Source organism: Carcharodon carcharias, chromosome 14 (assembly GCF_017639515.1).
Source record: "Carcharodon carcharias isolate sCarCar2 chromosome 14, sCarCar2.pri, whole genome shotgun sequence".
NCBI lineage: Eukaryota > Metazoa > Chordata > Chondrichthyes > Lamniformes > Lamnidae > Carcharodon > Carcharodon carcharias.
In genome coordinates this window covers 92,170,505-92,242,593 of record NC_054480.1, presented here as the reverse complement: position 1 = coordinate 92,242,593, position 72,089 = coordinate 92,170,505, and the positions used below count along the sequence as shown (strand labels likewise).

General features: G+C 46.0%; 2 protein-coding genes across 2 annotated transcripts in view; one reads left to right on the top strand and one right to left on the bottom strand.

Moving 5' to 3' along the window:
• The first annotated feature begins 21,641 nt into the window (after nt 1–21,641).
• LOC121287263 (lipoprotein lipase-like) lies at nt 21,642–54,484 on the top strand. Its single transcript, XM_041204975.1, is given in 12 exon segments — nt 21,642–21,806; nt 32,649–32,836; nt 33,037–33,216; nt 33,319–33,430; nt 33,790–34,023; nt 38,371–38,382; nt 38,918–39,148; nt 45,081–45,205; nt 49,859–49,998; nt 50,059–50,091; nt 52,056–52,157; nt 53,079–54,484. Coding segments are annotated over 12 exon segments (1,476 nt in total). The 5' UTR covers nt 21,642–21,709; the 3' UTR covers nt 53,101–54,484.
• An 8,415-nt stretch (nt 54,485–62,899) lies between these two features.
• LOC121287552 (lipoprotein lipase-like) overlaps nt 62,900–72,089 on the bottom strand; it is a 23,103-nt gene continuing 13,913 nt past the window's right edge. The window contains exons 4-7 of the mRNA XM_041205484.1: nt 69,490–69,607; nt 67,802–68,035; nt 66,022–66,122; nt 62,900–63,956 (exon numbers count right to left, since the gene is read on the bottom strand). Coding sequence (XP_041061418.1) covers nt 66,041–66,122; nt 67,802–68,035; nt 69,490–69,607 — 434 coding nt within the window. The 3' untranslated portion in view covers nt 62,900–63,956; nt 66,022–66,040. The remainder of the gene's footprint in view (nt 63,957–66,021; nt 66,123–67,801; nt 68,036–69,489; nt 69,608–72,089) is intronic.

Below are 72,089 nucleotides of genomic sequence, written 5' to 3'. Positions count from 1 at the left end.
TTCAGCCCCTCAAGCCTTCTCTGCCATTTAATAAGATCATAACTGACCTGATAGTAACCTGAAATATGAATCCCACCTGTTGCTGATAACCTATCACCCCCTTTCTTACCCAGAATCTGTCCACCTCTGCCTTGAAAAATCTAATACAAAAACAACCAGCACAATTGCAACCCCTATTCTTTAACCTCACAGGGTTTCTGGTGTTTAATCCCTTATTCCCACAATGGAAAAACACCTTTCTTGCTGCCAGCTCAAGATGCCTTTGGATTTCTCTTCCTCAAGAGGTGGTGGAAGCAGAGTCTTTGAATATTTTTAAGGCAGAGCTAGATAGAATCTTGATCAACCAGGGGGTGAAAAGTTATCAGGGGTTAGGTGGGAGGTTACAATCAGCCATGATCTTATTGAACGGCGGAGCAGGCTTGAAGGGCTGAGTGGCCTACTCTTGCTCCATGTTCATATGTTTGTATGTGATGTGACTCTCAGCCCTGTCTGTGTGTGATCTTGCTGAGTTTTTGATTAAAGAATTCATGATGTGGAATCCAACTTTTGGAATAAAAGTTCAGTCGACATGAATTGAAGGTAAATGATTGGTTAAGTGATGGCTTTGAAGATCAGAAGCCAAGGTAAAGGTAATAAGAGTTTATTGGAAAACAACCACAGTGGAGCCATCAAAGACATGCCAGACAATTAATGGAGTGAAGTGAGACAAATTGTTCCAGAGGCGGTTTATCAATTTATGGCACAGCTTGTAATAGCTAATCAGACGTCAAAGATAACACTGCACACAGGGATTTTGTTACAATTATCAAAGACAAAAGTGAGAGAAAAAGGGATGACATGAGATACAGGGAAGAGGACACTGGAGAAAGAGAGGAAAGGGAGGGACAAAGGGAGAGTAAAAGAAACTATCTAGGACAGAAAGTGAGGAAGACATGGGTGAAGGAATGGGACAATACTCCTCAAGCTCTTGTGAGATTTAAGTTTTGCCTTGAAATCCACCCATCCACTCCCAGGCTGAGGAGTTCCCCTTGTTCAGGATTGATTACGCTGTTAATCTTGGGGGAGAGGTAGAAGAAAGGGTGCTCTCCAAGTTACCCAGTTCAATGGAGGCAAAGCAGAATCAGAGACATTACTGGCTCAGTTTACAATTGGCTTAGTGTTTCCTTCCTCAATAACTACTCATCTCTGAACAGCTGGAATTGAAATATTTCTTCAGTCCTAAACGATTATTGCCACTCTCCTCCAGCATTTGTATCCATAGTTTTATTCAGTAGACCTATCACAAGACTGCTCAAGAATGACATCAGTAAAATGTGAAAACAGGGAACTCCATACATTACTAAAACTATGGCCCAGAATTTCACCTCTCTGTCATGGCTAAAATCCTGGAAATAGTCGTAAATTCTAAGTCCCACCCCCCAAACATGGCATTTCCTGTTTTTGTGGAGAAGGGACTGGAGTTGGGCCAGGGTTCACACATGCATGTTTTACAGAGGAAGCTGACCATTTAACTCACCAGCTGCCTCCACTGAATTGGAAGTTTGGAAGGCCAGGAGTGTGAAATCAGAGTATGCAGAATAGACCAGGTGAGAGGAGGTCTGAACTTGGTGGATTCATTTGAATAGCCAAGGTATCCCTTTGGAGAGGTAAGGTACCCTTTTGATGGGTCCTGGGATACCTCTGGGAGAGGTAAGGCATCCTTTGGGAGAGAAAAGGCAACCTTTGGGATTGTTAAAAATAAACATAATTGCGCACAAAAATGCATTAGCTCTTTGGAACTGTCAAAGAACTATCAAGTTGTCAAAGATCTGTCAACCCATCAAGAAACTGTGTAGGAACTGTTGAGGGATTATCAAGCTGTAAAACAACTCTCAAGCTATCAAAGAACTCTCAACTGTCAAAAAACTGTCAACTGTCAAAGAACTGTTAAGCTTTCAAAGAACTGTCAAGCTGTCAAGGAACTGGCAAAGAACTGTCAACTATCAAGGAAAACTCAGAATTGTCAAGCTGTCAAGGAACTGTTGAAGAACTGTCAAGCTGTTAAGGAAACGTCAAGTTGTCAAACTGTCAAGGAGCTGTCAAAAAATTGTCAAGGAAACTGGATGAGTTGGCATGGAGGGGCTAAGGGAAATGTGTGGTGAGTGGAGTCATAAGTTGGCATAGTGGCTATAAAAGGTTATGGGATGTGGGGGTAAAAGGGAGTACAAGGGACCATAGCAGGTGGGTAGAGTGGCATGGGTGGGCATAGGAGGGGACACACTGACCAGAATCAGGGCCTATTTCTGGACACGCCGACTGGAATCAGCACCTGTTCCTGGACACACTGACCAGAATCAGGGCCTGTTCCTGGACACACCCAGCAGAATCAAGTTTATAAAGTCAAGAAATGGATTTATGTTAACACAGATACGAATTTGTTGAATTACCCTGTGATTTCTTAGGAATGTGTTAATGTGCGTTAATAAGCTGTCTAACCCAGCTATATCCTGTGGAGACCTAAACTGTTATTGCAAATATGTGCTCAGATTGGTTGGAGGCACTGATGCCTGTAACAGTAACACTCAGTACTATCGTGGGCAACTGTGCCTGATGTATAAGTTACAGATTGGAGGATACTTGGATTCTCTATGCTGGTATCACAACACAGTAGCAACAGTGTGTACCTTCTACAAGATGCACTGCAGAAATTCACCAAGGCTCCTTAGACAGCACCTTCCAAACCCATGACCGCTTCCATCTAGAAGGACAAGGGATAGATGGGAACACCATCACCTAGAAGTTCCTCTCCAAGCCAGTCACCATCCAGACTTGGAAATATATCACTGTTCCTTCACTGTCGCTGGGTCAAAGTCCTGAAACTCCCTTCCTAACTGCACTGTGGGTGTACATCCATCACTTGGACTGCAGCAGTTCAAGAAGGCAGCTCACCACTACCTTCTCAAGGACAACTAGGAATGGGCAATAAACGCTGGCCCAGCTAATGAAGCTCACATCTTGTGAATGATTAAACAAAAAACTCTGTTATATGGTATCAGAGATTAGGAACATCCCTCAGATTAATCATACACTTTCCAGCAACTGGCTTTCAGGAGAGTTACACATGGTACATTCTTGCTGAAAAGACAATTATGGATGAGAAAAGTAATTTCAACAACAATTTATGCCTTTAACACAGAAAAAATATCTTACAGTGCTTCACAGAAGCATAATCAGATAAAATTGAAGAAACAAGCTAAAGGGGGTAATGATAGGATGGGTGATTAAAAGCTTGGCATGAAGGCTGCCTGGATCATAAACTGCCCTGGTCCCATTCAACCATCATCCCTGTGCTCACTGACAACTCCTTGATTTTAAAATTCTCATCCTTGTTTTCAAATTTCTTCATGGTCTTACCCCTCCTTATTTCTGTCATCTCCCCTAACCCGACAACCCTCCAAGATACAAGAGCAAAATACTGTGGATGCTGGAAATTGGAAATAAAAATGGAAACACTGGAAATACTCAGCAGGTCAGGCAGCATCTGTGGATAGAGAAACTGAGTTAATGTTTCAGTTCAATGGCCTTTCATCAGAATTTATCTGGTCCTCTGAGATCAGGCACTCCACAAACGTTCACCTTGACCATTCCTGATTTTAATCACTCCGCTGTTGGTAACTGTGTCTTCAGCTACCTGGGCCCTAAGCTCTGCAAGTCCATCCCTAACCCTCTTCGCCTCTTTACCTCTCCTTTCAGGTGCCCCCTGAAACCTCTTTGACCCAAGCTTTTGGTCTCTCTTATAATAATATCTTTTATCGGGCTTGGTGTCAAAGTTTGTTTGATAATCACTCTTGTGAAGCCCCCGGGATGATTTACGATATTAATGGTGCTATATAAATGCAAGTTGTTGGTTCAGCTCAAGAGAGTACTCAAGAAGGGGGGTGGGATCTCACTTGGGATTGATCTGAGAGTCACCCACTTCTAAAAGCTGGGGAATTAAACCTGGAGGCTAAGTGGGTAGAGGATTGATGATCACATTCTGTTGTGCAATTGAGTGGGGTTTCCAGTAAGATCTCATCCAGTGTAGTGCTGGGTAGGCGTTCAATAAAGGCACAGTGGAGCCAGGTTACATAGTATTTTGGGACTTCGCTTTGGAGAAGGTGTTCCCACTCACTGTCCTCCTCAATATCTTTTAGGATGGTGAGGAAGTGTAGGACAATGGGGCATAACATTTGAGCACCCCAGTGTCAGATTAAGGGGGATACTCCAAAGATGCACTGGGGTGACCCTCCTGGAACTTCACAGGTAAGGGTTTGCAGGGCAATTGCCCAGAAGCGCTTATTTCCTCCGGGCAATTGCGCTGTGCTGGGAACCCTCCCAAAATTTAAAGATTTGAATCGCAAACCTCAGATGTTCTGACAGGGTTACACCAAAAGTTACCCACAAAAAGAATTAAAACCTCTTCTAACTTCTGGGTGACTATTGTAAAGACCCAGACCGAACACCCCAACAGGGCTCCCCCAACACCTCAGGGAATTGCCCCCACCCCTGACCAACCAACCCCCACAGTATTCACCACCTCCCAATGACCTGGCTCCACCACACACATAACCAACCCGACCCAACCCCCAACACAGGCCTAACAACTCCCTGACCCAAATCCCACTGTCCCGACTCCACCGCAAGCATACCTAACCCGACTCAACCCCCAACACAGGCCTAACAACTCCCTGACCCAAATCCCACTGACCCGACTCCACCGCAAGCATACCTAACCCGACCCAACCCCCAACACAAGCCTGACAACTCCCTGACCCAAATCCCACTGACCCGACTCCACCGCTCGCATACCCAACCCGACCCAACCCCCAACACAGGCCTGACAACTCCCTGACCCAAATCCCATTGACCTGACTCCACCTCACGCATACCCAACACGACCCAACCCCCAACACAGGCCTGACAACTCCCTGACCCAAATCCCCTCACAAAGCCGACTTGACCCAACCCCCCCACTACCAGCAGGCCGGAGCACCCCAACCCAACCCAAAACACCCACAGACCTGGCAACCTCCAAACCGATTCCCCGCTCCACAGGCCCGACTACCCCGACCTGACCCAAACATCCCCCGTACCTGACCCCTGACATAACCCCCTAACCAAAGCCGCCCCCATACCCAACCTGCCCGGACTCTCCCCGCCACAGGCCCGACCACCCCTTGACTCAACCCCCCACTCGCCTGATATCTGACCCACTCCCACATCCCGCCAAGGTCCAACCTCTGCCCCAAACTCCTCTGAGGTCCAACCCACCCCCTCACTGAGACCTGACAATCCCTCACCCCCATCCCTCAAATCCTATCCATTTCCCTTTGACACTTACCTTCTCCCTGAACCATCAGGGATGTTTAAATTTCAATTGGACCTTTAACCTGCCTGGTTTGTGACAGCTAGTGCCCTAAAAATGGGGGCGTGGCCTCCTTCACTTCACCGGAGCTGGACTCCAACACTGGGCCTCAAGGATGAGCTGTACTGTCTGGATCCTTTTTTTAAAAATTCATTTACAAGATGTGGGTATCACTGGCTGGGCCAACATTTATTGCCCATCCTAATTGCCCTTGAGAAGGTGGCGGTGAGCTACCTTCTTGAACTGCTGCAGTCCATGTGGTGTAGGTATACTCACAGTGCTGTTAGGAAGGGGGTTCCAGGATTTTGACCCAGCGACAGTGAAGGAATGGCGATATATTTCCAAATCAAAATGGTGAGTGACTTGGAGGGGAAGTTGCAGGGGATGGTGTTCCCATCTATCTGCTGCCCTTTTCCTTCTAGATGGTAGCGGTCATGGGTTTGGAAGGTGCTGTCTAAGGAACCTTGGTGAAATCCTGCGGTGCGTCTTGTAGATGGTACACACTGCTGCTACTGTGTGTCGGTGGTGGAGGGAATGAATGTTTGTGGATGTGGTGCCAATCATGCGGGCTGCTTTGTCCTGGATGGTGTCAAGCTTCTTGAGTGTTGTTGGAGCTGCACTCATCCAGGCAAGTGGGGAGTATTCCATTAAACTCCTGACTTGTGCCTTGTAGATGGTAGACAGGTTTTGGGGAGCCAGGAGGTGAGTTACTCACCACAGGATTTCCAGCCTCTGACCTGCTCTTGTAGCCACAGTATTTATATGGCTAGCCCAGTTCAGGTTCCAGTCAATGGTAACCCCTCAGGATGTTGATAGTTGGGGATTCAGTGATGGTAATGCCATTGAACGTCAAGGGAAGATGGTTAGACTGTCTTTTGCTGAAAATGGTCATTGCCTGGCACTTGTGTGGTGTGATTATTATTTGCCACTTGTCAGCCCAAGTCTGGAAATTGTCCAGGACTTGCTGCATTTGGACATGGACTACTTCAGTATCTGAGGAGTTGCAAATGGTGCTGAACATTGTACAGTTGTCAGCGAACATCCCTGCTTCTGACCTTATGATGGAAGGAAGGTCAATGATGAAGTAGCTGAAGATGGTTGGGCCTAGGACACTACCCTGAGGAACGCCTGCCGTGATGTCCTAGAACTGAGATGATTGATCTCCAACAACCACAACCATCTTCCTTTGTGCTAGGTACGGCTCCAATCAGTGGAGAGCTTATTCCCTGATTCCCACTGACTCCAGTTTTGCTAGGGCTCCTTGATGCCACATTCGGTCAAATTCCGCCTTGATATCAAGGACAGTCACTCTCACATCAGGAGTTCAGCTCTTATGTCCATGTTTGAACCAAGGCTGTAATGAGGTCAGGAGCTAAATCACCCTGGCAGAACCCAAACTGGGTGTCAATGAGCAGGTTAACTGGTTATTGTTAAACAAGTGTCACTTGGTAGCACTGTTGATGACCCCTTCCATTACTTTACTGATGATCGAGAGTAGACTGATGGGACGATAATTGGTTGGGTTGGATTTGTCCTGCTTTTTGTGTACAGGACATACCTGGGCAATTTTCCACATAGCCGGGTGGATGCCGGTGTTGTAGCTCTGCTGGAACAGCTTGGCTAGGGTTGCGGCAAGTTCTGGAGCACATGTCTTCAGTGCTATTGCTGGAATATTGTCAGAGATCGAATTGGCTGAAGACTGATATCTGTGATGTTGGGGAGCTCCGCAGGAGGCTGAGATGAATCATCCACTCGGCACTTCTGGCTGAAGATCATTGCAAATGCTTCAGCCTTGTCTTTTGCACTGATGTGCTGGGCTCCTCTAACATTGAGGATGGGGATATTTGTGAAGCCTCCTCCTCCGGTGAGTTGTTTAATTTTCCACCACCATTCATGACAGGATGTGGCAGGACTGCAAAGCATAGATCTGATCTGTTGGTTGTGGAATCACTTAGTTCTGTCTGCCACTTGCTGCTTATGCTGTTTAGCATGCAAGTAGTCCTGTGTTATAGCTTCACCAGGTTGACACCTCATTTTTAGGTATGCCTGGTGCTGCTCCTGGCATGCCCTCCTGCACTCTTCATTGAACCAGGGTTGATCCCCTGGCTTGGTGGTATTGGTAGAGTGGGGGATATGCCGGGTCACGATGTTACAGATTGTGTTCGAGTACAATTCTGCTGCTGCTGATGGCCCACAGCACCTCATGGATGCCCAGTCTTGAGTTGCTAGATCTGTTTGAAATCTATTGCATTTAGTACGGTGGTAGTGCCACACAACACGATGGAGGGTATCCTCAATGTGCAGGTGAGACTTCATCTCCACAATGACTGTGCGGTGGTCACTCCTACTGATATTATCATGGACAGATGCATCTGTGGCAGGCAGGTTGGTGAGGATGAGGTCAAGTATGTTTTTCCCTCTTGGTGGTTCCCTCACCACCTGCCGCTGACACAGTCTAGCAGCTATGTCCTTTAGGACTCGGTCAGTAGTGCTACTGAGCCGCTCTTGGTGATGGATATTGAAGTTCCCCACCCAGAGTACATTCTGTGCCCTTGGCACCCTCAGTGCTTTCCTCCAAGTGGTGTTCAACATGGAGGAGCACTGATTCATGAACTGAGGGAGGGCAGTACATGGTAATCAGCAGGAGGTTTCCTTGCCATGTTTTACCTGATGCCTTGAGACTTCATGGGGGCTGGAGTCGATGTTGAGGACTCCCAGGGCAACTCCCTCCCGACTGTATACCACTGTGCTGCCACCTCTGCTGGGTCTGTTCTACCAGTGGGACAGGACATACCCAGGGATGGTGATGGTGGTGTCTGAGACATGAAATGTAAGATATGATTCCGTGAGGATGACTATGTCAGGCTGTTGCTTAACTAGTCTGTGAGACAGCTCTCCCAAATTTGGCACTAGCTTCCAGATGTTAGTATGGAGGACTTTGCAGGGTCGGTAGGGCTAAGTTTGCCATTGTTGTTTCCGGTGCCTAGATCGATGCCGGGTAGTCTGTCCAGTATCATTCCTTTTTATTGACTGAATTGGAAGCTCAGGTGAGACAAGCTCAGAAAAAAATCCATGTAATTGGCCACAGAGTGTTAATCTGACAATGAGTGCCACTGCGAGAAAGTTACTGCCCATAGTTTCCCAGAGGACCAGCCAAAGACAGCAGGCAGATATAGACCTACAGCTTCACACACATTCTGCACATACCCTCCACACTGAAAATAGTTTCTACATTTCCCCTGTCCCTGTAGGGTGAAGCAATGAGATGATAAGGTTCTACCAAGTGTGCCAGGCAGTGCACAAAGGACCATCTTAACTTCAGTTCAGCTGCATTGAGGCTTGTGGATTCCACACGAGAAATAAATTTACGTGGAGTTCTCAGGTGAAACTCAAGAGTGTGAGAGAGAGAGGGAGGGAGAGGGGGGAGAGGGGGAGAGAGGGGGAAAGCAAGAGAGAGGGACAGAGAATGGTCCTGGGATTGATGTCTTTGGGAGTGGGGGCGCTGGGAAAAGTATTTTCAGTTGAAAAGCGCAGTGTTTCATGTCAATTTCTCCTTTAGAAATGAAGAGGATCCTGAAATCACACAGTGTCGTCCATATCATATTTATGTAATCTTTAATCCTGTGAATAATGCCAAGAACCCAAGCTTGATAAGTGGGAGCAGTTGATTTTACAGCATTCACAAAGCAGCTTTCGTAAAGCTGCTCTTGGCAGATGGAAGGAAGTAAAACAGTCCGGGCTCTTTCTGAATCACAGCCACCAACATCTGCTCTGCATTGGCGTTAGGCAGCCCTCAGCTGCACATCCTTTCCATACTCACTCCCTCATCTCCCCTCCAATACTCACTCCCTCATCTCCTCTCCAATACTCACTCCTGCATCTCCCCCTCCAATACTCACTCCCTCATCTCCCCTCCAGTACTCACTCCCTCATCTCCCCTCCAATACTCACTCCCGCATCTCTCCCTCCAATACTCACTCCCTCATCTCCCCTCCAATACTCACTCCTGCATCTCCCCCTCCAAGACTCACTCCTTCATCTCCCTTTCGAATCCTCACTCCCTCATCTCCCCTCCAATACTGACTCCCTCATCTTTCCTCCAATACTCAGTCCTGCATCTCCCCCTCCAATACTCACTCCCTCATCTCCCTCTCCAAATCTCACTCCTTCATCTCCCCTCCAATCCTCACTCCCTCATCTCTCCTCCAATACTCACTCCCGCATCTCCCCTCCAATACTTACTCCCACATCTCCCCCTCCAATACTCACTCCCTCATTCCCCCCAAATACTCACTCCCTCATCTCCCTCTCCAATCCTCACTCCCTCATCTCTCCTCCAATACTCACTCCCGCATCTCCCCTCTCCAATACTCACTCCCACATCTCCCCTCCAATACTCACTCCCTCATCTCCCTCTCCAATCCTCACTCCCTTATTTCTCCTCCAATAATCACTCCCACATCCCCCCTCCAATACTTACTCCCTCATCTGCCCTTCAATATTCACTCCCTCATCTCCCTCTCCAATACTCATTCCCTCATCCCCCCCTCCAACACACTCCCTCAGCTCTTCTTCCAATACTCACTCCCTCATCTCTCCCTCCAATACTCACTCCCTTATCTCCCCCTCCAACATGCACTCCCTCAGATCCCCCTCCAATCCTCACTCCCACAACACCCCCTCCAATACTCACTTGCTCATCTCCCCTCCAATGCGCACTCCCGTATCTTCCCCTCCAATACTCATTCCCTCATCTCCCCCTCCAATATTCACTCCCTCATCTCCCTTCCAATCCTCACTGCTTCAGTACATGAGGCAGAATGATCACGGAGGTGGAGCTGCTGACAGTAAAGCTTTGGGAGAAGATAAATTGGAGCAAAGAGAACAATTAAATATTGATTTGCAAAGCAGGTTTCAGAGAATTGTAACTTTGTGATCTCCTATGGCAGGTTCAGAGCCAGGAGCAGCGAATACACTAGCAATGTAAATATTGACAGAAGATGCTGATTGGTCTATATTTGCACTTCTTTTATTGGTTCAGACGTTAAGGGGGGGCAGTAGGTAATGCAGTTATTTGACCTATGGCCTTTCACCTGTAGAGTTGATATTTGAATTCAGCCCATACTGACGAGATGAAAGTGATTGTAGTGCCCAACACCCACACTGAGACAGGACACAGTCAATACTCACCTGATTCCTTTATAGACACACCTGAAAATCTTACCACTTCTCTCTCAGGCAGTATGAGGAGGATGTAAGGGGACATGGAAGCTGAACATGCAACTGCGGACCCCAGAAAACATTGATGAAGATTACAAAGGTTGGAGAACCATGAAACCCCTCTATGAGTCACTGACACTGGTGCGAAGCGATCAGGAGAATGTCAAGAAGTTTTTCATCCTCAAAGGTATCCAGAAAGCTAGAAAGGAACAGAATGAAATGTTCCTGACTCCAGAAAAGCATGCAGAACCTGCTCCGGCTGCAGTCGATGGGGGTCGATGTCAAGGAGGATCTCCAAGAGGTGAAGAGCCAACAAGCCTCGCTCTTTGCCTTGGAGGCCTCCAAGATCATCATCCGACTCAGACTCTGGTCCAGAGTTCGCTCCGTGGAGCAGGATGAGACATGCTCACGTTTCTTCTTCCAAAAGGTACACAGAGAGTGCTCTGTGATCAATAGCCTGAAGGAAGAAGATGGCTCAGTAAAGTCATCGCAATCTGACATTCTGAGGATGAGCAAATCCTTTTATGCCAGATTGTGTGACATGAAGCCCATGCACAGCACGGCCTCCTATTCTTTCCTGTCTGCTTTCACGGAGGTCTTAGACAACAGTACATAGGAGAGTCTGGACGAACTGTTAACTCCAGATGAACTGCCTAAGTTCCTCGAGTCCATCGAGAAGAGTAAAACTCCCGGAAACAATGGTTTACCGGCTGAGTTGTATTCGGCTCTGTGGGATTGGATCAGCCCAGACCTGCTAGAAGTGTACGAGAGTATGCTCCTGGCTGGCAGCATGTCAGAATCCATGAGGAAAGGCATCATCACCCTCATCTACAAGCGGAAGTGGGAAAGGGAGGATATTAGAAATTGGTGATCCATTTCACTGCTGAACGTGGACTATAAGATTCTATCTAAGGTCATCACCAATCGGGACATCTCTGCTCTGGAGTTGGTGATCTACCCTGACCAGACCTGCGCTGTGCCGGGCAGGAAGATCTCTGACAGGCGCGTGCTGTTCAGGGATACGATTGCTTATGTATGGGACAGGGGTGTGGACACCTGCCTCATCAGCCTGGACCCAGGAGAAGGCCTTTGACAATGCCTTATTGCCAGAACTTTCCAACAAGCACAAAGCTGTAGCTCGGCTGGTGGTGAGAAAGGCCCTCCCCATCAGATCGTTCTAACACGCCAGGAGTGTCACCTCCTCTGCACATTGCCCTCGAGGTGGCTGTGGTGGGGAAGAGACCGTTGTTCACCTCCTTGCGGAATGTGCCTTTCCAAAGAAGGTCTGGAGAGAGATGCAGTGGTTTCTGTCGAGGTTCATCCTGAGCAGTTCAGTGACACAGGACTCTGTGCTCTACGTGCTGTTCCCAGGGACACACACCGAGACAAACATCAACTGCAGCTGGAGGATCATCAGCTCGGTGAAAGATGCTCTTTGGTCTGCCCGAAACTTGTTGGTTTTCCAGTGCAAAGAGTTGTCCCCGACCCAGTGTTGCAGACTCAGATGGGATGCCCACCAGTGCCCCAGTTGAGGCCATTTCCTTCAGTAGCCATTTCCTGCCCAGCCTCACTTTTTAGGCTGTTGGGAGGATTTCCCTGGCACAGGGGAAGCCCAAGAAAGAACAGGTTTAGATCTCAGACAGGAATGGAGGGGTGAGGGGAGCGTTCATCAAAAGCCCACTTCTGACTGCTTAATGTCACTTAAGGTGCAGTGGCTCCCAGATTTCCTTCCCCATCTCCTCCCCCCGGCCTCTCCACTGACACCCCCTCGATTGCCCCTTTTGCACCCCCCGGGCCTTCCCTATCCTCCCTTCCCTGGGACCCCTTAAACTTACCTTGCTCTCCGGTCCCGGGACTCAGGCATCTTCCTGAAGTTCCTCTTCAGTCCAATGTTGCTGCAGGGATTGGAGAGTTACTGGCCAATTGGATTGGCCAGCAGCCCTCTAAGGTGGGACTTCCTCCCGCCTGCAACCAGTTGATGCTCATTCGAGTGTGAAATGGCTGTGGGGCACTCGGATTTGGCAGGGATGTGTTCCACTCTTTGGAATGTGAGAAGGGAAACTACCATCCGACAAATTCAGGTCAATGTCTTGGTCATGGGTGTTGTCAGCATTTCAATTTCTCTGCTTTATAGACTCCGATGGGCAGGGATGGAATTGTGAGTAGATTCCTATGTATGGCTAAAAGCGTTCTGATAGCCTGCAGCTTCTGGCTGGAGCCTCGAGCAATTACATCATTTGATATCATTGCCATGACAACAGTCATCAGCTGTTACAGATGATCATGTTCTCAACAAGGCCAATTCCAGGGACTGGAGAATTGAAATGGGACATTTCATCTAAAACTTTCCATGTTGGCCTAATTTAAAATTGCCACATTCAATATATGCTGGAGGTCCACATTCTCACAACAAGTGGTGGCCAGCAGGCCATTGCATCACAGGGAGAATGAATGGCCTTAAAAACAGAAAATGCTGGAAAAATTCAGCAGGTCTGGAAGCATCTGTGGTGAGAGAAATGGCCTGCCAGGTGATTGCAGACACACAGGGCTTTTTTTTAATATTTGTTCACGGGATATGGGCTTCACTGGCTGGGCCAGCATTTATTGCCCATCCCTAGTTGCCCTTGAGAAGGTGATGATGAGCTGTCTTTTTGAACCGCTGCAGCCCATGTGGTGTAGGTACACCCACAGTGCTGTTAGGGAGGGAGTTCCAGGATTTTGACCCAGTGACAGTGAAGGAACGGCAATATATTTCCAAGTCAGGATGGTGAGTGGCTTGGAGGGGGATTTGCAAGTGGTGGTGTTTCCATCTATCTACTGCCCTTGTCCTTCTAGGATCATGGGTTTGGAAGATTCTGTCTAAGGAGCCTTGGTGAATTCCTGCAGTAGCATTGGTTCAGGGATGGAGCTGGAGCTAAGGACATGGATTTATAAAGAACCTTCCATGACTTCAGGACACCAGAAAGTGTTTCCCAGCCAGCTAGGTACTTTTGAAGCGTAGTCATAGTTGTAATGTAGGGGAAACATGGCATTAATGTGTGCACAGCAAGATCCCACAAACAGCAATGAGCTAATGACCAAAATGTTTGTTCAGCTATGTTGGTTCAAAGATAAATATTGACTCAGACGCTGGAAGTATTTCCCTGTGTTTCTTCAAAATTATGTTGTGGGATTTTTTTTTTCTATCCACCCACAAAAGCCTTGATTTAATAACTCATCCATAAAGTGCCTCTCCAACAGTGCAGCGCTCCCTCAGCACTGCATGGACATGCCAGCCTGCAATGTATGCTGAAGTCTCTGGGATAGGAAGTGAAGACATAAACTCAGAGGCAAACTGCTACTGCCTTTTTTTATTCATTCACAGGACGTGGGGTTCGCTGACTGGGCCAAGATAGACAGCTAGGAGGATCAAATTAACAGACTAAGATGCACTGGTTGGAAAATAGATCTAAGTTTTATGACATATTACAGTTTTAATAAATTTTTGTAAGAATCAATTAAACTTGCAGCTTCTAACAGGTTGGATGATTGACAACCCCAGATACATCAGCTTAACTTGCTATTTGAATGGGCAGCCACATGTTACAAATGATTGATGTTCAGATTTATACAATTTACTGGCCCTATCTTGGTCTCTGTGCACTATGCTTGGCAGGTATCTGTCTCCCTGTTCTCTGATGATGCCACCTTGAAAATATTCAGCAAACAGGTGAAGCTATCTGACCTGATTTCTCTGATTCCAGCTTTCTGTTGGTTTAGCAAGGGTCCCACCCACAGCCCGTTCCACGGCCACAATCAAACCACCAACACGATGTGTGAGGAAATCTGCGTGTCCTCCCTCCGTCTCTCCCTGGAACACTCATATTGCCCACACCGCACACCGTCACTTTGTACTTACCAAGTTTCATGAATTTCTAATAAATGAAGCTTCAATTATTGCCTGTAACACAGAAAACAGGGATGATGAGCTGCTGAACTCAGATAATGTGCTGAGGAAGGACGTACAAAGTGGGTTAGGGTGAGTAAAGGATTGGGTCAGACTGAATGTAGGGGTGGATTAGGGGAAATAAAGGGGTGGATAGGTGTGAATATAGGGATGGGTTAGTGTGAATATAGGGGTGGGTTAGTGTGAATATAGGGGTGGGTTAGTGTAAATATAGAGGCGGGTTAGGGTAAATAAAAGAGTGGGTTAGTGTGAATATAGGGGTGGGTTAGTGTGAATATGGGGGTGGGTTAGTGTGAATATAGACGTGGGTTGGTGTAAATAAAGGGGTGGGTTAATGTGAATATAGGGGTGGGTTAGTGTGAATATAGGGGTGGGTTAGTGTGAATATAGGGGTGGGTTAGTGTAAATATGGGGGTGGGTTAGTGTGCATATAGGTGTGGGTTAGTGTGAATATAGGGTTGAGTTAGGGTGAATATAGGGGTGGGTTAGGTGAATATAGGGGTGGATTAGGCTGTATTAGGTTGGTTGAGGTTAAATTGGGGATGAGTAAGGTAGGTTTGAGTGGGTAAGAATGAGCTGGCCTGGTTATGGGTGGACTTGACTGGGTCGAGTGGCTTAGATTGAGTATGAGTCAGCTGGTGTGTAGAAGGGTGAGTTTGAATGGGAATAGGTGCATTGAACTGGCTAAGAGTGGGTTGGAGTCGATAAGGGTGGGCTAGTTTAGGTTAAGGCAGACTGGAGTGGTTAAGGATGGATTAGGGGGTTAAGGACAGCTTATGAGTGGGTTGAGGTGAACATGGTATAAGTGAGTATGAGTGGGTACAAGTGGGTTGGGTGGGTATGAATAGCTATGAGTGGTATTGGTGTGTGTGAGTGGATTGGGGTGAGTATGAATGGGTATCAATGGGTATGAGTGCCTCAGTGGTTATGAATGGTTATGGGTGTGCATCAGTGGGTTGGCGTGGGTATGAGTGAATATGAGTGGGTGTGATTCTGTTGAAGTGGGTATGAGTGGGTATGGGTGAGTATGAGTGGGTTGAAGTGGGTATGAATGTATTAGAATTGACGTGAGTCTGTTGGAGTGGGTATGTGTGAGTATGGGTGGGTATGAATCTGTGTGAGTGGGTTGAGGTGGGTATGAATGGGTGTGAATGTGAGTGAGTGAGTGTGAGTGTGAGTGGGTGTGAGTGGATGTGAGTGGGTTGGAGGGGGTATGAGTTTGTGGGAGTGGGTATCAGTTTGTGGGAGTGGGAATGAGTTTGTGAGAATGAGTTTGAGTTTGTGGGTGTGAGTTTGAGTTTGTGGGAGTGAGAATGAGTTTGTGGGAGAGGGTATGAGTTTGTGGGAGAGGGTATGAATTTGTGGGAGTGGGAATGAGTTTGTGGGAGTGGGAATGAGTTTGTGGGAGTGGATATGAGTTTGTGGGAGTGGGAATAAGTTTGTGGGAGTGAGAATGAGTTTGTGGGAGTGAGCATGAGTTTGTGGGAGTGAGAATAATTTTGTGGAGTGGGTATGAGTTTGTGGGAGTGGGAATGAGTTTGTGGGAGTGGGTATGAGTTTGTGGGAGTGGGAATGAGTTTGTGGGAGTGGGTATGAGTTTGTGGGAGTGGGTATGAGTTTGTGGGAGGGGGTATGAGTTTGTGGGAGTGGAAATGAGTTTGTGGGAGTGGGTATGAGTTTGTGGGAGTGAGAATGAGTTTGTGGGAGTGAGAATGAGTTTGTGGGAGTGGGTATGAGTTTGTGGGAATGAGAATGAGTTTGTGGGAGTGAGAATGAGTTTGTGGGAGTGGGTATGAGTTTGTGGGAGTGGGAATGAGTTTGTGGGAGTGGGTATGAGTTTGTGGGAGTGGGAATGAGTTTGTGGGAGTGGGTATGAGTTTGTGGGAGTGGGTATGAGTTTGTGGGAGGGGGTATGAGTTTGTGGGAGTGGAAATGAGTTTGTGGGAGTGGGTATGAGTTTGTGGGAATGAGAATGAGTTTGTGGGAGTGAGAATGAGTTTGTGGGAGTGGGTATGAGTTTGTGGGAGTGAGAATGAGTTTGTGGGAGTGAGAATGAGTTTGTGGGAGTGGTAATGAGTTTGTGGGAGTGGGAATGAGTTTGTGGGAATGAGTATGAGTTTGTGGGAGTGGGTATAAGTTTGTGGGAGTGAGTATGATTATGTGGAATTGGGTATGAGTTTGTGTGAGTGGGTATGAGTTTGAGGAACAAAAACAGAAAATGCTGGAAAAACTCAACATATCTAACAGCATCTGTGAAGAGAAATTCAGAATTAATGTTTCAAGTCTGTACGACTAAAGGGCTAAAGAGAAGTAAAAATGTGATGAAAGTTATACTGTTTAAGATGGGTGGAACAGGTGAAGCTGGAGAGAAGACCAGCGATTGTTGGAGGCAAAGGAGGGATAACCAAAGATGTCATGAACAAAAGGACAAAGGAGTGTTAATGATAGTGATACTGGCTAAAGGAGGTGCTGATGGTGGCATTAAGGTAAGAAAGCAGAATGTGGTAATAGCAGGACAAGGGTGAGCACTCTGGAAAGAGCAACATGAACAAGTGACAGATGGCCCTAGTTGGGGTGGGGTGGGGGGAGGTGGGCAAAAAGATTTAAAATAGGATAAAAGATGGGGATAAAACAATGAATAAAAATGAAAATAAATAAAAATAAAAATAAGTGGATAAAAATACAAATAAAAAATAAAAAAATAAAAATGAACATTCAAAAAAAGTGATTAAAAAAGGGGTGAGGATGGAGGAGAAAGTTAATGATCTGAAATTGTTGAACGCAATGGTAAGTCCAGAAGGCTGTAAAGTGCCTAGTCGGGAGATGAGGTGCTGTTCCTCCAATTCAGATTGAGCTTCACTGGAACATTGCAGCAGGCCAATGACAGACATGTGGGCATGAGAGCAGGGTAGTGTGTTGAAATGGCAAGTGACAGGGAGGTCTGGGTCATGCTTGTGGACAGACCGAAGATGTTCCACAAAGCAGTTACCCAGTCTGCGTTTGGTAGAGGTGACTGCATTGGGAGCAGCGGATGCAGTAGAACCATAGAAAAGTTACAGCACAGAAGGAGGCCATTTGGCCCATCTTGTCCATGCCAACACGAGGACACCCTGGTGCCCTTTCTAATCCCACCATCCTGCAACCAGCCAATAGCCCTGTAGCTTATAGCACTTTAGGTGCAGATCCAGGTACTTTTTAAAAGAGTTTAAAGTTTCTGCCTCTATCACCAACTTGGGCAGTGAATTCCAGACACCCACTACCCTCTGTGCAAAAAAGTTCTTCCTCATGTCCCCCCTACATCTTCTGCCACTTATCTTGAATCTATGTCCCCTGGTAGACTAAATTGAAGGAGGTACAAGTGAAGCGCTGCTTCACCTGATAGGATTGTTTGGGCCCTTGGATGGTGAGGAGGGGGGAACTAAAGCCGCAGGTGTTGCACCTTCTATGATTGCATGGGAAGATGACTTGGGAAGGGGGATGCAGTGTTGGGGGGTGATGGAGAAGTGGTGTCCTGGAGGGAACGATTCCTATGGAATGCTGATGGGGGTGATAAGGGGAAGATGTGTTTGGTGGTGGCATCATGCTGGAGTTGGTGGAAATGGCGGAGGATGATTCTTTGAATGCAGAAGTTAGTAGGGTGTAAAGTGAGGACAAAAGGGACTCTATCATGGTTGTGAGAGGGAGGGGAAGGTGTGAGGGCAGAGGTGCAGGAGATGGGTCGGACATGGCTGACGGCCCTATCAACCACAGTGGGTGGGAAACCTTGGTTAAGGAGGAAGGAAGACATGTCAGAAGCACTGTTTAGGAAAGTGGCATCATCAGAATAGATGCAATGGAGGCAAAGGAACTGAGAGAATGGAATTACAGGAAGCGGGGTGTGAGGAGCTGTAGTCGAGGTAGCTGTGGGAGTCGGTGGGCTTGTAATGAATATTGGTGGATGGTCTATCACCAGAAATTGAGTCAGAGAGATCAAGGGAGGGAAGGGAAGTGTCAGAGATGGACCTTGTGAAAGTGATGGAGGGGTGGAAATTGGAAGCAAAATTGATACATTTTTCCAGGTCCAGATGAGAGCATGAAACAGCACTGAAGCAGTCATTGATGTAACGAGAAAAGTGTTGTGGGAGGGAGTCTGAGTAGGACTGGAACAAGGAATGTTGCACACACCCCATAAAGAGACAGGCATAACTGGGGCCAATGCAGGTACCCATAGCCCACCTTTTATTTGGAGGAAGTGAGAGGAGTTTAAGGAGAAATTGTTCAGTGTGAGAACAAGTTCAGGCAGATGGAGGAGAGTGGGGGTGGATGGGAATTGTTCGGGCCTCTGTTCGAGGAAGAAGCGGAGGACCCTCAAACCATCTTGGTGGGGGATGGAGGTGTAGAGGGATTGGGCATCATGGTGAAGAGGAGGCGGTTAGGGCCAGGGAACTGGAAATTGTTATGATGTAGGGCATCAGAGGAATCATGGATGTAGGTGGGAAGTGACTGGACAAGAGGAGAGAGAATGGAGTCAAGATAGGAAGAAGTGAGTTCCATGGGGCAGGAACAGGCTGACATGATCGATCTACTGGGACAGTCCTGTTTGTGGATTTTGGGGAGGAGGTAGAAACGGGCCGTCCGAGGTTGGGAGACTGTGAGGTTGGAAACTGTGGAAAGAAGATCTCCAGAGGAGATGAGGTCAGTAACAGTCCTGGAGACAATGGCTTGATGTTTGGTAGTGGGGTCATGATCCAGGGGGAGTAGAAGGAAGTGTCTGAGAGCTGGCGCTCAGCATCTGCGACATAAAGGTCAGTGCACCAGACAGCAACAGCACCACCCTTGTCAGCGGGTTTGATAACAAAGTCAGTGTTGGACCTGAGAGAACAGAGTGCAGCAAGATCAGAAAGAGACAGGTTACAGTGGGTGAGAGAAGCGGAGAAACTGAGACAGCAAATGTCACACCAACAGTTCTCAATGAAAAGATCAAGGGCAGGTAAGAGGCCAGCGGGAGGGCTCCAGGTGGAGGGAGAATATTGGAGGTGGGTGAAAGGATCCTCCCCAAAGAAGTGAGCATGGAGATGAAGGTGGCAGAAGAAGAGTTCAGCATCATGCCGAGCCTGAAATTCATTGAGGTGAGGGTGAAAGGGTATGAAACTGAGTCCTTTGCTGAGCATTCAGCATCAGAGAGGGGAAGGTCAGAGGGTATGGTGAATACACAGGTTTGTGGGAATAGGTATGAGTTTGTGGGAGTGGGTATGAGGTGGTGGGAGTGGGGATGAGATTGTGGGAATAGGTATGAATTTGTGGGAGTGGATATGAGGTAGTGGGAGTGGGTATGAGGTGGTGGGAGTGGGTATGAGTTTGTAGGAGTGGGTATGAGGTTGTGGGAGTGGGTATGAGTTTGTGTGAATGGGTATGAGTTTGTGGGAGTGGGTATGAGGTGGTGGGAGTGGGTATGAGGTTAAGGGAGTGGGTATGAGGTGGGGGGAGTAGGTATGAGGTGGTGGGAGTGGGTATGAGGTCATTGGAGTGGGTTTGAGGTTGTGGGAGTGGGAATGATGTTGTGAGAGTGTGGATGAGGTTGTGAGAGTAGCTATGAGGTTGTGAGAGTGGGTTTGAGATTGTGAGAGTGGGTACGAGGTTGTGGGAGTGGGTCTGAGGTTGTGAGAGTGAATATGAGGCTGTGGAAGTGTGTATGAGGTTGTGGGAGTGGGTTTGAAGTTGTGAGTGGGTATGAGGTGGTGGGAGTAGATATGAGGTGGTGGGAATGGGTATGAGGTTGTGAGTAGGTATGAGGTTGTGGGAATGGGTATGAGTTTGTGGGAGTGGGTATGAGTTTGTGGGAATGGGTATGAGGTGGTGGGAGTGGATATGAGGTGGTGGGAGTGGATATGAAGTTGTGGGAGTGGGTATGAGGTGGTGGGAGTGGATATGAGGTTGTGGGAGTGGATATGAGGTGGTGGGAGTGGTTATGAGTTTGTGGGAGTGGGTATGGGGTTGTGGGAGTGGGTATGAGGTTGTGGGAGTAGGTATGATGTTGTGGGAGTGGATATGAGGTGGTGGGAGTGGTTATGAGTTTGTGGGAGTGGGTATGAGGTTGTGGAACTGGATATGAGGTTGTGAGAGTGGGTATGAGGTGATGGGAGGGGGTATGAGGCTATAGGAGTGGGTTTGATGTCATGGGAGTGGGTTTGAGGTTGTGAGAGTGGATATGAGGTTGTGAGAGTAGTTATGAGGTTGTGAGAGTGGGTTTGAGGTTGTGAGATTGGGTATGAGGTTGTGGGAGTGGGTATGAGGTGGTGGGAGTGGGTATGAGATTCTGGGAATGGGTATGAGGTGGTGGGAGTGGTCATGAGTTTGTGGGAGTGGGTTTGAGGTTGTCGAAGTGGGTATGAGGTTGTGGGAGTGGGTTTGAGGTTGTGAGCGTGGATATGAGGTTGTGGGAGTGGGTTTGAGGTTGTCGGAATGGGTATGAGGTTGTGGGAGTGGGTTTGAGATTGTCGGAGTGGGTATGAGGTTGTGGGAGTGGGTTTGAGGTTGTGAGAGTGGATATGAGGTTGTGAGAGTAGTTATGAGGTTGTGAGAGTGGTTTTGAGGTTGTGAGATTGGGTATGAGGTTGTGGGAGTGGGTATGAGGTGGTGGGAGTGGGTATGAGATTCTGGGAATGGGTATGAGGTGGTGGGAGTGGTCATGAGTTTGTGGGAGTGGGTTTGAGGTTGTCGAAGTGGGTATGAGATTGTGGGAGTGGGTTTGAGGTTGTGAGCGTGGACATGAGGTTGTGGGAGTGGGTTTGAGGTTGTCGGAATGGGTATGAGGTTGTGGGCGTGGGTTTGAGATTGTCGGAGTGGGTATGAGTTTGTGGGAGTGGGTTTGAGGTTGTGAGAGTGGATATGAGGTTGTGGGAATGGAAATGAGGTGGTGGGAGTGGGTATGAGTTCAGACTGAAAGTTGTTGCTGGCTGCTGAAATGGACTGAAAGTTTGCAGTTGCCGAGAGACGAGCCCTTGTCTCGGCCAATCAGACTGTGCTGGAGTTATTTAAAGTGTGAATGTGTTGAGTTTCTTTCAGTGCCTACTGGAGGTTCGGTCCCACACAGCAGTTCAGAGACACTGCACATTCTGGGCCAGATAGAAAGTACAGTCTTCCCGCAGCAGAGTTTCCATCTGGGCCATTGCTTTCTCACCATGGGACACCGGCTTTTTCAGGCTCGCGTTCCCCTACTCCTCGGTTTCACCATCTTACAAGTATTTGTCCAGAAAGTGAGGGCAGGCAACGCGACAGGTGAGTGAGGACTGAACGAAAGAGAGATAGTGGGAAAAGAGTAAGAGAGAGAGAGAGAAAGAATGCAAACATGATAAAGGGTGAAGACGGTGAGGGAGAGGGATGAAAGAGAAAGAAAGGGTTTAAGAGTGGGTTAAAGAGAAAGTGGTGAAAGAGAAATAGAGGATGATATAAAGAGTGATGGGATTGATTGGATTTTAAAATGATGATAACTGATTTTAAAATGATGATAACTGATTAAACTAATATTCTAAGGACACAGACTTTTCTAAACTCCATCAGTTTCCATTGTGAAGCTCTTAGGAGTTCATTGTGAAGAGCTGGTCTACATCGTCAGTTTTAATTCCAATTATTGAAGTTTTTTTTACTTGAATGTTTTGAGTTTTTATTGCTCCCGGACCCCCTGTCTCTGGCCAGCAAAGCAGAGAGTGAGAACTCGAGTCTTGACACTAATCCTGAAGATCTGAATATAGGGAAATGTGCCTGAGGACAGGGAGGCCTGTGTAACTGTAATGCATGACTGCCGAACACAGAGTGCCAGGGATGTTAACTTCGGAATGTAAGATTTCTGAGAATGAGATTTTGTTAACAGCTTATTACTTATGTAGGGTAAGTCACAAGGACTGACCGTGTATCGCCCAGGAATTTCAATCTACCGTCAGTCACATTTATTAATGAACAGCAGTCCCCTTAGAGGGAGCAGCAGCCTCCTTTAAGGTGCAGGATTATTCCCGTTCCACCGACTATTAGGGACAGTGTGGGTCTCCCAGTCTCTCTCTTTCCCTGTATTCTGGACAGCCGAGCCCACTGCAGTGTGAGACCCACCAAAGTGCAGCCTACAGAATTCCGCATTTAGCTGACCTTCATTGGCCCTCCACACGCCCTCCCCCATGCCTTCACAAGCAAGCCTGATCCCAATTCCGCTTGATTCTTTGAGGGATTTGTTTAATGGTTCTTAGAGGGACCCAGCAGCCAGCAGCAAAGTTTGCAAGCTTTCCCACCACGCTGTAAACTCGTGACTAAACCATCACTTCTAAGGCGATGATTTAATGTCATTTGATCACTGCATGTCTATAATATCGTCATGGTAATGAAATTATTTCCAGGAGCCCTGATACCCCACACCCCTTCCCCAGAAATAGCACTTTTTAATAGTCTAACTGCAAAGCTAACTGAGCAGAGAAGCAGATGTTACCCTGCGGACTATCTGAGAACGTCAGTGTTTTAAGAACTTGTGTATTTAATAAACATGAATGCAATTTATTTTCCTTCATCTTGTGCCCATTTCCAAAATATCGTGTATGTTGTGGGAGAGAGAATGTGAGAGAATCGACGGTTGTATCTGTATATCCATGTGTGTATCTGCAGATGTCTGCTCTGCATGTATCATGTGTGACTGTGTGTGTTTCTGTGTCCCTGTTTGTGTACCTGTGTGTCCACATGTGTTTCTAGGTCTGTCCCATGTGTGCATCCTCTGTCCACACACCCATCCATGTGAGTAGCATGTCTATGTATGAATGTGAGTGTGTGCATGCAGGGCTATGATGGTACTCACGCTCCTGTAAAGGTCCTTGGTACATTTCACAATATTAAGGGCACTATATAGATGCATGTTCCTGTCATGGTATGGGGTATTGCAGAGAAACCCATGCTCCCAGGTGAAAGGGAACAGTTAGACTGTGACCCTGATTCACGTGAGCGGCAGTAATGCCTCATCTCTGAATGTGATCAGACGCAAAGTGTGCCGATGGCGTGATTGCTGGTTGGCACTGGTGATTCCAGTTAGTGTGGCGCAGGGTCAATGACTGAGCGGAATGTAGTGACTGGCAGTTCATTGTTCATACAGTTTAGATGGAATGCTACACACCAACTCTTAAAGGGACAGGCTCTTGATGACCGGTATGATGAAAGCAAGAGGTTTAGGTGTGGTTAACTGTTGTGTTTTAAAAAGTGTGGGGAGGTGAATATTTTGGCATTTATTTTGGAGTTTGTGACTTTTTATTCAAATGTTATTTAAAGTTTGGCAGGTACAATGGAATCGCAGGGACGCCTTGATGTTCTTCATTGTCCCCTCTAACGTGTGTGAGTGTGATAGGGGGACGGAGCCTGTGGGATATTGCAAGGGCACTGTGAGATGGGGATGTGTGCGAAGGTTGTGTGACATTATCTGGCAGAATGTGGCAAGGGGGAAGGATTGAGTGCCTGCAAGATATTACCATGCCACTGTCACCTAATCTTCTGGTTGTCTAAATGTTAAATGAATCAATACAGTACATATAATTGTTAACCTTTCCATGAAGGTTGAAGGAACAAGACTCACACAGCTAACCTAGTGTTACTGTGGGGCCAGTTCGAAACTTCACATTGAGGATACCCTCCACCGTGTTGTGTGGCACCAATGCTGTTTTTTTTTCATTCATGTGATGTGGGCATTGCTGGCCAGGCCAGCACTTATTGCCCATCCCTAATTGCCCTTAAGGAATTTCACCATCTGCTATGGCAGGACTTGAACCCGGGTCCCCAGAGCATTACTCTGGGTCTCTGGATTACTAGTCCAGCAACAATACCACTGACTTCACATGAGGCGCTCGAATGAAAACTTCTTCAAAAGCCATACCTTTACCAATGAACCACTCGCTTCACAGACTGATCACCTTGGCTTCACTTACCCACCAACATCCTCTATCAAGCATGATTCATAGCTTCATCTCACACACGTAACTGCCACAATCCTCACATTCCCATCTCTCAGCTTGCACACACTGTCAGCTATTGAACAATAGCAGGCACATTGCACCCGACACACTTCCCTCTCTATTAGAGGTCGAGGGGGTGTATGACCAGATGCAGCAACATCCATCCAGCAGGGGCAGTCATTGCTCCATACCCTCATCCCCATGGAAGAAACAGTGCTGACCATGTGACCACCTGGCCATTGAAGATGGCAGTATGTTCCTACCTAACTAACCTTCTCACATCTCACTTTCCCTCATCCCACAATGTCTTCTGACATAGAAGCTGCAGATGGTTAATTCACCTCGTACTCTCCCCTCTTCCCCCTCTGCAACCCCACCCTGTACCTTTCTTCTCTCAGATACCCAAGAACTGCTTATCTGTGATGTGGGAGCATGAAATCATAGAGTCATAGAGGTCTACAGCACAGAAAAAGGCCCTTCGACCCATCGAGTCTGCAGTGATCAAACAAGTTCCTGACTATTCTAATCCCATTTTCCAGCACTAGTTCCATAGCCTTGTGTGCAATGGCATCGCAAGTGCACATCTAGATACTTCTTAAATGTTATGAGGGTTTCTGCCTCTACACCCTTTCAGGCAGTGAGTTCCAGATTCCCACCACCCTCTGGGTGAAAAAATTCTTCCTCACATCCCCTCTAAACCTCCTGCCCTTTACCTTAAATCTATGCTCCCTGGTTATTGATCCCTCCACCAAGGGGAAAAGTTCCTTCCTGTCTACCCTGTCTATGCCCCTCATAATTTTATACACCTCAGTCATGTCCCCCCTCAATCTCCTCTGCTCCAGGGAAAATAACCCCAGTCTATTCAATCTGTCCTCATAATTAAAACTCTTCAGCCCAGGCAACATCCTGGTAAATCTCCTCTACACTCTAGTGCAATCACATCCTTCCTATAATGCGGATTCCAGAACTGCACGCAATATTCCAGCTGTGGCCTAACCAGCATTTTATACAGTTCCAGCATAACCTCCCTGCTCTTATATTCTATGCCTCGGCTAATAAAGGCAAGTATCCCATATGCCTTCATAACCACCTTACCTACCTGTCCCTCTACCTTAAGGGACCGGTGGACATGCACACCAAGGTCGCTCTGATCCTCGCTACTTCCAGGGTCCTACCATCATCGTGTATTCCCGTGCCTTGTTTGTCCTGCCCAAGTGCATCACCTCACGCTAATCTGGATTAAATTCCATTTGCCACTGATCAGCCCATCTGACCAGCTCGTCTATATCCTCCTGTAATCTAAGGTTATCCTCCTCACTGTTTACCACCCCACCAATTTTCATGTCATCTGCGAACTTACTGATCAACCTTCCTACATTCAAGTCTAAATTGCTTAAATATACCACAAACAGCAAGGGACTCAACACCGATCCCTGTGGAACCCCACTGGACACAGGCATCCAGTCACAAAAACACCCCTTGACCATCACCCTCTGCTTCCTGCCACTCAGCCAATTCTGGATCTAATTTGCCAAATTGCCTTGGATCCCATGGGCTCTTACCTTCGTTATCACTCTTCCATGCGGGACCTTATCAAAAGCCTTGCTGAAGTCCATGTAGACTACGTCAAATGCATTGCCCTCATGTACACACCTGGTTACCTCTTTGAAAAATTCAATCAAATTGGTCAGAAATGACCTCCCCTTAACAAAACCATGCTGACTGTCCTTGATTAACATCCATCTCTCCAAGTGTAGATTAATTCTGCCCAAGAGTTGCACAGCATTGATGATGATGAAGAAACGCCATTGCTCACTCTCTCACTCGCAGTCGCCAGTTCCGATATGAACGCTATTGGTACTTTAGAGGACAACATTGAGGCACATCTGAACATGTTGAGTCACTGGGCACGAGTGGGCTGCAGCCAGGCCAGGAGGAAAGGGTCACCCAGGGAGCAGTTTGACGGAAAACGAGGTTGCACACTGATGAGGACTTTGATGGAGATACAGAAAAAGCCTGAAGAGAATGCAGAGTGTAATGCTTGGTGCATTGACAGGCCTAACGGAGAGGCTGTTGTCACTGTCAAGGAGTGTGGTGGAATGTGGCACCAGCTCGGCATAGGGGTTTTCCCCCCAGTTTGGAGAGCATTCTTTCCAATGCGGAAATCGTGGCTAACTCCATTACAACACTTTTGGATCTGACCATGATGCTGATGATTCAGTTTCCTTTACAGCACAAGCAGAACCCACCTAACATCTGCATACTGCAGTGGAAGCTCAGACTGATGTCAGAAAATTTCAGCTTGCTGCCCTGCAGGTTCAGATTGCTGTCATCACGGCTGTTGTTCTGAGGATGTGTCTTCTTTTTAAAGATAAAGATATAATTTTTAACGGCTTTTTTCTGGCTAGGTTTTAATAAATTATATTCCCATGAAGACAATAGAAAGACTGCCAGCCAGCCAAATATACAACTTGTATTCCGGCCCAAGTGGGATGAAAAGGAACAGACTCTCAACATTTCCATCCCCCCTACCCCACCCCACCCCACCCCTGGCAGGAAGCATGAAACACCCCCATCTCCTGTTGACTTTTACACTATTACTCTTTAAAAGTTTCTTGAGATGAGACATCAAAAATGTAATTACCTGTTCTACAACACAATGACTACAGCAGACATTGTATCTGAATTCCTCTAGACAATACAGAGGGCAAGGCTTTTCAAGAAATTTTACCAGGTCAGAGCAGAGAGTGGAAGGATATACTGAAAGGCTGCAAAGACTGTGTCTCAGATCTCCCTCTCTCTCTTCTCTCTCTCTCTCTCCCCCTTTTCTCTCTTCTTTTCTCTCTCTCTCTTCTCTCTTTTCTCTCTCCTTTTCTCTCTTCTCTTTCTCTCTCTCTTTAGGTCAATAAACTCATTCTTTGATTTAAACTCAGAAAACCTGTCCGACTAATTCTTTAAAATCTGAAAGTGTACATGGTGGGACACCTGTAGTGTTGGCAAAGTACGTCCTCTCTAAATTCACAACAATACCCAGACATGGAATGATGAATTAGGGGAGTCAATTTTTAGCCCTCCTCACATGGTAGTAACACTGTAGATACCAGTGTTCAAAGGGGCTTTTAGTGACAGGCTGTAAGTGTACTTCAGCAATCTGTCCTCCTACAGATTACCAGGATTGCTGAGGTTCCACCCTAGAGGAGAGGCAGTGGCTTCATGGAGCTCGGTCCTGCTTTCTCAGGATGACAGGATTCATCCTCCCACCACTGCCACTCCACCAGTGTCCCTGCTACCTCCCAGATGGCTCAGATTCCTACCACCCATGCCACTATGGTACAGTTCAAAGCTAGGCCCACGAAGGCCCAGAGTAGCTCAAGGTCATCCCGCGAGGCCAGCTGCAATCTGCCCCAGTGAAAGTCAGCAGCTGTGCAGCAGTCACTGGGGTAGAGCTGTGTAGGAGCACTAGGCCAGGAAAGGCACTTGGAAGACACACTCAGGGAATGCACAAGGGTGACAAACGTTAACTTTTATATGGAATATTGAATGGTTTGTTTGATAACATTGTTTGGAATGGTTGTTTTGTGGCGGTTTTTATTTCAGCGTTGTGACTGTGAAGTTCAGAATCAGACAGAAGAGAATGTGTTTGTGTGTAGAATGGCAATCTGGGTTTGTGTTCTGTGGAACCATATTGGAATGAAGTGACTGGAAAGGAGATGTGTTGGTGGCCTTCCCCCTTCCTCCTGTCCCCCTTCCTCCTGTCCCCCTTCCTCCTGTCCCCCTTCCTCCTGTCCCCCTTCCTCCTGTCCCCCTTCCTCCTGTCCCCCTTCCTCCTGTCCCCCTTCCTCCTGTCTCCCTACCTCCTGCTCCTCAGCTGTTTGTTGTATCCCTGTTGGCAAGAGCTGTGCCCCCATGATGGTGAGATTATGCAGACTGCAATGAATTGTAACCAACACTCTGGTTCGTACTGCAAGACTCTACCAGAATGTTCCAGGCTGTGGAACTGAGCTTGAGCATCCCAGTGGTCTCTTCCCTGATGTTCCCTGTGACAACATGCCTTTCATTATACATATGCTGTCAATGTGTGGCTGGGTTGTGTCATGGAGTCGTGAGCCAGGTGGTCAGCAGATGGCCCTTGTCCCAGCAGCCACCCTTTGGTTTGACATGAAGACTCAAACACTGAGGAAACAGTGGGCTGGCACTGAATAAAAGCATCATGACTGCTGCCAGGATAGCAGGCACTCGCCTGCCTGATGTGCTGAACATGGTCGCACTGTAACAATCCACCGAGGGACCAGTAACATTTTGTTTGAAGTTGATAAAATTTCAGATCCCAGGTATTTACTAAGAGAATAAAGCCACAAGATTCTATGGTTTAAAACAAACAGAAGAATTTTTAGTATATGGGATTCAACAAAGTAAACAGTCAATACTATCTACCTTACATTCTAATATCCAGAAGTGATAGGAGGTAAACATGAACTAACAATAAACTATGGTTGAACACACTGTAAACTGAACATTAAATGGCAGATACAACTGGGGCCGATTCCAGAAGTTTTCTCAGCAACCCACCTAGATGTCAATGACATCTCCTTCGAAGAGATAGCCTCTGATTTCCCTCAACAGCATTTTTAACTCAGCCAGGAAATCCTCTTGCCTCTTCTGAGTTTGTCAGGCAACAGGACTCCAGCTTAAATTGCCCCAACGTCTGCTCACCTCCCATCACCTCCCAGCCCATCAATCACTTTGCCCGAGACTGTGACCCACAGAGTTGGCTGGGCTGCACACCAGCATCTAACCACCTGCACAATTACAGCTACCTAGCTGTACTGAGCAGGCAACCACTGCTCACCACGGGTTTCTCTTTGCTCCAGCTGCCAGATTCATGGAGCTGACGACTGCTCCTGGGCTTCCGAGCCCCAACTCCTCAGCAGCACCAAGCTAGTGATAGCACCTCAGCTGCTGCCCCTTCAGCTAACCTTATCACATGGGTTTGTTTTTCAAGCCCAAAACCCCGGGTGCCACGGTGGGCCTTTCATGCCAGAAACCAATCAGGTGGGTTTGTTTATCACGCCACACAGCATGGAGGCATTCTGCCAACCTGTCTCCCCTTCAGGCCGTGCTTCACAAAGTAGTTCACTGCTCCCATTAAGCACATCCTGTATTGCAGTCAGGGCACCATCCCAGTTACTTAACTAGAATCACTTTGTTTCCTGGCAGCTGAACAAACTTCTTCAATTGCTCCATTGTAGGCAGTCGACAAAGGGAATGCAGAAACCAAGATGTTCAGCCTGTCCCTCCGCCGCACTCTGTAATTGCGCTAGAGCCCCAGGCATGTTTTTAATTATCTATCTCATCTTTTGTGCATGAAAGTTGGTTCTCTACACTGATCAGCTTTTCCTTAGAAGATTCTGGTTCCTTATGTAGTCTTTGACATTCTTGCATCTTTGATGCTAACTTTTCTTGTCACTGGGCTAGTCATTTTTCTGCTGCAGCCTGCCCAGCCTTATGTGCTTGGGCTCTACTTACTACATAATTGGGGAACAGCCCAGGATGTTCCTCTTGCAAAATCTCTCACCTCAACTGGTCTTTTGAAACTCTGAAAGGCTAATACTTTCAAACCTGCCAAATCATGACCCTATATAAAATATCCATACAATAGGTAACCAAGGGACAATTCCCCACAGTGACATATACATTTACTAAGTTACTTCATAAATCAACTTTGTACAAAGGAAAGGGTTCATAAATCCCATGAATACCCCATTAATAATTTTTCTTTCATAAAACCAGATGGAAAACAAATTGTTTCATTGGCCACCATCAATGATTGAATTGCTCCAGTGGCTCTCAAAATGTTAATTTGTTTACTTGTTTTGTTGGAGGAGTAAGAGATTACTTCTCCCTTAGAGACAAAACTTTATAACCTTCAGTAACCTGAATTCATCTGTATCCAGGGAAAAGTCCCCTTGCCCCTCCTGAATCTAATCCCCATTCTTGTAGATTCTAAAGAAACACTTTGGACTTGTACCGTAGCTACTTGTTCCTTCCACCCATTTCATTTACTGATAAGTCTTTTCCGAAGACTCTTTAAGTGTTCCTATATTACTGCCACTGGTTTACCATCCAGCTTCCAACAATTTACATTTACATACCCCATCTTCCTACTTTGCAGAATTCCAGCCCTCAACCAAAATGGCGTCCATCATGGGCTGCATTGTAATTGTTTGTGCGCAGCTCGGACACCATGTGTTTGCACCCAGTATCTGTTGTTCTGAAACCTTGGGTACTACGGCCCTGAATCTTGTAACACTGTACCCCAGAACTAGCTGCACCACAACCAAGCTGTTCCAGCACAGCTACAACATGGGTGTCACCTGACAATTGCTCAGGTCTGTCCTGCCTACAAAACACAGGACAAATCAAATCAGGCAAATTGAGGGTAGGCTGAATGGACAACAATCATCAGCAAAATGATGGAAAGTAGCATTGACAGTTACACACCAACAACCTGCCAAGGCTCACTAATGCTCAGTTTGGATTCTGCCAGGGCCGCTTGGCTCCAGACCTCACAACAACTTTGCTCCAATATGGACAAAAGAGCTGAATTCCAGAGGTGTGGTGAGAGTGACTGGCCTTGACATCAAAGCAGCATTTGACAGAGTGTAGCATCAAGGAGCCCTATCAAAACCAGAGTCAATGTGACAGGGTTGGGGCGAAGGTGACGGGGAAGGCATTGTAGTGGGGGTGGGGGTGAATCTCTCTACTGGCTGTCATACCTAACCCAAAGGAAGATGGTTGTGGTTGTTGGAAGCCAATCATTTCAATCATTTCAACACCACTGCAGGAATTCCACGAGGCAGTGCCCTAGGCCCAACCATCTTCAGCTGCTTCATCAATGAGCTTCCCCCACATAATAAGGTCAGAAGTGGGAATGTTCATTGATTATTGCATATTGCTTATTTGCAATTTGCAATTCCTCAGACAATTGAGCATTCCCCTTCCAGATGCAGCAAGATTTGGACAACATCCAGACTTGGGATGATAAATGGCAAGAAGCATTCATGCCACACATGTTTCAGGTAATGACCATCTCCAACAACATCTACTCATGACATTCAATGGCATTAACATTGCTGAATCCTGCATCATTAACATTCTGAGGGTCACCATTGACTCAACAGGACCAGCCAAGTAAATACCATGGATACTACAACAGGTTAGAGGCAGAATATTCTGCAGTGAGTAGTTCATCTTACCTCAGTTTGGCACTCCGCCTACCAATTAAATCAGCCAGCCCCTCTACACAGTGATCTTCAGCAGCAACTCTTAAACATGTGACCTTCGCCATCTAAAAGGATAAGGGCAAAAAAATGTATGGGAACACTATCACTTCCAAATTGCACTCCTAACACACTAACCCCACTTCATCATCATTGCTGGGTCAAAGTCTTTGACCTCTCTATCACATGACATTATGAGTGTACCTTCATTGCATGGACTGCACTGATTCAAGATGGACCACGACCCACCACCCACCACCACATTTCTGAGGACAACTGGGGAGAAACATTATGGGAAAACCAGCTAAAGTGAATTGGCAGCAACACCACCCAAAATTATTGCATCCTCACTGAGTTCGTATTATCATGCAGTAAACCATGTTACAGTTCAATAGAAAGAGGTCTTTTCTGAAGGTGCAGTATACGAAGGTACTGGCTTTCTGTGATATGAGCTGTTCAACAATTTCTGTGAGTCACATCCAACTTAAACTGAACCTGCTGATTGGACAGTAGAGGGAGGGATTCCCAGAGTTATGACAACATTGATTCCATGAGGAATATGTTGAAGAAGACTAGCAGGGTTTTGTTCCTTTTCTAATGTTTGGGAAATGAACTAGAGAGCAAACTTCATGAAGGAGTTGAGTTGACTATTGCCTCCAGCCTGATAGACGATCAGTCTACATCCATGTGACTTGAAGGAGTGCTGTCAGGAATAATGTGTCTGTTCATTTAGCCGTTCAATCACAACCCATATATGTTCCTTGACCTCTGCCATCCTTGCTAGTGTGTTGGATGCCTGCTTGCTCCAAGCTCTTCCAAGTATCAGCAAACATTTAGCTAAACTATCCCTCTGCCTGTTTCTCCAGATAGTGTCTCTGAACACCACAGCAATGATGTTGAAAATCTGAACTCCATTAAGACTAGGTTCTCACTGCGCCGAGTGTCAAAACCAGATGAAGACCTGTGTTATATAATCCCTGGGCAAGTGGACTCTCTGAGCAAATGCTGCTTCAACACCACCACCAAGACTTTCCTAATCATCCACGGCTGGAGTGTGAGTGCTTTAAATTGATTATACCCAGCATGATGCGCATATAAAAGCTGAGGCCTCAAGTGGGGGTGCAGGTGTTAGGCCCTGATGCAGAAACTCTGCATGGCAGAGGCTGTGACCCACACTAAGGTGCTCTTAATGTTACTGAAGCTGCTCAGGAATTTGTTAAGGGTGGGACTAACTACTTGTTTGTACATTTTCAGGTGAGTGGAATGTTTGAGAGCTGGATTGAGAAATTAGTAATCGCTCTGTACCACACAGAGCCTGATGCTAATGTCCTTGTTGTGGACTGGCTCGATCGGGCCCACCAGCATTACCCAATAGCAGCCAAGAATACCATGTTGGTTGGTCAAGACATTGCCAAACTCATTGATTGGCTGGAGGTGAGGAGGTTCAAACATCAACTGCTGCCAGAGACACATTTAATTATTTTGTAACATGATTTCCGTTTAAATCAATGGCATCTGTTTTTATGGTCCTCATAGAAACAAGAAAAAAACCCACTTAACAAGATGCACCTGATTGGATACAGCCTCGGAGCTCATGTGGCTGGCTTTGCAGGGAGTCACACAGCTAATAAGATTGGCCGGATTACAGGTAGTGCATTGAGAATGTTTCTGATTGGCTGATTGTATCCTTGACAAATTCAAGGTGGATGGTGTGTTTGTGCCCTGTGATTATCTGGATGGCACAATGCCAGCCTTTAGTGAGAGGCATAAAGCGGAGGCAGATGCTCCCCTACTCTATGAAAATGGTCTGAAAACCCTTACACCCCCTGCCCCACTGACCCTTGCAAAGCCTGGGCAATGCTGATGTCAATGCCTGTGTTCATCTTGGGATAACACATTGCACAACAGGAAAGCTGTGGACACTGTGAAAAGAATGTTAAAACGAGGTAACCACATTTTGGAGAAAAAGTATATTATTAAAATCCAGTTTTCCAATCCTCATTTTAGGGCTGGACCCAGCTGGACCAGTGTTTGAAGGAACCCATGCTCATGGCCGGCTTTCTTCTGATGATGCCACTTTTGTCGATGTTCTCCACACTTTCACCAGGGAATCTCTGGGAATTAGCATTGGGATTCGGCAGCCAATTGGACATGTTGACATTTACCCAAATGGCGGCAGCTTCCAGCCTGGCTGTGACCTACAGAAGGCTGTGAACAACATTGCCACGTTTGGCATCTTTGGTAAGAGGAGGAACTGGGTGGAACAGTGACTGAGTAGTTTCCATTCTGGAACATGAGTTTAGATCCAACCCTGAACGAAGGATGGAGGTAGAGAGATTGTTACTAGAATAGTACTGGGATAAGCGACTTCAATCACATGGAGAGACTGGAGTAGCTGGGGTTGTTGTCAATAGAGCACTGCAGGAATTCACCAAGGCTCCTTCGATAGCACCTTTCAAACCCATGATCTCAACCACCTAGGAGGACAAGGGCAGCAAATACATGGGAACACCACCACCTGCAAGTTCCCCTCCAAGCCACTCACCATCCTGACCTGGAACTATATCACCGTTCCTTCACTGTCGCTGGGTTAAAATCCTGGAACTCCCTCTCTAACAGCACTGTAGGTGTACCCACACCACATGGAATGCAGCGGTTCAAGAAGGCAGCTCACCACCACCTTCTCGAGGGCAATTAGGGATCAGCAATAAATACTGGCCTAGCCAGCGAAGCCCACATCCTATGAAAGGATGAAAATTGAGAGAAGTTAAGAGATTTAATAGAGCTGTTTAAAGCTATGAATGGTTTTGATGGAGTAAGGAGAAGCAGTTTCCATTGCCAGGAGTCTGGATAGTCAGAAAAATGCAAAATACTGCGGATGCTGGAAATCTGAAACAAAAACAAAAATACTTGGAAAAACTCAGCAGATCTGAGAGAGTCTGCAGAGAGGAACACAGTTGATGTTTTGAGTCGGTATGACTTGAAACGTCAGAGAACACAGGTTTAAGATAATTGGCAAAAGAATTAGAGATGAGATGAGAATTTTTACACAACGAGTCGTTGTGACCTAGACTGCACTACCTGGGAAATAGATTGTGTAGGACCTTTCAAAATGGAATTGGATAAATTGAAAAGAATTGTGAGACTTGGGGATCAGGGGAGTGGGACAAATTGGATAGCTCTTTCACACTGGGCTGAATGGCCTTTGGCTATTCTGTATGATCCTACAAATGTCTCCCCACTGTAGGCAAAGGGGTTTGGAACAATTGCTATCCAGGTCTAGAGGATGTATGTTCATAAGGTAAATTTATCACTAACTTGTTAAGTCTCAATGCAAATGATGTTCCTGCTGGTGTAGTCAGGAACCCTGTACTGACATAAAGATTCAGCCCGATGGTAGGGGGGGGGGGGGGGGCGCGGGGGACGTTATTCTGTAATGATTCTGTAATTCATCTTTATGCTGACAATTAATTGCAGGAAACAGTACAAAATAAATTCTTTTGCTTTAGCTCAGTAGTGACATCACAATTCACAGTCTGTCACATTTTGGGGTTTTTAAACTTTATCGTCAGAGAATGATTTGGAACGAAGTTATTTTTAAGTGTTGTGTTTTAAAACACAGATTTAGCATAGTTTTAAAAGTGACAGGTTGAAGCTACTTGGAGAAAGTGTGTAATTGTTGCTGAGTCAGACACAGAGATAAGTATTAAAGCCAGGCGAGCCAGCTTGTGAAACGACAACTGCTCAAAATCTACAAAGAGCAGAGTTGAGAGGCAGGATGGCCCCTATTCTGAGCGTAGCAAAAGTCAGATAATTTGAAATGATTCCTGAAAGGGGCGGGATTGAGGGAGGTAGCGAGTTTTATTGACAGACCCTCGATTGAATCACTAAATGGAGCTGCAGCCAGAGGGAGAGATCACGCACTTTCCTTTGAATACTCAGAATATAAGGGCAAGGAATGGACACATGGGCAGTCAGTCAGCTTGATCTGGGGAGGAAGCCGGTGTCTAGCAAGAGGAAACTCACCCAATCATCTGAAACTCCGGGCCAGTGAGGAACAGGAAAGTTTAATTAGCCTTGAACCTCAAAAGGGCAAGAACATGTTGGTGGATTCTGCAGATGAAGTTCAGTGCAGAGAAGTGTGAGGTGATTCATACTGGCAGTAAGAATATGGAGAGACAGTGTAAACTAAAGGGAGAAACACTAAATGAAGTGCAGGAACAGAGGGCCCTCTGTGTATATGTACATAAGTCATTGAAGGTGGCAGGGCATGTTGAGAGAGCAGTTAATAAAGCCTATGGCTTAGGCTTTATTAATAGGAGCATTGAGTACAAGAGTAAGGAAGTCATGTTGAACATATATAAGATACTAGTTAGGCCTTATCTGGAGTATTGCGTCCAGTTCTGGACACCATACTTGAGGAAGGATGTGAAGGATTTGGACAGAGTACAAAGGAGATTCACAGGAATGATTCCAGGGATAAAGAGCTGTAGCTATGAGGATAGATTGGAGAGGTTGAGTCTGTTTTTATTGGAGAAAAAAAGGCTGAGAGGAGACTTGGTAGAGGTATTCAAGATCACGAGGGGTATGGACAGGGCAAATAATGAGAAACTGTTCACTTAAGAATTAGAGGACACAGATTCAAAATAATGGGGAAAAGGAGTAGAAGTGATGTGAGAATTTTTTTTTAACCCAGAGGATGGTTGGAGTCTAGAATGAACTTCCTGTGAGGGTGGAGGAAGCAGGCTCAATCGAGGTATTCAGAAGGGAATTGGATGGCTACCTCAAAAAAAAGAATGTGCAAGGTTACAGGAATAAGGCGGGTGAGTGGCATTAGGTGGAATGCTCTTTCAGAGAGCCAGTGCACACTCGATGGGCCGAATGACCACCTTCTGCACTGTAAAGATTCTATGAGCTAGCTAATAAGATTATTGAGCTGTGTAGTTACTGTATCTCCTGGAACAGGAAGTCAGCACCCATGCACAGTTTTGCTGGTGTTCTTATTTTGCATCCATTGACTGTTGAATGCTTGCTGTCCCCTCTTGCTGCTCCACTCATTGTCCTCCTTTCTGCCCCATTTGCTGCTTTGCTCACCACTGTACACAAGACCTGAAGGCTTCAATAAACAAAACTTGAACCTTCAATGTATGTCTAAGTTTTACAATGAGCATTACAATGAGTTCAATTCCTTTGTTCTTTGATGCAGGCAGCTACCTGCGGGGTCACTGACAGTGACATCACATGTACTGCGATGATATTTGCAGATGCAGTGGCAGCAAATGCCACCATGCTTAGTTCAGTCATGGTGAAATTTTATTGTTATTTTTACCCTACAACTTCAATAGAGGAGCTGAAATTTTCGTACCTGACCTCGTCTCACTAAACTGATTCTCACCTCACCTTGAGAATGATTTTTTGATTTTTTTTTATTCTTTCACAGGATGTGGGCATCATTGTCTAGAACAGTGTTTATTGCCCATTGCAAGTTGCCCTTGAGAAGGTGGTGGTGAGCTGCCTTCTTGAACCACTGCAGTCCACGTGGTGTATGTACACCCACAGTGCTGTTAGGGAGGGAGTTCCAGGATTTTGACCCAGTGACAGTGAAGGAACGGTGATATATTTCCAAGTCAGGATGGTGAGTGACTTGAAGGGAAAGTTCCAGGTGGTGATGTTCCCATGTATTTGCTGCCCTTGATATTCAATGGCATTACCATCGCTGAATCCCCCACTATCAACATCCTGGGGTTAACCGTTGCTGCCCTTGCCCTTCTAGATGGTAGCGGTCGTGAGTTTGGAAGGTGCTGTCCAAGGAGCCTTGGAGAATTCCTGCAGTCCATCTTATAGATGGTGCACACTGCGCCACTGTGTGTCAGTGGTGGAGTGAGTGAATATTGATGGTGGTGGATGGGGTGCCAATCAATTGGGCTGCTTGGTCCTGGATGGTGTCGAGCTTCTTGAGTGTTGTGGGAACTGCACCCATCCAGACCAGTGGAGAGAATTCAATCGCACTCTTGACTTGTGCCTTGTAGATGGTGGACACTTAGGGGAGTCAAGAGGTGAGTTACTCGCTGCAGAATTCCCAGCTCCTGACCTGCTCTTGTAGCCACAGTATTTATTTGGCTAGTCCAGTTCAGTTTCTGGTCAATGGTTAACCCCAGGATGTTGATAGTGGGGGATTCAGCGATGGTAATGCCATTGAACATCAAGGAGAGATGGTTGGATTCTTTCTTGTTGGAGATGGTCTTTGCCTAGCACTTGTGTGGTGCAGATATCAGTTGTCTGACCAGACCTGGATATTGTCCAGGTCTTGCTGCATTTGGACATGAACTGCTTCAGTATCTGAGGTGTCGCGAATGGTGCTGAACATTGTGCAATCATCAGCGAACATACCCACATCTGACCTACTGATGGAAGGAAAGCATTGATGAAGATGGTTGGGCCTAGGACACAACCCTGAGGAACTCCTGCAGTGATGTCCTGGAGCTGAGATGACTGACCTCCAACAACCACAACCATCTTCTTTCGTGCTAGGTATGACTCCAGCCAGTGAAGAGTTTTCCCCCTGATTCCCATTGACTCCAATTTTAGATATTGAGCAATGTGGGGATACTGAGCACATAGAAACTTAGTCACTTATGGGATTGCTGTACCTGAGAGATTATCTGTAACAGACCAAAAAAACTCATTAAAAGATTCAAATAAATTTGAATACGAGTATCTACCTCTGCTCTGGTATGCTATTCAATGATGGAGACCGGAGTGCATTCTTAGCCAAAAGGGACATTAGTCTTCAACTCATGATGGTTAATAGACTTACGTGGGAGTCACTATCACCTATCTTTTATGAAGTTGGATGCAAATTAATCTGTATTGTGACATTGAGGGAGCGAGAATGTCCATTTATGTAGCACCTTTTCTACTCATATTACAAGGGAGTTTCATAGTCCTGCTATGACACTAACACAAAGAGAGCAGTAGGGGTTAACATGTATAATAAAGCAGATGGCCCAGACCACTTAAGGGAACTGCTGATACAACATCTGAGCTGATTCCTGTCACAGACTGGAATCTGTAAGCCCATGTGTAAGCAAGATTTATTCAACAAGTGCCTCTCTTCCCAAAGCATTTTCAGAAGCTGTGAAGTGCGAACATGAACGCTCGATCCACTTATTCATCGATTCCCTGTTGTACATGGACCAGCCATGCAAGGCGTACCGGTGTAACAACCACAGATCCTTTGAGAAAGGGATGTGTCTGAGCTGCCGCAAGAATCGCTGCAACACTCTGGGCTACAACGTCAAATGGGTCCACAGCAAGAGAAACAACAGGATGTACCTGAAGACCAGGGCCAACATGCCCTTCCGAGGTAGGCCAGAGCTGATGTCTTTCCGAATTTTAACTGCGAGCGGGATCTAGGAGGGGAATGTACTATCTGCCTTTGGGAGACCTGGGTGATCTTGTCTCTTGGGTCAGCGGCCTGACTGAAATGTGCTACAAGTTTCCACAAGGGATGAGTGGGAAGAAAAAGCTCATGCAGCGTAAGGTAAGTCACAGGGTTGGGTACTGAGAAGGTCTTACAGGAGGGTAGGGGATATACCAGTGCGGGGGGGGATGTCTAAACTTTCCTGGTGCAGCCCTGCTCATCATTCCTGCAGTTCCTGATCTGACAAGGAAAGCAAACACAACTGAGCTGTTTGGGCCTCTTCTGGGCAGAATTTTGCCCTTGATGGGAAAGCGGGCCCCACCCCCAACTTGCCGACGGAAAAATTCTGGCCTCTAGTCCTGATAATCTTCCTGCAGCTTTTCCTGTTCGGACAGAGTTAAATTCAAGTCCAGGGCCCAACCGGTGTAATTAAAGGAAGATCTGCCTGTTTCTGCCAGGTGCCTTGATGCCTGTTCAGCAGAGCAGGTTAAAGTTGGGATTGGCATAAACTGGCTGAGACCTGTAGCATTTTAACTGGCCTCACACCCGGTTTCTGACAGACAAGGAGGGTTAAAATCATGTGGGTGCCAAATTCGACAGCCTTTAGGGTATTGTTCTCCTCCTCTGAGCAAGCAGGATTAGGGGAAGATTTAATCGAGGGGAGATTTAATCAAAGTGTTCAATCTCATGAAGGAATTTGCTGATGTTAATACGGAGAAGCTGTTTCCTGTAGCAGGAGAGTCATTAACCAGGGGACAGAGATTTACAGTAATTGACCAAAGAATCAAAATGTGCTGTCTGAAAGGGCAGGTTCAATAATTACTTTCAAAAGGGAATTGGGTAAATATTTGAAGAGGAGAAACCTGCAGAGGTATGGGGAAAAGCAGGGGAGAGTTGGATTAGTTAGATAGTTCTTTCAACAATGGGCTGAATGGCCTGATTCTGTGCTGGATGATTCTATAGATGGAATCTGCAATGGGAGGCTTGTTAATAAAAAGTCTTGCAAGAAGTTCCTTTATTAGAATGAGGTTTAGTCATCAAAGCAGGGAGTTAAAACATTACAGAAGCAACAAATGGGATTGTTAATGAATCGTTTATTGTGGTTGTGTTCCTACCTGAGTCATTAAAAGCACTCAGTGAATCAGTACAAATATGATCCAAATTCCACGACAGTTAAATATTTGAGGAGATGCATTCCTTGCCTGGGCCGCTGTCAGTGTGATGTGGATACATTAGCAGCAGGTTGTAATCACCAGTCCTGTGCCAGCTTTCCCCGCTGTGCTTTGATCTGCCCTCTGCTAACACTAATGCTTCATGGAAGGTTCTAGCAGATGAATGACAGGGTCAGTTCCCATGGAGGTGAAGGCTGAGCGGGTGTAAGTTTCACTGCAGTGATACAAGCTAGTCACATTCTGAGGATGTTACGTAGCAACATGCGAATTAGAATCAGGAGTAGGCCACACGGCCCCTCGAACCTGCTCTGCCATTCAATAAGATCATGGCTAATCTGATTATAACCTCAACCACACATTCCTGCCTACCCCCAATAGCTTTTCACCCCATTGCTTATCAAGAATCTATCTAAAGATATTCAAAGACTGCCTCAACCATCTTTTGAGGAATAGAGTTCCAAAGTCTCACAACCCTCTGAAAGAATTTTTTCCTTATCTCTGTCTTGAACAAGCGACCTCTTATTTTTAAACCATGACCCCTGGTTCTAGATTCTCCCACAAGAGGAAACATCCTCTCCACATCCACCCTGTCAAGCCCCCTCAGGATCTTATATGTTTCAATCAAGTCACCTCTTACTTTTCTAAACTCCAGCGGATATAAGCCTAGCCTGTCCAACCTTTCCTCATAAGACAACCCACCCATTCTTGGTATTAGTCTGGTAAACCTTCTCTGAACTGCTTCCAATGCATTTACATCTTTCCTTAAATAAGGAGACCAATACTGTATACAATACTCCAGATGTGGTCTCATCAATGCCCTGTGTAATTGAAGCATAACCTCCCTACTTTTGTAATCAATACCTCTTGCAATAAATGATAACATTCCATTAGGTTTGCTAATTACTTGCTGCACCTGCATACTAACCTTGTGCGATTCATGCACTAGGACACCCAGATCCCTCTGCATCTCCCATCATTTAGATAATATGCTTTTTTATTCATCCTGCCAAAATTTTCCCACATTATATTCCATTTGCCAGATCTTTGCACATTCATCAACCTACCTGTATTCTTTTGTAACCTCCTTATGCCCTCTTCACAACTTACTTTCCAATCTACCTTTGTGTCATCAGCAAACTTAGCAACCATATCATCAGTCCTTTCATCCAAATCATTTATATAAATTGTAAAGAGTTGAGGCACACCGCTCATCTCATCCATCCAACCAGAAAATGACCCATTTATGCCTACTTTGTTTCCTGTTAGCTAGCAAATCTTCTATCCATGCCAATGAATCCATCCCCCTACACCATGAACTTTTATTTTCTTCAATAACTTTTGGTGTGGCACTTTATCAAATGCCTTCTGGAAATCTAAGTACAGTACATCCACTGGTTCCCCTTAATGCACAGCACATGTTACTTCTTCAAAGAACTCCAATAAATTGGTTGAACATGATTTCTCTTTCACAAAACCATGTTGACTCTGTCTGCTTACCTTTCTCTAAATGCCCTCTTATAACATCTTTAATAACAGCTTCTAACATTTTCTCTATGACAGATGTTAAGCCTATTGGCCTATAGTTTGAATAGTTATTTTCCAATCTAATGGAACCTTTTCTGAATTGAGTGAATTTTGGAAAGTTAAAACCAATGCATCAACTATCTCACTAGCCACTTCTTTTAAGACCCTAGTGTTACAATTGGTCCCCGAGCGAGGTCCCCCAATTTGTTAACTTCCTGAATGGGATCCCAATTTTGTTTTGCTCCCGGATGGGGAGGAATGAGTTGGCTCCCCTTCTTTATTCAATCTCCTCGATTAATCGCAACAAAGTTCATTTAAAAGGGATCTCATCCCCCGTGGATACCTTTTCCCAGTCCAAATGTATTTATTTTTAGAAGGAGCCAATTTAACCAGGCTGTGTTGAGCCAAAGAAAGAGTAAGTTTATTAGGTACGACAAACCTGAGAAAAATAGTAAAAATACAGCATACATACATGCAAATCAGAAATGAGAAGAGTCCAAATAAAAGTTAAAGAAGATATAAGAATCAATCTTTGGATGCCCGTGAGGCACAGATGGTGAAATGTTGCGGCTGTTAAGTTGGGTGATTCCGGTAGACCTGACTTTGACAGCTTCACAGTGAGTTTAGAGACACTTTGTTCTGCAGGATAGCTGTTGTCCAATTTCCTTTTTGATTGTGGCTTTTGTTGCCTTGCCTCCAGCAACAGAGAGAGATAGAGATTTCACCTGCAACTGCAGGAGTGACTAGTTGGTCATATTTTTGCTGTCACATACACAGAACACCAGCACACTAGCACTACTCTGCAGCTAGCTTTTTAACCCATTTTTCACTGTATAGTCCTGTAAGGGAAAAAAACCATGTCTTGCGCCAGAGTCTGTTTTCTTTGATCTCCAACCTTTTTACACATTCTGAGATATGAATCACAGGAGATGGATTTTAGATGACTGCTGAGATGTGATAATCATTCTTTTGTCTCTGCAACCACAGGAGATTAAAGGTCAGTCATTTGCATCTTTCCCATCTCCCTTTTAAGTGTCTCTGCTTGAAGAAGGCCATGACACCTTTTCAGATGCGGCATGCTATGTTCTCTCAGGACAGGTTTGTCAGTATAGCCCACATAGGAATTTTCCAGAAAGTGGTCACTTTATATTATCAGCCATCTTTTGCTCCATGTCCTTGTTAGTATTTCTTTAAAACCATACAGGTCTTCATTAAGATGTTCAATATACCCGTATGTAATTCATGGCCGTAATTGGCTTTTCGTGACAATAGGATGAAGTCCATCAGGGCCCAGGGATTGACAGCCTGCAGTTCCAACAATTTGCTAAGTAGCACTTTTCTGGTGATCGTAATTTTCTTAAGCTCGTCCATTTCCTGATTTACAGCTATTTCTGGTTTGTTACTTGTATCCTCTATAGTGAAGACTGATGCAAAATACTGGTCCGGTTCACTTTCTATTATTAATTCCCCAGACTCACTTTTTGTAGGACCAATGCTCACTTTGTTAACATTTTTTCTTTTTAAAATATCAATAGACACTCTTACTATCTGTAGTTATATTTCTAGCTAGCTTTCTCTCAAACTCTAATTTTTCACTCCTTATTAATCTTTTAGTCATTCTCTGCTTTTTAAAATATTTTGTCCAATATTCTAACCTGCCACCCATCTTTGCACAATAATATGTTTTTTCTTAAAGATATTATCAAATTTAAACTTTTTAAATTAAGCACTGATGGTAGGTCCTCTCCTTGGAATTTTCCTTTTCATTGGAATGTATCTATTCTGTGTATTCTGAAATATCTCCTGAAATGTCTGCCACTGCATCTCTAGTGACCTATCCCTTAACCTAAATTGCTAGTCACTTTCGCTTGCTCTGCTTTCATGCCTTCATAATTTCCCTTATTTAAGTTTAAAATACTAGTCCTAGACCCACTCTTCTCTCCCTCAAATTGAATGTAAAATTGAATCATATTATGATCACTGCTATCTGGGGGAGCCTTCACTATGAGGTCACTAATTAATCCTATCTTGTTGCACAATATCAGGTCTAGTATAGCCAGCTTCCTGAAATTGCTGATCTAAGAAATTTTTCCAAAAATATTCCATGAATTTGTCATCTACGAGGTCTAGTGTAGCCTGTTCCCTGGTTCATTCCAGAAATTGCTGATCTAAGAAATTATTCCAAAACATTCTACAAATTTGTCATCTATGCTACCTTTGCCCATCTCATTTTTTCAAGTCTATATATAGATTAAAATCCCCTATGATAATTGTGGGAGCCCATTAAACTATCCTGTCTTTCAGGACTATCTCTCCCCCCACAATCAGCTCATATTGAGATTGTTATGCCTATGGCAAGAGTATTGACCTTTATTGCGGATGGAGTATAAAAGTTGGGAGGTGTTGCTACAACTGTTCAGGGCATTGGTGAGGTCGCACCTGGAGTACTATATACAATTTTGGCCTTGTTGCTCTAAGGAAAGATATATTTGCATTGGAAGCAGTTCAGAGAAGATTCACCAGACTGATTCCAGGGTTGAAAAGATTGTCCTATGAGGAAAGGTTAAGCAGGTTGGGCCTCTGCTCATTAGAGTTTAGAAGAATGAGAGGTGATCTTATTGAAACATACAAGATTCAGAGGGGGCTTAAAAGGGTGGATGCTGAGAGGATGTTTCCCCTCGTGGGGAATATAGAATTAGGGGGTACACATTAAAAATAAAGGCTCTCCCATTTAAGACTGAGATGAGGAGGAATTCCTTCTCTGAGGGTTGTTAGTCTGTGGAATTCTCTTCTTCAGGGGCCAGTGGAGACTGGGTCATTGAATATATTCAAAGCTGAATTAGACAGATTTTTGATCAACAAGGAAGTCCAAGGTTATGGCAGGCACATGGGAGTTAAGTCCACAATCAGATCAGCAATGACCTTTTTGAGTGGCAGAGCAGGCTCGAAGGGTCAAATGGCCTCCTCGTGCTTTTTTTTCTTATGACCTTATGACATCACAGCTTAACAGATAGCCTGTGCATCCTTCCATTACTTCCTGCCGACCAACAAGAGCATTGGCTGTGAACCTGGGGGAACAGTTAAGCAAAGAGAAACTTCAGGCCCTCACTGCTGAGGCTCTGAAGACTACAGTGCCCACTATCACCAACCATTAACCAGGCTCTTCCTTTCCTTCCCAGTTTATCATTACCAGCTGAAGATTCACTTTTCCAACAAAGTCAATCACTTTGACATCGACCCCACCCTCTCTGTGTCTCTTCATGGGACTGAGAATGACGTGAAAGATCTTCCAATTGAAATGTAAGTATAACTCCACACCAACAACAGACATTTGAAAATATCTCCACTTTACAAAAGCACCACCATGATTTGGCCAAGCGACCACTGACCCCATTCAACCATCACTCCCCCACCCCACCCCCCCACCCCTGATCACTGGCCCTCCATTCACCCCCTCCCACCATCACTGTTTCTACTTTTAATCCCTTCCATTTCAATCTGAATCAGTCACTTCTCCAACTATCTCCCCACCCCCACTGCCCCCCAACACCAGTACCAACTATGGTCACCCCTCCTCACTCCCTTTGCTGTCACTTCTTTGTTCCACAATTTGTATTGAGTCCATGGTACAGAAACAGACCAAATGGTCCAATAAATCTATGCTGGTTTTACACTCCATTCCAGCCTCCTCCCATGGCTCTTTATCTCACCCCATCAGCATACCCTGTGATCCCAATTTCCCTCATCTTTATCCAGCATTCCCTTAAATGAATCCCTACCACTCACCTCAACCACTCCCTAGGAGCTCCACATTCCCATTGCTCTCTTGAGTGAAGGCATTTTTCCTGAATTCCTCACTGGATCTTTTTCATGATTATTTTATAATTAACATATAGTTCCGGTCTCCTTCACCAGGAGAAACAGTTTCTCTCCTTCTACCCTGTTAAACTCATTCATAATCCAAATTGAAGCAATACTTGGCTACCTGATTGGGAATGCTCACCCTCTCCAGACAGTGAGTATCACTGGCATGGCAGGTACAGGATTGGCCATCCCTTAGCTGGTGGCTTGTTAGCTCACTTTAGAAAGCAGTTAGGAAAGGTGTGGGAGTGGAGTCACATATAGACCAGATAGGGTAACTACAGCAGGTTCCTTCATAAAGTGAATCATTAGTGAATCATTTGGGAATTTACAGCAGTCAGCTTCATGTTCACATTCACTGTTACCAGCTTTCCCATTTCCAGATTTTCCAAACTTACTGAGAGACATAAAGCACCTGAGTAACTGAGGGACAGATAGCACTCAAGTAACTGAGGGACAGATAGCACCCGAGTAACTGAGGGACAGAAAGCATTAGAGTAACTGAGAGACAGATAGCGCCAGAGTAACTGAGAGACAGATAGCGCCAGAGTAACTGAGAGACAGATAGCGCCAGAGTAACTGAGAGACAGATAGCGCCAGAGTAACTGAGAGACAGATAGCGCCAGAGTAACTGAGAGACAGATAGCGCCAGAGTAACTGAGAGACAGATAGCGCCAGAGTAACTGAGAGACAGATAGCGCCAGAGTAACTGAGAGACAGATAGCGCCAGAGTAACTGAGAGACAGATAGCGCCAGAGTAACTGAGAGACAGATAGCGCCAGAGTAACTGAGAGACAGATAGCGCCAGAGTAACTGAGAGACAGATAGCGCCAGAGTAACTGAGAGACAGATAGCGCCAGAGTAACTGAGAGACAGATAGCGCCAGAGTAACTGAGAGACAGATAGCGCCAGAGTAACTGAGAGACAGATAGCGCCAGAGTAACTGAGAGACAGATAGCGCCCGAGTAACTGAGAGACACATAGCGCCCGAGTAACTGAGGGACACATAGCGCCCGAGTAACTGAGGGACACATAGCGCCCGAGTAACTGAGGGACACATAGCGCCCGAGTAACTGAGGGACACATAGCGCCCGAGTAACAAACAGGTAAGTGAGACTAAGAGGAAATATAAGAAAATCTAATTCTGGTTTAATGCACAAATCCTGGGTAGATAAGGCTGGTGAAAGGAAGTTACTGAGAGCCACAATAACCTGAGCATAGTGATTTAGTGTAGTAGGAGACAGTTTCTGCTCATATTCTGATCATTAATGTAAAAGGAAGAGAGGGACGGAGCTAAGGAAATACTACTGGGACAAGCAAAGAAACATTTCTCTTCCTTTTGGATTTTAAACAATGCAAGCTCCAACAACTCATGGGTACCAATGCCCCTACAGATCTTTCTTCCCTTTCACTTTCCTCTGACCCCATCCCTTTTTCTAATCCCACCTCTCGCTGTGAATTCTTGATACCCTCCTACCTTTCCCTTTCTGATGCTAAATGATCAGTCCTTAGCAAAGGAATCCTCTTGCACCCCCACCTCAATGAATTTTAAACTTGGCACAATATTATGCTCTTCTTCTGTCACCTTCCCCTCCATGCTCACTCTTTGACCAGGTGTCCTCCCCACCACAAGGGGACCCTTTCACCCCCTCCAGTATTCTTCACCCGAGCCCTTCTCTCTGGCCTCACCCTCTCTTGATGTTTTCATTGAGAACTGTCACTGTGACATCGACCGTCTTAATTTCTCTGCTCCCCTCACTCATTCTAATCTGTCTCCCTCTGAATTTGCTGCACTCCCTTCTCTCAGGTTCAACCCTGACTTTGCTATAAAGCCTGCTAATCAGGGTGATGCTGTTGTCTGGCATACTGACCTCTACCTTACAGAGGCTGACTGTCAACTCTCCAACACTTCTTCCTATCTCCCCATGGATGATGATCCCCACCAGCGAACATTAAGCCATTGTTTTCAGGACTGTCACTGACCTCACCTCCTCTGGAGATCTTCCCTCCACAGCTTCCCCATCTCACAGACCACTTCTACTTCCTTCCCAAAATCCACAAACAGGACTGCCCTGGTAGACCCATCATTTCAGGCTGTTCCTGCCCCACTGAACTAATTTCTTCCTATCTTGACTCTATTTTCTCCAATATCCAGTCTCTTCCCACCTATATCTGTGATTCTTCTGACGCCTTACGTCATTTGAACAACGTTCAGTTTCCCAATCATAACCACCTCCTCTTCACTATGGATGTCCAGTCCCTCAACACCTCCATCCCCCACCAGGACAGTCTGAGGGCTCGCCGCTGCTTCCTTGAACAGGGGCCAACCAGTTCCCAAACACTGGCACCCTCCTGCCCCTGACTGAACTCATTCTCTCATTGAACACCTTCTCTCTTAATTCAACCCACTTCCTCCAAATAGAAGGCATTGTTATGGGTACCCACAAAGGTCCCAGCTACGCCTGTATTTCTGTGGGTATGTCCTCAACTCTTTCTCTAGTACATTGATGACTGCAGCAGTGCAGTTTCCTGCTCTCACCTTGAACTGGAAAACTTCATCAACTTGGCTTCCAATTTCAATCCTTCTTTCACCTTCACAAGGTCCAAATCCAACTCATCACTTCCCTTCCTTGACTGCTCTGTCTCCATTTTGGGGTTAGACTGTTTACTAATCTTCACTGACTCCCACAGCTACCTGGACTACACATCCTCACACCCTGTAATGACTGCATTCCAGTTTCCCCACCATATCTAACCTGAAGGTGCTGCCCTCTGTCCTTCCACTTCAGCATTTCTGAGGTCTTTTCTTTTTTCTTTGACCAAGGACTCCCCTCCACCCCACCCCACCCACTCAACTGTGTCTGCACATTTCCCACACTTTTGTCACCCCTTCCACTCCCTCCAAGATCCATTATGGGGTTCCCCTTGTTCTCACTTTCTACTCCACCAGCCTCTGTATTCAATGCATCATCCCCCACCATCCATGCCATCTCCAGCATGATGCCACCAACTAACGTCTTCTCCTCCCCTCTCCTTTCAGCATTCTGAAGGGACAGTTCCCTCTGTCAATCCCTGGTTCACTCTTCTATCACCCCCAACACCCTTTCCATGTAAGCACAGGTGATGTAATGCCAGCCCTTTTATCTCCTTCCTCCTCACTGTCCAAGGCCCCAACCATTCCTTCCAGGTGAAGCAGCGCTTCACTTGCACCTCCTTCAATTTAGTCCACTGCATTCGCTGCTCCCAATGCGGTCTCCTCTACACTGGGGAGACCAAAATCAGACTGGGTGTCTGCTTTGTGGAACACCTTCACTCAGTCCCCAAGCATGACCATGAGCTCCTGGTTGCTTGCTATTTTAACTCTCCACATTGCTGCTATGCTGACTGTCTGTCCTTAGTCTACTGCATGTTGCAGTGAATTTCAACATAAGCTCGAGCAACGTCTTTTGATTAGGTACTTTACAGCTTTCCTTCACTGACTTCAACAATTTCAGACTGTAATCTCTACTACCCCTTCTCCCCATTCCCCACATTTCCCTTTTCTTTGCAGGTTTCAGTCTTGATCTTGTTTTTGTTTTTGGGCATTAATGTTCTGCCATTCACTCCTTCCCATCTTTTGTTTTTTTTACTTATATCTCTGACTATTTCCACCAACTCCTTTTGTCATTTTAATAACTTCCCATCTTCTGTCCTATCAGACCCTCCTTTTGTTTTTTTCTCCCCTCCCCCTTTCACCTGCATAAAACCCACCACATTTCTAACTTCTCCCAGTTCAGAGGCAAGGTACCTTAAATGTTAACTCTTTTTCTCTCATCACAGATACTGCCAGACCTGCTGGGTATTTCCAGCATTTTCTGTTTTTATTACTGCTGCTTAATGTCCTGTGTGAATCCCAAAGTGCCTGTGCCACACATCACACTGCACAAAACTGCGGAATATTCATTCTAACAAGAGTTTACATCAGCCGTTCCCTCCCCGTGGCCATTAATTTCAAACCACAGCTGACACTGAAGCACTTGCACATCCAAATTGTCTTCCTTTTTGTAAAGCTAATATTTCTCACTCGAGCTGTCTCACTCCTTTATTTAGTGTGGAGAGATTTACACCCAATAAGACCCATTCATTCCTGGTGGTGACTGAGGTGGACATTGGAGATTTGTTGCTGATTAAGTTTAAGTGGGAGTCCTCTTTAACCTGGAACTCACTGTGGAAAAGGATGAGGAGCTCCATCGCCTGGTACAAACTCCCACTCTGGACCCCCTCAGTCATTTCCAACTTCGATATCCATATGGACAGGATCCGGGTCAAGTGTGGAGAAACACAAAAAAAGTAAGGTAGTTTGAACGAAAACATTCTCTAAGCTGACTTGCTGCTCTTTAATTCATGTGTGAGGAGCTATCAACTCTGTCAGAGGTTCAGAGAGCAGGTGCCCTTGTTGCTAAAGATATACGCAATTGAATAAAGGGATGCAGTGTAGATCATTAACTGTCTTCTTAGTACTGTGCTCTGGGGAATGTGGCTATTATTGTTGTCTTGTGTGACATAAATAGAATTATATAAAATTTACAACACAAGAACCAACCATTCAGCCCAACTAGTCTATCCCAGAACTTACCCTCCAAACGGGCCTCCTCATTAACGTATCATTCTGTTCAGCTCCTTTTTAAATGCATCATTAACAACAATGACTGTAATCATCTCTGAATAACTCAAGCCATGTACTTTCATCATTGCTGCCAGAGAACAGGGGAGTCTCTCAATCCATCAACTGTGTGAAGCCTCTGGAAAAATCACTGTTAATTCATGGGAACTGAGACAAGTTTTCTCCAGACACTGAGTGCTGCCCAAGACCATCTAAGCTTCATCCCAACAGCACTGCTGGTCGGAGGGAGGGCCTCTCGAGCCCTGGCCGGAGGGGGCGGCCTCTCGAGCCCTGGCCGGAGGGAGGGCCTCTCGAGCCCTGGCCGGAGGGGGCGGCCTCTCGAGCCCTGGCCGGAGGGAGGGCCTCTCGAGCCCTGGCCGGAGGGGGCGGCCTCTCAAGCCCTGGCCGGAGGGAGGGCCTCTCAAGCCCTGGCCGGAGGGAGGGCCTCTCAAGCCCTGGCCGGAGGGAGGGCCTCTCAAGCCCTGGCCGGAGGGAGGGCCTCTCAAGCCCTGGCCGGAGGGAGGGCCTCTCAAGCCCTGGCCGGAGGTTGGGCCTCTCAAGCCCTGGCCGGAGGGAGGGCCTCTCAAGCCCTGGCCGGAGGGAGGGCCTCTCAAGCCCTGGCCGGAGGGAGGGCCTCTCAAGCCCTGGCCGGAGGGAGGGCCTCTCAAGCCCTGGCCGGAGGGAGGGCCTCTCAAGCCCTGGCCGGAGGGAGGGCCTCTCAAGCCCTGGCCGGAGGGAGGGCCTCTCAAGCCCTGGCCGGAGGGAGGGCCTCTCAAGCCCTGGCCGGAGGGAGGGCCTCTCAAGCCCTGGCCGGAGGGAGGGCCTCTCAAGCCCTGGCCGGAGGGAGGGCCTCTCAAGCCCTGGCCGGAGGGAGGGCCTCTCAAGCCCTGGCCGGAGGGAGGGCCTCTCAAGCCCTGGCCGGAGGGAGGGCCTCTCAAGCCCTGGCCGGAGGGAGGGCCTCTCAAGCCCTGGCCGGAGGGAGGGCCTCTCAAGCCCTGGCCGGAGGGAGGGCCTCTCAAGCCCTGGCCAGAGCGAGGGCCTCTCAAGCCCTGGCCGGAGCGAGGGCTTCTCAAGCCCTGTGACCCAGTTGGATGCTGAGCTGAGCCATGTCACCATTACACTCTCATCCTCTCACAATCAGTGCAGCCATTGCACTAACACTGCCTAAATGTTCTGAAGAAGCTGTTTTTATTTGGGCACAGTTGTGGATCAGTGCTGAAGCTGTAACATGGGGCATTTTGAAGCAAAGGTTGGGTGCAGGAATCTTATTGATTAATGCACTTGGTTTGACGCACATGGGAAGATGAGGAAGCCGGAGTTGAGGTAACGCTGTCCCAGGGTGGACAGTGTGCTTTTAAAGGTCCTGAGTCAGCACCTCACCCAGTCCCACCCTGACGACCTGAAGAACCCTGGTTACCCTCCTTTAGGGGCAATGGGGGGTGGGGGGGAAGGGCAGGATATCAGAATAAGAGAATCCATAAGTGAAAACGTTTTGTTAAAAATTTGAAAAAGATGATTAGTGCTAACCTTTGGATTAGAGAGATTATTAGATAATGAGCTATTTAAAAAGAAAGCAACTTGAGTTGTGTTTCCTTAAAGCTGCTTGGCTTTCTACGATGATTCATCTGCTGATTTGTCTCTGCCTCTCTAGGATGATGTTCTGTTTAAAGGATTCCACAGTTGGAATCTCCCCCTCTCAGGAAGTGACCTTAGTCAAATGTCCAGCCAGCCTCAAGCTCACATCTACTGGGAGGTAAGGATGAGCTGCAACTAACTCTCTGAACATCTTCTCCTCCTTCCACCATCTCCAAAGACAAATGCTGCCTACTGTCTTGTGATGCAAAACTGCCTGCAGAGCTTCACCCTGAGGTTCCGACTCTTCTAAAAGCTCTCGTGATTGTCTGATTGAAATCTATCTCGACTCCTGCCCTCTTTCCAAACTTCAAATCCAGGAGTGGAATCTGTTCAAAACTCCTTCGCCAACTTGCAGGAAATTAGTAATGGATTCCAAGAATCAAAGCGCAGAGAGCCTTTACAAATGAAAAGGCTGCCTCTTCAACTACAATCAATTGCATGCTTTTAGAAATTTTTTAAAATGCCACAGTAGTGAGGGCCTCTCATCACTCAACCTCAGCAGCCATTAGTTTACTGAGGAACTCTGAAGACACCTTGTTAAACACTTATCAAGTTTTCACATCTTTGTCACTGATCCATTCATAAATTGAAGCTATAGCCAGTTCAAGTGGAGTACAGAAATAGTGAGAGGTGAATGGAGAAGCTGCCATTTGCCCTCCAGCTGACTGCCATAGAGGTCCTGGCAGAGCTAGGGCATTAGAGCACAGAATGAGGCCATTTGGCCCATTGAGTCCATGCTGGTGTAGACTCAGAACAGGAACCCTCACAACATTTAAGAAGTATTTAGATGAGAACTTGAAATGCCAGGGCCATGGGCCAAGTGCTGGAAAATGGGATTAGAATAGATAGATGCCTGATGGCTGACATGGACACGATGGGCTGAAGGGCCTGCTTCTGTGCTGTTTAACTCTTGATTTTGCAAGTTAAAGAGTAGTAATTTCCCTGTTAGTGAGGAGAACTGTAAAAGCTGACTGTCAATCTCTGTGTTGGTAATGATGTAATGTAATGATCACTCTCTCTCTCTCTCTCTCTATTGCAGTCCCCACGGTCACAACCACTGAGTGGAGTCTTCATGATGTTTCTCTGGACCAAACCGCCAGTGGCGAGCAAATGTTTGTCCCTAATAATACTCACCCTTTAGATTTTGTGTTTACTTTTTGAGATGGTATTTATTTGTATATATTGTAAAAGTACTGTAAAATATTCTGTACAATAGTTGCATATGAGCCTGTTAGTTAGATATTGCTTGTATTGTGATATTGCCAAAATAATTTTAATACTTTATATGTTATGGTTTCCAAAGATGTACAGTGTGTAAAACACTGGCCCCTCCCTCTTGCTGTAATGGTAGAATCTACAGTGCACTGGCCCCTCCCTCCTGTTGTATTGGTACAGGCCACAGCCCTCCCTAGGAAATGCTCACAAAGCCACTGACATTCTTGCACGATAAACCTGCCTTCACTCTGGTTGGATGTTGAAGAGGTGGATTTGGCGTTCCATTGCGGGGCTGCTTTAAACTGTGAATGTGTTATAATCGAGACTGAGGCTGACCTTGTTGGACTAGCTCACCCTGTATAAACATCACCCCCTTAGCATATACACATTGTGCATTTGGACACCAGCTTTCCTCTTTGTTTACCTGGTTGCCCTGTACAACACAAACCCATAATTTAGTACCAGGCTGTCATTGTCATCTAGCCCCTGGACAAGTTTTACCATCCCAGCAATGCTGAATTTGGGCCACCAACCCTCCTGGATCAATACTGTTTGATCAACACAGGAAAAAAAGAGGAATAGCTTTCAAACAAAATGATGTGTGATTTCCTTTGAACATTTTTATTCGGATATGAAAACATCGAAGGTGACAAAGAGATTTCTCCAGAATCATATCCAAGCAGAGTTGGTAACTAATTGTGGCTGTCTTTTATATGAGGACTATTCTGTAACCCTCAGCCTATACTTTGGCCTCCCCTGCAGTACCTCATACATCTGTTACAAGCACTTTACTGAACTGCACATCAGGCCTCCCCGAGATCTGCATTTGATGAGTTACATCTCATGATGGCAGCAGTTGATGGGAGTTAGGAATAAGGTTCAATCTGTGTTTGAAGAATGTTTTGTAATTTTCTTGATTGGACCTGTCCTCAGTGTGTTTCAATAAAACAATGAATTTCAGGAGCTCATCAAACAAGGCCTTTAGCAGAGAAAGATTGACAGGCTGAACACTGTAGCTTTCGCTGTTGTGGAATAGCTGGCTGGTGCTGCACCATGATATTAATGAACGTAAACCGAGCTGTATGTTCCTATAGCAACCAGGGTATCTCAAACACAAGTTGTGACAGGGAGTGACAACATGTGCAGCCACTAGGCCTCTATGTTGAGATCAGTACTGTTGATGTAAATATGTACAGATTCAACTTGCTCTAATAAACCAACTGATTTAAACCACCCATTGCCAATATTTGGAAATGCCACATCTTTTGGCATTAGGCTGAACAAAGGATGTGGGGATCATTCTTTCAGCCTTGACAGGGAGAAAAGAATTGACTCGCTAGTTTGCAAAAACTAATAGCAAAGTGGTATTGGCTGTCGGTTGTTCACAGTCCTACCTGCACTGCAGAAACTGGGAAGGCAGTTAAAACATCCTGGCAGTTGGAATGAAGAGGCATAAACATACACAAAGACACCAACACAGCAGACAGCATGGGGAGCAATGATGGTCACATTCTTGCAAAGGAGAACGAGCAAGCATTCCACATTGTAAACATTACCAACTCCATAGATGCAATCATACCACTGGAAGCATTAGCAACCATTCATTTTGTGTGTCCTAGGAAGATTGGAAAGCACATATTAAGCCAAATCAGCATGGCCATCACAGGGCTACAACCAATCAGCATGGTTATCACAGGGCTACAGCCAATCAGTGTGGTCATCACAGGGCTACAATCAATCTGCATGGCCATCACAGGACTACAACCAATCAGCATGGTCATCACAGGGCTACAGCCAATCAGCATAGTCATCACAGGGCTACAAACAATCAGCATGGCCATCACAGGGCTACAACCAATGAGCATAGTCATCATAGGGCTACAACCAATCAGTGTGGTTGTCACTGGTCTTGCATCTCATGGATACACATGGCCAAGTAACAACAGTGAAGCTCATTACTATTCATAGGAACAAGATACCAGTGGTAATACCAGATATCAAGAACACCCCATTGAATCAATTCTCAACTTGGAATCTAAATACCCAGACTGGTTGGGTACAATCAGCAGGTTTAAAGGCGATGCAGTCTTACACCCACAAGAAGGACCAGGCAACTTAGTGGTTCCTTCAGACACCTTGAGCAGGTTGCTGAATCCACCAAAGAATGTTGTTATTTCATTGGATCTGCAAGTTGGTTCGCCAGATACAGGAGTTGAAGATGTGGTACATGTGAGCTTTGGGCAGTACAAAGTCAACAATTATGCCAAGAGACACCCAAAGGTCCGGAATGGCAGGCAGATTGGAAAAAGATAATTAGAAGTTGGCTTGATGAGGTTGGCAAGAATCCATGAAACTTTAAGACCATTTTGGGCCTATCAAGATGGTTTAGGACTATCCCAAGGTGTCAAATTCAAGGGTAGACAGGTTTTAATGCCTGAGCCACTCCAACCAGACATTCTGACATGATGACACCTGGCTCACATGGACATTGAGATTGCTAGAAACTATATACTGCTCAGGGATCAGCAGTAATCTGGAGAAGGCTGTGAGGATGTGTGAGGTGTATCGGGCACACTAGCCAAGCCAGCATAAGGAGCCATTGATTGCCTCGTGTCATCACCACGTTATCCTCAATCAAATAGCCGAGTGGAGAATGGTCCTTGCAGTTCATTCCTTGATGATTAAATGCTGGGAAATGAAGCTGGATTACCGGGTCACAGTCAATGGTGTCACCCGTAGATTTAGTATTGAAAGTTTACCCTCACCAGTTGAGCTCACGTTTGGGAGGCAAGTCCGAACAACTCCCACATTCCTTCCCCCCCACTCTCCTCCTCCTATTCCCACTCCTCCCCATCCCCTCTCCTCCCCATCCCCATCCTCCCCATTCCCTCCTCCCATTCCCTCTCCCCCCCTCCCCCATTCCCCATCCTCCCATTCCCACTTCCCTCCCCCATCTCCTGCCTCATTCCCCCTCCTCCCCACCCCCCTCCTCCCCATCCCCTCTCCTCCCCACCCCTCCCCTCTCCTCCCCTCCCATTCCCTCCTCTCATTCCCACTTCCCTCTCCTCCCATTCTTCCTTCTCCCCTTCCCTCATTTCCCCTCCTCCCATTCCCCCCAACCCCTCCCCTCATTACCCCTCCCCTCATTCCCCCTCCTCCCCTTATTCCCCCTCCTCCCCTCCCCATTCCCCCTCCTCCCCTCCCCATTCCCCATTCCCCCTCTTCCCTTCCTCCCTCCCAATTCCCCCTCCTCCCCCTCCCCCCCATTCCCCCTCCTCCCCCCATTCCCCCCTCGCCTCTCCATTCCTCCTCCTCCCTTCCCGCCCCCTCCTCTCCTCCCATTTCCCCTCCTCCCCTCCCCCATTCCCCCTCCCCATTCCCCCTCCTCCCCTCCCCCATTCCTCCTCCAATTCACCCTCCTCCCCTCCCCTCCCCATTCCATCTCCTCACCCTTTTCCACTCCTCCCCCACCCTCACCCCCTCCTCCTCCTCCTGTTCCCCTCCCCCATTCCCCCTCCTCCCCATTCTCCCCTCTCCATTCCCCCTCCTCCCAATTCCCCATTCCTCCATTCCCCCTCCCCACCCCCATTGCCCCTCCCCATTCCCCTTCCCACCCTCCTCCCCAATCCCCTTCCCCATTCCCCTTCCCACCCTCCTCCCCATTCCCATTCCCCTTCCCACCCTCCTCCCCATTCCCCTTCCCCATTCCTCCTCCTCCCCAATTCCAGCTCTTGGTTAGAGTTGGGGCTGAATTATTTTAGATAAATTCCTTAAAACTTTATTCCCAACCATTAACTCATGTGGAAACAATTTCACTTGGGCCTGCCTGAGATTTGTTGCTGGTATTATTCCAGTATAGATGAATATATATTGGCAGTGATGTTGAGGAGTGTATGAATGAAGAACTTTCATTTCTATGAGGCCTTTCACAAGCTCAGGATGCCCCGAGGTGTTTCACAACCAACAGAGCACATTCGAAGTGTAGTCAGTGTTGTAATGTAAGAGTGTAGATGCCACAATGAAAGGGACATTTTTGTCCATCGTTGATCTAAACTCCTCAGTATCTGCCTTGACATTTTAATTAAGTCCCATCATAAGACCTCAGACTGTGACTGGCCTCAGCTTGAAGCCATTCAAAAAGTATATTGTGACATGGAAAAGCAGCCAGGCTCTGCATTCAGCTTACAAACACTAACCCTATTATACCCTGTTAATTCTTAAAATCATTTGTGCATTCCAGGTAGTAAACCCACCTTGTACAATGGCAACTTGCATGATTGACAATAAAAGAGCCAACTGCCAATTCACAGCAGAGATAGATTACAACCCTGGTTAATGATGTCCCAGTGACTGAAGTTACTCAGGGTCAATTTAAGAGACAACCAATGTTTGATGTACCAGGGAGTGTTTATGCCTTGATGTCATGTGCTTGTTTACCAGTAATTTTCTTATCATTGAACGCTCTCAACCTGGGATCAATAAGGGAGTGTCATTCTACACAATCTACTGGCCAAGGACATGCCTAGATTTATCAGTATTAATAAATGGATACATCAGGAGAGTCAGCATGGATTTGTTAAAGGGAAATCATACTTAACTAACTCAACTGAGTTTTTTGATGAGGTAACAGAGAGGGATAATGAGGGTAATGTGGTGGCTGTGGTGTACAAGGACTTCCAAAACATATTTGATCAAGTGTCACTTATCAGCCTTGTCAACAAAGCTGAAGTCTGTGTAATAGAAGAGACAGGGGCAGCACAGGTAACAAGTTTACTGAGTGACAGGAAACAGAGTAATGGCAAAGTTGTTTCTCAGACTGAGGTTCTTCAGGGGTTGCTGCTAGGACCAATGATTTTCTTGATGTATATTAATGACCTAAATTTGGATGTACTAAGCAAAATTTCAAGGTTTGCAGATGACCCAAAACTTGGAATTTTTGTGAATGGTGAGGAGGAGAGTGATAGACTTCAAGAGGATATAGACAGGCAAAACAAAAATTAACTTTCACTGTTAAAGAAAAAAGTGCTACAATGAAGAATAGCAGCATTGGTCAATGTGTTAAATCCCTGTTTTTGAAAACCCCTGTAGTTCAGGGAGTAGGCATCACTGGCATTTAGTACCCATCTTTAGTTGTCCTGAGAAGGTGATGGTGATTTTGATAAAAATTGCTGGGCCATTTCAGAGGGCAGTTACGAGAATATTGATGTGGGACTGTAGTGGTGTAGGAGCAGGCAAAAAGAGAACACAGGCAGTTAGCAGCACCTAGAAGACCAAGTGACAAGGGGACTTGGAGGCAGTTGGCAGCACCTAGATCTATCTTCTTCAGCCTCTAATATTTGGTTCTAACTTTGGTAAAGGGAAGAAGCTGATTGGTGAGTAACCAGTAAGTTATGCTGCTTATAATAAATAGTTTTTAAAGTTACAGTATAGCAGGGCAACTTAGCCCAGTGGAATGTGCATCCTGTGGAATACGACAAACACATCTGCAGACGTGTCACTGGCTGCAGAAGCTTAGAACTTGAGCGATAGCAGGAATCACTGTGGTACATCTGTGACACTGAGGACTTTGTGGATAGCACACTTAGGGAGGTGCCCACATCATAGGTTAAGAGTGTGCAGGCAGACATGGAATGGGTGACTGCCGGGCAGTCTAAGAGATTCAGGCAGATAGTGGAGGAGTTCCCTGAGTCAATCTTGCTTGCTAATTAGTTTTCCATTTTGGATACTGATGGTTCCTCAGGGGAGCACAGCAACAGCCAAGTCCGTGGCACCAAGGATGGCAGGAAGAAGAGTGGAAGAGCAGTAGTGATAGGGGATTCATTAGTCAGGGGAATGGACAGATGTTTCTGCAACTTTAGATGTGACTCCAGGATGGTACATTGCCCCCCCTGGTACCAGGGTCAAGGGTGCTGTAGAGCGACTGCAGGACATTCTTCTGGAGACGGTGAACAGCCAGAAGTCATGGCCCACATTGGTACCAATGACATAGGTAGGACGGGGATGGGGGTGCGTGGAAATCCTGAAAGCAGATTTTAAGGAGTTAGGAAGGAAGTTAAAAAGCAGGACCTCAAAAGCGGTAACCTCAGGATTACTCCCAGTGCCATGTGCTAGTGAGCATAGGAATAGGAGGATTGTGCAATTGGGCAACTGGCTGAAGAACTGGTGAAGGAGGGAGGGCATCAGATTTCTGAGGCATTGAGACCGGATCTGGGGCAGGTGGAACCTGAACAAGATGGACGGTCTGCATCTTAGCAGGACCAAGACTGATATCCTTGCAGGGAGATCCACTAGGGCTGGTGGGGAGGGTTTAAACTTGATTGGCAGGAGGGGTGGGAATCTGAGAGGGAGCTCAGATTGGAGAGAAGCAAAACTGATGACAGGAAGTAGAAAAGCAGTAAGTGAAATTAGAAGGTGGAAGAAGCAAAGGCAAGTATCAAATAGAATCAGAATGCGGAATAACGTTAAAAAGACATAGTTATGAGTACCTACCTGAATGCACACTGCATTCATACCAAAGTAGATGATTTGAAGGCACAAATAGAGGTAAATGGGCATGATCCAATCGTCATTACAGAGATGTGGTTACAGGGTGACCAAGACTAAAAACTGAATAATCAAATATATTCGACATTTAGGAAGGTTGACAGAAAGGAAAAGGAGGTGGGGTAGCATTGTTAATAAGGGACAAGATCAGTATATTAATGAGAGAAGATCTTCGATCGAAGGATCAAGATGTAGAATTAGTTTGAGTGGAGCTATGAAACAGCAGGGGACAGCAAACATTGTTGGGAGTTATTTATAGGTCACCAATCTATAGTAGTAATGCAGGGCATGGTATAAATCAGGAAATTAAAGCTGCATGTAACACGGTTAAACAGTAATAATGGGCAATTTCAATTTAAATAGTTAACCTAATTAGCACTAATGCTATGGAGGATGAATTCTTGGAGTGTGTACAAGATGGGTTTCTAGAGCAGTACGTTGAAGAACCAACTAGGGATTACGCTATTTTAGATTTAGTACCATGTAATGATAAAGGGCTAATTAATTTTGCTGTAAAGAAGCCTTTAGGAAATAGTGACCATAATATGATAGAATGTGATATAGTTCATTTTGAAACTAGGGTCTTAAATCTGAACAAAGAAAACTATGAAGGCATGAGGGGAAAGTTTGCAATGGTGGATTGGGAAAATATACTAAAAGATTTGATGGTGGACAGAAAATTGCCGGTATTTAAATAAGTATTACTACAACAAATATACATTCCTCTAAGGCACAAAAACCCAACAGGAAAGGTGAATCAACTGTGGTTAATGAAAGAAGTTAAAGATTGCAATAGATAAAAGGAAGTGGCTTTTTTGGATGCCAGAAAAAAGTGGTAAAGCCCGAGGACTGGGAACAATTTAGAACCGAACAAAGGGGGATCAAGAAACTGATTACGGGAAAAGAGAATATGAAGGCAAACTAGGGAGGAACATAAAGTTGGACTGTAAAAACTTCTTTGGATATGTGAAAAGAAAAAGATTAGCTCGGACAAATGTGGGTCCATTACAGGTGGAGATAGGAGAATTTATAATGGAGAATAGAGAAATAGTGGAAAAACTAAACAATTACTTTGTACCTCCCCTCCTTCCCCCTCCTTCCCTAATCATCTACAGCTTTTGGGGGGAAAGAATTCCAATTTTCCACTCCCCTTTGCATGAAAATCTGTTTCCTGATTTCACTCTCGAAAGATCCAGCTCTAAGTTTAAGATTTTTGCTGCTTGTCCTGGATCCATTACCGTTGCACATAGTTTTTCTGTATCTACCCTACAGACTTCTTTTAGAAGTTTAAATATCTTAATCACATTATGCCACAACCTCCTTAAACTCAAAGGTATACAAGGTGAGTTTATGGAACCTGTCCTCATCCTTTAACCCTTTAAGTCCTGCTGAATCTTAACTGTCCCTCTCCAAGACCAATATCTCCTTCCTGAGCTATGGTGTTTAAAATTGAACTCAGTATTAAGATATGGTCTGACCAAGACTCTGTACAACTAAAGCATCACTTCCTCTTAGTGACACAGGCTAACCTTGTCCTTTACTGTTTTGTCCCTGCCCACTCTCTTTCTGTGATTTGTGTACATTAACACCAAGATCTCTCTCCTCCACCACCGTTTCTAATCTCTCACCATTAAGGAAATATTCCACATTATATTCTTAGATCCAAAGTGGATGACCTCAACCATTGAATTTGATCTGCCAACAGTTTTTCCCATTCATTGAATCTGTCTTTGTTCCTTTGTAACTCTTTTTTCCCATCTATCCAATGACTTGTACCTCCTAGCTTACCGTCATCTGCAAATCTGATGATGTATTACTCAATTTCTTCATCATCGACATTGACAGCGATGGTGAAAGCTGAAATCCTGAGGGAAATGCAATTCCTGCCAGAGTATATTTCCTACTCTCTGTCTTCTACTCCCAATCAATTACTGAACCTCATCACAAGGTTCCCTCCAATTCCATGCGCTCCCTTTTCTCTATACAGTCAGCATGTGGAGATATCCCTCTATCCATCATGTTAGTGAGCTCCTCATCTCTGGCAGTGCAGCACTCCCGAGGAATGCACTAAAGGGAGAGTCTTGAATCTATACTGAATTACTGACAATCCTCTAACTCAGTGTTGAGAGTACTATCCACTGAGCCAAGCTGACATGAAGCCCTCATGGTTGCCAGGAACTAGTTGCCAAGGCAATTGAAGCCTGCCACAGTGGCTTTGTTGAGGAGAGATAGTCCTTTGTGCATATGGCAAGTGTAACTTTTGATGCCATGTGGACAATGACTGTCATGTACTATGAGGTCACCCATGGGAATGGGATGATGCCTTTCTGGGTGTCAAGCTCCTTCAGGTGCCCTTCCATCATTGGGAGGAGGCTTCTCAATATGAATCTGGTATTGTACAGTGAGATGTGTCAGCCCATATAATGCAGGACAGGACTTAGTATAGGAGCCTCTACTGTACCAGCTAGTTCTCCCATCAACCCTGTTCTCTTCTGCTACCCCATCGTTGCTAACATTTCTTTGTTTAAGTGCAGTATTTTTGAAGATATCTTTATAAGTGCTGTGTCGAAATTGGAGTCAGAACTGTGCCTCACTCTTTGACTAAGAGCAACGGCTTCGCAAGTGCTCCCGTGTTCTTGGAGTCTTTGTCTGGGGAGGTGGAGAGGGTCAGGTTTACTCATTCTGTGACATACAGCCAGACCTGACTGGAAACTGGTCTACCCCATTGTTCCTGACCTGCCATGGCTACAGTTACCAGGACAACCAAACACTAGGCTGCAAATTGTGCTGGTCTCACATTTTATACAGACATTCCCCCACAGGCAGACTGCCTTCTACAGCTAACATGGAAACACTCCAAAGATACAATGGTGGGGGAAATACTGAATTCTTGCTGTGTGTTAGAGTGAGGTGGAGAGGAAAAATTGTGTTTTTAGAAATGGAGACTGTCCAAATGACATTGCATTGAAATATTGCAGAATGCATCCACATTTACTGATACTTAAATAAGCACAGCAGGAAAAGCTGGGATCAAATTGCTCTCATACAAACTATCACTAGAAACTGCAACTTTTACGCATCAGCAAGTGAACACCTTATTGACAGATTGGGAAAGGGACATTCCGACAGTTTCAGACCATCTGCACAGTGAGACAAAAGGAACTCAAGTAAAAAATCTCTCCCATATTTACAAAGTGGATTTATACATACTGATATATACATTTAATAAATACAGAGAATAGCAATTAGAAAGACAGCATCTCTGACAAAGTCATCTATCACTCACGCTGTAGAGACTGCACTCCGTCACATGCGCTGCAGTGAAACTGTGCCCAGTCACACGCACTGCAGTGAGACTGTAACCCGTCATTCACACGTAGATTGTACCCCGTCACTCAAGCCACAGACTGAGATCCGTCACACACGCCGCAGTGAGAGTGTACCCTGCACTCACAGTGCAGTCAGGCTGTACCCTGCCACTCATGGTGCAGTCAGGCTCATATCCCATCATTCATGGTGCAGTCAGGCTGTACCCCATCACACACAGTGCAGTCAGACTGTACCCCGCCACTCACGGTGCAGTCAGGCTTATATCCCACCATTCACGGTGCAGTCAGGCTGTACCATGCCACACACAGTGCAGTCAGGCTATACCCTGCCATCACGGTGCAGTCAGACCGTACCCCGCCACTCGCGGTGCAGTCAGACCGTACCCCGCCACTCGCGGTGCAGTCAGACTGTACCCCGCCACTCGCGGTGCAGTCAGACTGTACCCCGCCACTCGCGGTGCAGTCAGACTGTACCCCACCAATCGCGGTGCAGTCAGACTGTACCCCGCCACTCGCGGTGCAGTCAGACTGTACCCCGCCACTCGCGGTGCAGTCAGACTGTACCCCACCAGTCGCGGTGCAGTCAGACTGTATCAGTGCATCAAAAGAAAATTAAATGCGTAACAGATGATGAAACACAATCTGTGAAGAATTCTGATGAGCGTTGGCTTCTTATTAAAGCAAACGGTGTCTTTTTTGGTTCTTTACGTCACTCAAGTGAAACGTTTGTCTTCGATGCAGCTTTAAGGCAATTGCCCATCCAATTTCTTCGGAATTCCAGCAACCAAAGAATTCTTGGGAAGACAGAAGGTGGTCTGAGACTGTGTTGTCTGTGTAGAGAGATGATACTTTTCTCAGGACACTAATATACCATTGGAAATAAGGTCTTTATAATTCTGTTTGCATACCTATTGAAAGTTACCAAAAATAAAAGGAGCACAAATTGGAAAATTTGCCACGTATATCAAAACTAGCAAGAGGGTTTCCAGCTATATGAGAGACTGAATAAACAGTGCATGGTTTTCTCTAATAGTGTTTGTGAGGTACTCTGATACTACACAACTTTAAAGATATTATCCTCACTTTCTGATGGCAATTCTCAATTCCTCTGGTTGGCTGGCTCCAATGGAAGCCTTTGAGCAGGGATTTTCACAATTTTGTTTTTGAGACATGGGCAGCACTGGCAAAGGCACATTTGTTGCCCATTCCCAGGTACCCTGAGGTGGTGGTAGATCTTCACTTTGATCCTTTGCAGCCCTTGTGGTGATGCTACTCCCAAGGAATTTTGGGGAATTTGAAGGTAATGATCCAGTGACGATGAGAAAATAGGTATACCTGTCAAAGACAGGATGATGTCTAATTTGGGAGGAGCATTGTAGAGGTGGTGGTGTTTCCCCCATATTATTGCTCCTGTTCTGAGTGTCAGAGGGTCACAAGGTAGGGAACCGCTGGCACAGTAACCTTGGTAAATTGTGGCACATCTTGTACATAGTATACACTGTGCTGCTGATGACAGAGATGTGGATTGAGTTTAATGTTAAGGGTTTCAATCAGGAGACAACCATGTCCTAAATGGTGTTCAAGCTTCCTGACTGATGTTGAGGCTGCATGTGGAGAGTATGTATTGCTCTGTTGAGTCGAGCCTTATGGATAGTGAATAGGCTTTGAGATCCATGAGCAGAGTAAGAAAGCAGGGTGAAATGAACACCCTGTAACTCACCCAACCTGATTTGATGGTCAAGCGAACCTGGGTCTCAGCCAACCGGCAGAATTGACTTTGACCAGTAGGCCAGATAAGATCACACACCCAACTGACAAGGCAGCTTGGCAGAGTAACCAAGGAATCCCATGCAACTTTTGGGGTGGGAACCAGAAAGTAAATTTCTGAATTATGCCTTCACACTCTGGACTCCATAACAAATAAAACAAAGACTTGCATTTATATAGCACCTTTCAAAACTGCAAGATGCTGCAAATGCTTTTCCAATGTAGGGAAATGCGGTAGCCAATTTTTGCACATTAAGATCCCACAAACACCAATCAGATAATGACTAGATAATCCATATCTTTAATAATGTTGGCTAAGGGATAAATATTGGTGAAAATTACTTTGTTGCTCTTCAAAGTAGTGCCGTGGAAGTTATTCTGTCCACCTAAAGTACAATGGGCCTTTGGTTTAACACCTCATCTGAAAGATGACACTTCTGACAGAGTAGCACTCCCTCAGTACTGCACTGCCAATGTCAGTTTGAATTACTGGAGTGGCACTTGAACACACAATCTTCTGACAAAGCAGAAAGTGTTACCCATGGGGCAAAGCCTGACTAAAATAATCTTAATTTATTATATTGTCCGGGTCAATGTTTATCCCTCAATCAACAACACAAAAAGCAGATTACTTGGTCGTTATCACATTGCTGTTTGTGGGAGTATGCTGTGTGTGCATTACAACAGTGACTACATTAAAAGTACTTAATTGGCCGTAAAGCGCTTTGCAACGTCTGGTAGTTGTGAAAAGCACTATATAAATGCAAGTCTTTTGTTTTAATTTATCAATATATCCGCCCATTTGTTTCACCTCCACTGTCATTGCATAAGCAAAGTACAGGAGGGTGTGACTGCAGTCGCTCTGATATAAGGCCAGCGACCATTTTATCAAAAGCTAATGGAACTAACCTAGCTCGGTGGGGAGCCATTTGAATGACGTACGTTCCTGCATCTTGAACCCCTCACCTTCTCACCTGATAATTGATGGTCTCACCACTAAAGGAAAGCACTTTAATTAAAACTGTGTTCCCTGACAGTATTTCTGATGATCGGAAGAATTGATAGGAGAATCAAAGAGCTGCAATGTAAAGACGTGTTAATTACTCACTTCTTAACCGCTGCACGCACCTTATTTGCTGGTCTTCCATCAATTGTGACATTTCACAAAAGTCACCTCCTGTCCTGACTGCACCTTTACAGAGGCAGAGTTTTTTGCACAGAACACAATCCTGTATTTACAAAAGAGAAACATTCATTAGTAGTTATTCAGAGCAGGGTGGCCAAATATCACCAGCTTTGAGTAGGTTCCATCAGGGTTCCACAATCTCCCTCTGCAACCCTGGCAGGAGATCAGCCAAAACCCAGGGCAGCAGTCTGACTCCTTACTCCTGTTCTCAAGGTCCCCAATGATCTTTCACCAAAGTTGCAGCTGCGATAAGACTGCAGAGACGCTACACCCACGTTGTCAGTCAATGCTTTTCAAAGGGTATTGGCACTTTGACAATGTGACAGTACTGGCTAAATATAGGCATATATTTTGTATTTGTATGCACTCATCAATCTCGTGCACGGTTCTGTCGAAGGGTCATGAGGACTCGAAACGTCAACTCTTCTTCTCCGCCGATGCTGCCAGACCTGCTGAGTTTTTCCAGGTAATTCTGTTTTTGTTTTTAATCTCCTGCACTAGTCCATCTGCCAGGCTATTAAAGCAGATGTTATGGAGATATCTTTATAACTATTAAAAATCTCAAAGTTTATGTTATTATTTACAGTAAAATAGCAAAACTTAGAGCATTTTGGGGAGTTGAGAAATATGGGATAGATTTCCAACTTGTCACTTGAGCTTTAAAGCAATATTGCTAATCAGCACATGTTACTGACCATTGGGAACATTAATCAGGGGGTTCTATAACTGGGTCCAATCTGGCAGGACATTGTTACCCTCTGGGAGTTGAAAATCTAACTCTCAGATAATGGAGCCGAGAGGCTGGGAAGCAGTGCAGTGCTGTCACTGGTAGGATGGTGAAATTACAGCATGACAAATTTATCCAATTCCATTATATACTTAAAGGAAAAACATTTGTGACAAAAACCTAATGATTGGGGTCAAGGTTTTGTTATCTGGATTATGTACATAAAAATAGGATTCTTAAAATATTTGTAGTATGTGTTCTGCTGTCTCTGGTGAAGATGAATCATTCTGTCTCGGATTCATTGTAGTAGCCAGTGTCGTCTCCAACTACCTGCAGCCGCCCCCCACCCCACCCCCAGCCCAGCTCCTCACCAGCATTACTGACATACCCACATCTGGTGTCTTCAAACAAAAGGCAAGAAAATATTTTTAAACTTTTATTTAGAGCCAGGCCATTCAGGGGTCAGGAAACAATTCTTCTCACAGAGGGGAATGGAAATCTGGAACTTTACCCCCCAAAAGCTTTTGCAGCTGAGGGTCAATTGAACTGAGATTGATAGATTTTTTGTTAGCTAAGGGCACGAAGGGTTACAGAGCCAAGGCAGGTAAATGGGGGTAATATCGGGATCAGCCATGAACTAAGTTAATGATGACTTGAGGGGTTGGTTGACCTGCCTTCTCCTGTTCCTATACCAACTCTGAAATTTTTGGCCCACACCCACAGAATGAGTGAGTGGGAAGACTGTATTTATACGGCAGCAATGGGAGATCTTGTATGATTGTAGGATCTTCAATTACCATGGAAATTCTCCTGTCTGTTCATTCAAACCTCAGGGCAAGGAATGATGGGAGGTGCCGAGAGCAAAGTGCCAGCATTGAACACGCTGTTTTATGAAAGTAACCACAATTCTTCCACTGAAGTTACATCAGGCGAGCGGGGGGATCCCTCTGGAAATTCATTGCTCCCCTGTAGGCCCTGCTGACATCAGGACCTACCTTTTTTGTGTCTCTCCTGCCTTCACTCGCACCTTCCTTATCTCCAGGTCATTGGTGGCCTCCTCATTGGTCTCCCAGAATCGCCACATTGTCCATGGGTTGGTGACCTTCCCCATGATACTCGACCAGAGTGAAGAGGACTCCCCCCACTTTAACTTCACCATCAGCAGCTCTCCGATATCAATCTCCGTGTGCACCAGGAATGAATAGGTTCTGTTTGGCAAAATGTCTGCACTGTGAAGGAACACAAGGATATCAATAGAAATCACACAGGATGGAGGCAGCAACAGGGAGTTCTTCATAACTTGAGAAAATACAGAACATTCCAGTCTGAACAAGGTAATGAACAACTGCAACAGTAAGAACCAATTTAAAATGAAGTAAAGCATTTGCATTTCTATAGCACCTTTCAGGACCTCAGGACATCCTACAGTGCTTTACAGCTCAACTATTTTTGAAGTGTTGTAACAGAGGGAAATGTAGCAGCCAATTGGCACAGAGCAAGATCCCACAAACAGCAATGAGATAATAATCAGGTAATCTGATTGAGGACAGTGGATTCACTCCATGTTCTTTTTTCAAATGTGCCACAGAATCTTTTATATCCACCTGAGAGAGCAGACGGGGACTCAGTTTAACACTTTATCAGAATAGCAGCACCTCCAACAGTACAGCACTCCCCCAGTACTGCACTGGAGTGACAGCCTGGATTATGTGCTCCAAGTCTGAGTCCTTCTGACTCAGAGGCGAGGGTCCGACCCACTGAGCCCCAGGTGCAGAGTTAGGGCCTCTCCATCTAAACAGTGCACAGCAGAAAGTGTGCTGTGGAAAGATCTTAAGCAGCCTGCAGACATGGCCAATTACTACTCGCCACCCACACGAGGGGTGGAATCTTCTGCCCTCTCTAGTGCTGTGTTCGGAGGCAAGGAGGACATTTAATCAGGTGGGTGTCATATGGGGACCACATCAGCTTCCTGCCTCCACCCCGATTAAGTCCAGCGTGGGGTGGCCCCTGTTCGATCTTCCCATCCCACCGCTAATTGAGGCCCTTAAGTAGGCAATTAATGATCACTTAAGGGCCCCACCCCACCATTGCTGGGATTAACCTGGCAGTGGGCAGGCCTGTGACCACGCAGGGAGCACGACAAGTAAACCTGTGCAGGCTGCTTCTAGTCTCTCGCGGATGGGCCCCTCGGTCAAAGGCACTCAGTGTCTGATCAAGTGACCCCGCATCAGCGGAGCCTGCTGAGAGCCAAACCTCTATCCTTGCTGCTGAACACCCCCCTCCTGATCCCTCACCCCTGCGACCCCATCCGTGAAATCCCGCCCACCATTACTTACCCTTGGGTCACTGTGACCTTGGGCCTTGGGTGGGTGTTTTTCCGGCAGCAGCCACTGCCTTCATTGTGGCGCTGCTGAGCAAAAGAGCTGCCGGCTTCCTGATCCCAGGGAAAGGACCGTGGCTGGTCGGTAAACTGCCTGATTGACTTATGGCTTGGTGGGCCTTCCCTAAAGGAGACAACATGGGTCTCTCACCAAGTCGGCAGCCAACAATCAAGATCCCCATTGCCTCCACAAGATTTCGCTTACACAAGAATACACGTAGCCTGTGCCAGAATATTAGTCACTGGTGCCAGAGTACTCACTGCCAACATAAGAATACTCACTGCTGACTGCAAAATACTCACACTCGAACAGGAAGTCCTTTTGATTCATTCAAGGTTCCACTGAGTGAAACAAGGAAATTTGCCGTCTCAGTTTGGTTGATGTTCCTGAAGAAATGCATCTTTAACTGATAGTGATAAACTGTGAGAGGAAAGAGATATCGATTACTGGGACCAAGAACAGCATCGTTGGAACGTTCATCTCCAAACACTAATTGCAACCGTCTCTGACATAAGTTCAGACTGCTGCCCACAGAGAGAGCTCATGGGGTTGTTTCCCCTTTGCTTCACATGGATGGTCAAGAAGACTCAGTTTGTCTTGGCGTAGAGGGCGAGACACAGAGTGAGAGTGTGAGTCCTGAGATTGTGCTACGATACACCTCATCTCTTAACCCTCAGAACAGCTCCAAAAGTCTTGTTTCCCAGGAATGTTACCATGCAGAACACACCATGCGATTCTGAATTAGATGGTGCTTAACTTGATGGATTTGCAATTTGTAGTCATGCCGCCTAGTTCAGGAGATCAGCCCAGGAGCTGGACTTTGGCTCAATCACATAGAGGAGCCTGGAGTGAGCATGGAGCAAAGACAAATGGAAACATTTTCTTCATGGGCATAGACTAGGAACAGTGGGGAACATAAATGACTGAAAGCTAGTGGACAGGTAGAAAACTTAATCAAAAAGGTTAGTGGAATCTTAGAATGTTGACCATTAATTCAGGGGGACTAGAATGTAAAGAGGTGAAGCAAGGTTCCGTTTGCATACACCTTGGTCAGACTCCATCTAGAGTTCAGTTCTGGGCACCACACTTCAAAAGGATATATTGGTCTTGAAGAGGGTGCAACAAAGATACACTGGAATTTTATTGGAATTTTATTGGGTTTACCCAATGTCTCCCAATGAGAGCTCCCCTTACCCCAATACCCCCTAGGGCACCCCTCACCCACATTCCCCCAATGAGGGCTCCACTCACCCACATTCCCTCAACAAGAGCTCCTCTCACCCACATACCCCCAAAGAAAGCTCCCCTCACTCCAATGAGGGCTCCACTCACCCCCATACCCCCAACAAGAGCTCCCCTCACCCGCATTCCCCCGAGAGCTCTGCTCATCCCCATAACCCCAACGGGAGCTCCCCTCACCCACATAACCCCAGCGAGGGCTCTCCTCTCTCACATACCCTCAGCACACTGGTTTAAAGTATGACCCATTAACAGGGGGAATCTTTGGTATGGCACTTACTGCCTCATTGCCAAATCAATCCCTCTCCAGAATGAGAGAGCAATGGGCCTAATGTGAAATAAAAACAAAAACTCAACAGGTCTGGTTGCATCCGTGGAGAGAGAAACAGAGTTGACATTTCGAGTCCCTATCACTTTTCTTCAGAACTGGAGAGAGGTAGAAATGTGATGGGTTTTATGCTGTTGGAAAAGGAGGGAGGGTCAGGTGGAACAAGAGAGAAGGTCAAGGATAGGTTAGGGGGTGGGGAAGATTAAATACCAAACATGTCATGGAACAAAAGGCAATGAAAGTGGGAATGCTAATAGTAAAGGAACAAAGCATTGGTCCAGAGTAGGTGTTAATAGCAGAATAAAGGTCAGCACCGTCTGAAAGAAAAAGCATGAGAACAAGATACAGGCTGGCACTTGGGAGAACATAGAAATTCAAAATAGAGGAGAGAGTTCATGGTCTGAAGTTGTTAAACACAATGTTGAGTCCAGAAGGCTGTAAAGTGTCTAATTAAATGATGAGCTGCTGTTCCTTCAGCTTGTGTTGGGCTTCACTGGAACATTGTAACAGGCTGAGGACAGAAATGTGAGCGTGAGAGCAAGATGGTGAATTGAAACGGCGAGTGACCAGAAGGCCTGTACTATGCTTGCGGACTGAGTGAAGGTGTTCCAAAAAGTGGTCACCCAGTCTGTGTTTGGTCCCCCCAGTGTAGAGGAGACTGCATTGTGAGCAGCGAAAACAGTGGACCAAATGGAAAGAAGTGCAAGATGTGAGGCTCTTGTTCTAGACACCCCCACCAGAGGAAATAATTTCTCTCACGATCCAATCAAATCTGACTGAATATCCTGATTAAACGAAACTAAAACGTAAACAAGCCATATTGATGCAATCCGTCCTTTTAATTGAACCCTTTATCCCTGGTATCAGCCTGACGAACCTGTTGTTTACCCGTTTTCAAGGCCAATCTATCCTTCCGAAGGTGTGATGCCTCTGGATGTTGTAAACTTTCTAAAGCAAACAGATACATTTTACCCAAACACTTTCACTAATTGGGTGAATTCTGACCACGTGCTGAGTGTTACAGCTCAGAATTTCAGCAGAGGCTCACTAACTCCACAACTGGATTCAGTGCCAAGAGCAAACAATAGCAGACATAAGGGAACACTTTATCCAATTGCCTCTTAAGGTCAAAGAGCACAGAGAGATGAATGCACTGAGGTTACAGGCCTGGATCATTCTACTGCTCTGAAAGCAGTACTGCAGACCAAACCAAATCAAACTAAAATTCAAAGGCTGCAGTCAGCTTGAAATACAATCACTTGGGAATGATTGGTTGAGGTCAATCTGTCACATCTGTGGAATAATCTTCAGCCTGGTTCGAATTTGTTTAGTCCC